Raw genomic sequence first — 69,026 nt, forward strand, 5'->3', positions numbered from 1 at the left:
AAGGGAGGAATGACAATCGTAGCCAGAGGGAAACGGCGAGCGGGGCAGGGACCTGGGTCTGAGGCAGGGTCCAAATAACCGGCATCCGGTTACGGGGAGAAGGGCTGAACCGCTGGGAGTCCCGGGCCAGATAAAAGCCTGCTTCTGAGGCCCCGGGGGCCTACTCTCGCTGAGGGCAGCACTGGCCGGTTGGCCCGCAGCTCACCACAGACTCAAACTACTCGGGGTACAAAGCTAACCGCCTCAAGTAAACGGCCTCAAGAAAACCGCCACCTTCGGGCGGGACGTGCCGCTCCGTCCCGCCCCTCCATAGCTTTGTGCCCACCCCTTCCGGGCCTCGCGTCACCTCCCGGGACCGGGAAGGCGTGAGGGGCGGAGTTTCAAGCCTTGGTGGTTTCGTCACTTCCTTTTCCCGTCCGGCCGAGGGGGCGGGAACTGGTGAGTGTGCGGGGTAGCAGGCTAAACCCGGTTCTGGGTAGTGGCCTACCGTCTGAGCCGAGAGTGGCGGCTAGACGATCCCACCTAACTCAGGAAAAGGGATACGTTAGGCTGATGATCTGGCTGACGGGGCGGGCCAGGGGTCCCAGCTGAGGGAAGCACGGGAAAAGGAAGGAAGAGGAAGGCGAGCGCGGCAGGGAGAAGCTAAACTAACAATAAATTATACGGATCCTCATTAAGTACAACGCCGTTTCGTACTTGTGCTTCTGTTTGGGCATCGCAGCCTCGTGAGTGGTCTCCATCTGCTCCAAGTTCTGCTGTAATCCAGGGACACTTAACTTTCTCTGTGGGATGCCCATTCAGTCATTAACATACATGACTATGAGTTTTTTTATATACCAGAACTTGTGTAAGCACCTGAGATATAGCCATGAACGAAACAAATATCTCTTGCTCAGGGAATTGAATTTACAATAGAATGAGGGGATTCACGGAATAAATACATGAATAAATTAATGTGTTTGATGCTGATGAGTGCCATGGAGTGAAAGCAGAGAAAGATGATAGGGAGTGTTTAGGGATGGAGGAGATGAAATATTAGATAGGATGTCCAGAGAAGCTTCAGTGAGATACTTTTTAAAGACTTAAAGGAGCTAATGGAACAAGCCACCATAATCTTCAAGGGAGAGGAAATAGCAAATACAAATGCCCCAAAGTGGGGGCATAGCCTGATTGAGAAACGGCAAGGAGGATAGTGTGACTGGAGCAGAGTGGAAGGGGAAGAGTTCTGAGACAGGAGGTTGAGGAGAGGTCCCCAACCCCCGGGCCACAGACCCATACCTTTAGGAACCAAGCTGCACAGCAGGAGGTGAGTGGCAGGTGAGCCAGCAAAGCTTTATCTGTATTTACAGCCACTCTTCATCGCTGGCATTACCGCCTGAGCTCCCCCATATGTCAGATTAGCAGCATTAGATTCTCATAGGAGCATGAACACTACTATGAACTGCGCATGCGAGGGATCTAGGTTACATGCTCCTTTTAATAATCTAATGCCTGATGATCTGAGATGGAGCTGAAGTAGTCATGCTAGTCCTGGGAAATGGCTGCAAATACAGATTAACATGAGCAATGAGGTTTTATTGCACACCCCCACCCCTCTTGTCTGTGGAAAAATTGTCCTTCACGAAACCAGCCCCTAATGCCAAAATGCTGATGTAGAGGATTGTAAGCCAGCCACCATAACATGTTGAAATGGGGAGCCACTGGAGTGTTTGGAGCAAAGGAATGCCGTAATGTGGCTTAAATTTTTAAAAATTTGTTCTGGATGCTTTCATAAGAATAGGCTAAAAGGGTAAGGTTAGAATAAAGGATACTAATTATGGGGCTATTGAAATAATCTGGATAGTAGATTATGATGTCTTGGATCAGGGAAGTGGTGGAGACAGTAAGAAGTGGTTGGATTCTAGATATATCAGGGAGGAAAGACTTTTAGGATCTATTGAAGGTTTGAATATGGATTGTGTAAGGGAGAGAAAGAAGTCAAGAAAACTCTAAAGGTTTTAATTTGAGCAACTGACAGGTTGGAACTGTCATTTACTGAGGTGGTGAAGATAGTGGAAGGAGTAGGTTTGAAAGGGGGAAGATCAGGAGTTCATTTTGAGACTGATTATGTTTATGTTTATTTATGTAATGAACAACCAAGAAGGTAGTATTAGACAAAGTGTCTGGAGCTCAGAGGAGAGTTCTGGACTAAAAATATACATCTGAGTATTGCTAGCCATAGATTTAGAATGAGACTGGGTGGAATTATCAAGGGACTGAATATAGACAGATTTTAAAAAATAGGTCCTTAAGACTGAACCCCAGGATATTTTGACGTTACAGAGGCTGAGGTGTGTAGGAGAATGCAAAGAGATTAAGAAAGATCGGTCAGTAAGAAGAAAGAAAACCAGGAATGTGTGATACCTTGAAAATCAAGTGGGAAAAAAAGTTCCAGTGAGAGACTCCAACTCAAAATAAATAAACAAATAAATGAAACAAACAAATAAATTATTTAAAAGATTTTTTTAAAAGTTCCATTGAGGAGGGCAGACCATCTGTGTTAAATCCTGCTGATAGGTCAAATAAGATGACTGAGAATTGACAATTGGATTTAAAAATGTGGAAGTCATTGATAACTTTAAAAAGAGCAGTGTCTTTGGAGCAACTGGAGAGCAAAAGCCTAATCAGGTAGACTTAAGAGATAATGGGAGAAGGAATTGGAGACAGCAATTTTAGACAGTTTTTTTAATGAATTTTGTTGTAAAGGGACACAGGGAAATGGGTTGTTGAATATAGAAGTAGGGTCATAGGAGAGTTCTTTAAGATTACGGCATATGTTTTTTGTTGATGGGAATGATCCAATAGACAGGAGAAAACTGATGCAGAAGAGAGATGGTAAAATTTTTGGATTTACAATCAAGCGTCACTGATGGAGATACAGTCTGAGAAATGCATCATTAGACAATTTTGTCATTGTACAAACATCATGGAGTATATGTACTTACATGAACCTAGATGGTATAGCCTGTTACATACCTAGGCAATATGGCGTAGCCTGTTACTCCTAGCTACAAGCCTGTACAGCATGTTACTGTACTGAATACTATAGGCAACTGTACCACATAGACATAGAAAAGGTACAGTGAAAATATGGTATTATAATGTAATGGGACACCATCTTACATACAGCTTGTTGTTGACCAAAACATTGTTATGTGGTATGTAACTGTATGTCCTTAAGTGGGCAAGGGGGAATGGGTCTGGTGAACAAGTAGAAGACCCTGGATAGCAGGAGGGATAGTTAATTATAATAATAGTAGTGAAGTTAGAATAAACATTATACTGATAATTAGGTAACATGGTGGCAGGAGATTGTGCAAGTTCTCTTACGATGGCTCTATTTTCTTTGTAAAATAGTATTATAGTCAGCCTCCAAGATGGCCCCTAATTATTCCCACCTCCTGATGTTCACAACCTTGTACCTAGGTTGTACCTAGGTTGTTCTGTATGACTAATAACATAGTAGAAATGATGGTATATTACTTCAGAGGTTAAGTTATAAAAGATACTGGGTCTTCTCTTTCTCATATCTCTTACTCTGGGGGGAAGCCATGTACATCATTAGCAATCCTCTAAAGAGGTCCACGTGGCAAGAAACTGAAACCTCCTGCCAACAAGCCCTGGGAATGAGCTTAGGAGTAAATCCTCCTGCCCTAGTCAAGTCTTCAGAGACTGTACTCTTAGCCAACAACTTGATTGCAACCTCATGAAAGACCCTGAGTGAGACTACCCAACCTAAAACTAAGAAAATGTTTGTTGTTTTAAGATGCTAAATTTCATATGCTAATTTGTAAGAGAGCAAGGAAGTTGAAGATTAATACAAAGGAGTAATTAAGTGATTGACCTTGGGACTTAAGATAGGTAACGAGGGAAGACAAGACAAGTAGAAGATAAGGGACAGTGAAAAGTTGGTAGGGCTAATAGGTTGTAGGTTCTCATGAGGATTTCAAGTTTGTTAGAGCAGAATACTAAAAGAATGTGCTAGCGAGAGGTGGTAGTCTGAAAGCAAGATGTTTAAAACAAGAGTATGACGGATCTGTGGTTATTGGTGCTATCAAAGTCTATTGTATGACCAAGTGAGGCAGTGAGTGCTGAGGTAGGTGAAAGAGCAAGATCATTGGAGAAAAAGAGGTCACAGAAATGAAAAGCCAGAACATTGAATGGATTATCCATGAGGATATTGAAATCACTGAAATATATGCCAAGAATAGCATTGGTGACAGCTAGACCTGGAGATTGGTAAATGAGTATAACTTGGAAAGCAGTGCATAGTATAGTCTGATGATATGAGATTCAAAGAGAGGGGGAAGGTTAAGAAAAAGGGAGGAGGTGATTTAGAAATAGCACAGAGGAGCAAAGTAGCAAGAAGGCTACCCATCCCACCTTCACCTAGTAGGGTAAAGAACAGAAAACAGCTAACACTTGAGAGGGCCAAAGGGTGTGTATGCCCACCTCCATACACACACACACACACACACACACACACACACACACACACACACACACACCCTAAAACTTGGAAGAAGTGTTATTAAGTAGTTGCTTGCTCTTGCCAACCCTCTACCTCAAGGTCTATGCCTCCCACTAACAGCTGGGCCAGTGGTTTCATAAGAATGTATACTCTCTAGATATCCAGAGAATGCATAGCTCAGGCCCTGCTCCCGTTCTCTGACCTCTTCAGCAAGGCTTATGTTCTATATGGCCACAGTTGGATTCTTAGCAAGGAAACCGTTTGCTTAGAATTGTCTTTCTTCTTCAGAAACTTAAAAGAATGGGTGTTGCTGGCACCGGAGTATTGAGGTCCTGCTCCAGAGAACTCCTCATCAGAGTTGGATATAATCCTCTTTCTGTGTCTGGGGGATCCCTGGTCATGTCTGCACAAAGCCTCGAGTCACTGGGTTGTTGGCAGTAGTCCACCCCACACAGAACTGATTGTTTTATGAGCACGAGGGAGCAATTTCTGTTTGGTCACTACTCTCCTATTCATGGCTGGCTGACTCACACCTTTAACAAATTAGAAAACTTTGTCACATATCAGTCCTTAGGGCCTAGCCTAAATAGAACCTATATAAAAGTGAGAAACCTGCCTATTCCCACTCTTAGGGGAACTGGGTGTTGAGAACTCTGCCTCAGGCAGCTGAGTTGTACCCACTGTCATCCCCCTCCCCAAGTTTGAGCTGGATTTTCCCCAGCTGACACTTCTTTGGGTTATTTCTTGAAAATGGACCATAGCACTGTCCTCCTTTTTTCTTATCCACCTCTCAAAATAACCTTTCTAACTGGAATAAGTAGAGAGAGTCCTTCTGCTTGCCTATGCAGACCAGGTTTTGCAGAAGCATTTCACTGTAAATGGCACCAATAGCAGATTGCTCCAGTTAAGCCCAGTTTTCTCAATAGCATCTGCTATACTGTTTTTTGTAAAAGACTCTCTAATTTTATCATGGATGCAGAAGTCTTTTTCTCCTTCCTCTTGGTGTATGATAAATTTTAAAAAATTAACAAAATAACACAGGGGTCTCAGCATCTCTTCACATTGCCAAATATTCCATCTGGTCTGGTCAAGAGATGCACTGCCCAGATTCTCCCTCAAGGAGGGGCTTGTTGGCCCAGCTTCGGGGAGTGTTGTAATCCCTTCAGTCCCCTTTGGGGACTGCCTCAGCTTCAGAGAGTTGCCTCACCCTCCCTTTGAGGAGCAGCCATTCTGTGACTGATTTATCCATGATTACTGGTCACATTCTCTATATCCCAGATCTCTAGGGATAGATATTACAGTGGAGAAAACAGGGACTTTGATCACAAACTTGGATTGATATTCTGGCTCTGTGACTTACTGTGGTCAAGTCACATTGTCTGAATCTTTGTTTTTAGATCTGTAATATGGGGGTTAATAAGTAACCTTCCGGGGTTTGTATCACACATAATAGATTTTCAATAAGTGCTTGATAGTATATTTTTTAGAAAGCAAAATAGAAGTCATAAATCCTTAGAAGATTTTAATTTGTCTTCCCAGCATCCTTTCTCCTGTTTCTTCTAGTAATGGTCCCACCTGTGACTGTGAGGTTTGGCGTAACCTAGAATAGCATTCTAATCTCTTCACTACAGTGATTCATTCAGAGCTGTGCATGTGACCTAAGCTACACCAACCACAGCCCTTTGTAAAGATTTTTTTTTTAACTAGCTCCATCAAGAGTCTTCTCCTGTATGCATGATAAACTTCCCTGTCCTGTATGTTAACCACTAGCTACATGTGCAATTTAAATTTAAATTAATTAAAATTAAATGAAATGTATAATTTATTTCCTCAGCCCTATTAGCCACTTGAGGCTAATGGCTACCATACTTGAGAGCACAGATATATATCTATATGATATAGAATACTATCTTGTTTCCAATTATTCCTGCTTACTCCAAAATTAAATCCCTCACTTTTTGCTTCAAATAGTTCAAGTTGAACTTTGGTCACTTACAACCAAATTATATTGAGCTAAGGAATCCCATTCCTTAGCTTGTTGAATAGCAAGCCAAATCTTGGAGGCCTGACTCTGGCAAGGATCTGCAAACTAGACAAAGCCAAATCAAATGAGTACTGCAACAAAAGATTAAAATTTGGGGCTCTCTTCAAGGCTACCTCCCTTACCATTTTAGCTAGGGCCATCTTTTAAAAACCTTATTTTCTTCCTAATTTGAATACTGTGTATCACAAATCTATCTCCTTGGTGTCCCTGGCCTCACTACTGGGAGCCCAGTCTCTTGCTGACTAAGCTTTGTTTTTTATGTCCTGTTGCCTGTCCTATGCCTCTTCCTCTCACATCTTCCTCTCACATCTTGTCCTTTTTTCTACCTACTTTTGCTGTGCCTAGCTGAATATAATCACTTTCAGGAGTGTAGTATTATGAACACTAGACCAAGAAGCATAGGTTGAGTCTGAGCTATGCCACCTTACAAAATGTGTGACTTTGAGCAGGTTACTTAATCTCTCTTGAGTGTCATATTCCTCCTTGAAAAATGAAAAAAAAAAAAAAATCCCACCACACAGAGTTGTTAGAATGTTAAATAAAATAATGTTCTAAAAGATAATTTGTAAAAGACAATGCAAATGTATTATCAATTATCCTTGCTTATATATGTGGATGCAGCTTTCCCAGCTATGTTTCAGCTCCTAGACAGGGATTGTGTCCTCTATTACTTTTGAATGTGCCGCCTTTCTCCCCTCCCTCCTCCCACTGCAATTATTAAGTCTGGAACATAGAGTGCTCTGCACTCAGTAGGTAATCATCAGATGCTGGCCAGCTGATTTCTATTTCTGTGCCTCCCACTTTGGTAGGAGGGTGAGCCATGGGGGGTTGGGGGTGGGAGTGAATCCTTCTGCAGTAGGTTGGTGGGTGGACACCATCTGAGTATCTAGAAGGGAAACAATGAAGCCTTTCATGAGTTGAAGCATAATTTGTGGCTTCCCGTGATTTTTCAACCTGTTTATATTTAAGCACTGAAACTTTACAAGAATAGAACTCCAGAGTTGTTTCTAGAATGTCCTTGCTGCATCTTAAATAGGTCAGCAAAAGCTGGATCTTTCCAACCCCTTAATGCCAATTAATTTATCCTCTTTGTTTCTCTAGAGAGTTGCTGAATAGGGCACGTTTAGCAACCATGGACACAAGCCTGTTCCTCTCAGCTTCTGAGGGGGTGGGAATTCTATTCAGAAATCAAATATTTACTCTCAGCATTAAAGTCTTTGATGTTCTCTTGTTCTCCATTCGGAAATGGGAATATCTCCTCTCTGCCTTCCCAGAATGTACCCAGTACCACTGGAATCATATATTTCTCCCAACAAACCCCACAACTTGTGGAGTGGTCATATCTCTACAGAACCCTTTTTCTCTGACTTTTCATGTTTATAGAAATCTGCAAGCAGCAAAGCCAGTGTTTGGGATGAAAGCCCTGGGTAGGGTAGGAGGAGACTTGTGACTTCATCTCCAGCTATCTGATGTTTTTAAAAAGCAGCCCAGGGTAGGGCCACCTAGGAGAACTTTAGAAAGAAAATGAATAGAAAAATTGTCCTTGGGGAGGGCCATTCCTCACTGTCCAGGCCCACAAAAAAGCTTGTTTTGTTCCAAAGGGAGCTAGCTAATCTGTCTCTTGTTCAGAGGTTGCTGTAGGAGCTGGGCCCTGCCTCCTCTCAGCAGAAAGCCTCACACAAATTCCTTGTTTCCCAGGCAATGCTCTCCAACTCCACAAATTCTCTGGCTCGTGTTTGCCTCCCGAGCTCTCTCTTCATTCAGGCAAATTGAACTTATGGTAGGGACAACTCCAGTGTCATTTGCATATATGTTTATGGAACAAGAAAAATAAAAATGCCTTCAGCAAAACCAGCAGATCCAAGGGAGTGGGCAGAGAGAACCACCTTACAACCTGAGTTTAGTCATAGGGAGGTGCTGGGGGTAAAGTGTTAGATCAAGAAGAGGACTTTCTACTGATGAATTATGGAGGTGATCAAAAGCCTAAAGCTTTGTTGGTGATCAGTCTGGGTTCTGATTCTAATCCTGCCATTTAGTAGCTCTGCGGTTTTAGCAAGTTGTAACCTCTTGAAAGTTTAGTTTTCCTTGTTTGTAAAATGTGGTTATAATCTTTACCTAATAGGAGTACTGGAAGAATTAAATAAATAACAGAGTGAGGAATAGCTCACACACACACACACACACACACACACACACACACACACACACACACACACAAATCTGTATTAGTTTTCTATACTACTTAAAAAATGACCGGCCGGGCTCGGTGGCTCAGCCTGTAATCCCAGCAATTTGGGAGGCTGAGGAGAATGGATTGCCTCAGCCCGTGGGTTCAAGACCAGGTCAGGCAACTTGGCGAGACCTCATCTCTACAAAATCAAAAGTTAGCCGGGTGTGGTAGTGCGTGCCTGTAGTTCCGGCAACTTGGAAGGCTGAGGTGGAAGGATCACCTGAGCCCAGCAGGTTGATGCTGGGGTGGCCATGAGTGTGCCACTGCCTTCTAGACTGGGTGACAGAGTGAGACTCCAACTCTAAAAAAACCCAAAAAACAAAAAACAAAAGCCCACAAATTCAGCAACTTTAAACAGCATATAGATTTTTTTATCTTATAGTACTTGTGGTTCAGAAGTCCAGTTACAGCTTAGCTAGGTCCTCTGCTCAGGGTTGCACCAGACTTCATGTAAGGAGTCAGCTGATCCAAATTCCTCTCTGAAGCTCATATGGTTGTTGAAAGAATTCAGTTCCTTGTAGTTGTAGGACTGAGGCTCCTATTTTCCTGCTGGTTGTTGGCTGAGGGCTGCTCTCAACTATTGGAAAAGGCCAACGGTTCCTTGCCACATAACCATCTCACGACGTGGCAATACAATAGACAGTCTCTCTCTGGGTCTGCATTTTCTATAATGTAACCTAATCAAGGAAGTGGTTGTCCTGTCACCTTTGGCATCTTCTATTGACTAGAAGCACACACATACGGTATTTGAGTGCAATAAATTTATCTGAAAGTTTTGAAGAAGACAAAGGAGGGGAGATTTATAGTGAAAAAATGCAAATGGCTCTTATATTTTCATCAGTTCCCTACAATATTGATCTTCTATGCCCTCTCCCTGTCTCTCTCCTCTCTGTTCTTTCCTTATCCCCCAATTTCTGATTATTTCTAATACAGAGCAGTGTATCTTTTTGTTCCTTGACTCTATGCTCAAAATCTTACTTTCTACTCCATGTGGCATATCTGGGTATTCTTCTCACTAAAGGAAATATCCTCACTCACAAGATTTTTGGTACTATTTGTTGGAAGATTTGTTTTCATTCTAATACCAAAGATTGTTTACAATTAAGTGGAGGAGACAGACATGACTCCATAGCAGGAAGTGAATGAAGGGGAGGATGAGTGCTAAATATAAAAATCACCACTAATAATGGTAGTATTAGTAAGAACAATATCAAAGCATCTCTAATAGCATTATCATTCTTCCCTGGGTGGGGACACTCTTACATCTAATAGTTGAGCTATTTAAAATGGTACTTATGTACACATCATGTCTGTGTGTGTGTGTTTTCTTGCCTCTACTATGAAGTAACTTTATTTTTTAATACTTTTTGCTTGTTTGTATGTAAGTAACTTTAGGAGTACTGGATCCATTAGTAGACAACAGTTTAACTCTGGGAAGATTACCCCTCTGTCCCTCAGTTTCCTCTTTTGAGAAATGAAGAAATGGGACATGGTTATCTCAAATGTCTCTGCTACAGGGTGAGTTCACTGCTCGTGACTGTCCTGCCATTCCTACAAAACCTTCACTTCTTGGAAGACAAAGCTCATTTTTACAATTCCTCAGCCTGCCTTTTTATTTGTTTCGTCAATTCCCACAGAGGTGGGAATAGGATGGTGTCTCAGTTAAAATCACTAGCTTCCTCCTTCCTCTTGTTCTAGACACACATACTTCTGAGTTTCAGCTGGTGGATATGTGTGTGTTGTGGGGTTCCATTTTGAGCTACAGGGGCTCTCTCTGGTTGTTCTGTGCATAGGTATGAGTAGAGTAGGCCAGGGCTGTTGTGGGGTCAGGGGTGAGGATCAGGATCCCGGAGCCCCAGGGGGATTGCCACATGAAGAGTATCCTGAAGCAACTGTGTGCAGCAAAGGGACCAAGAGAACTGGGCCATTACTCAGAAGAGGACAATACTCTTGGAAATGAATCTGTTGGAGTGCTCAGAGTAGGCAGGAACAAGGGCTTTAGCTAAGCAAGGAGATTACTGCTGTCAGTCAAGCAGTAAGTCTACCCCATTGTTGAAGCACCCATATTATTCAAAGCTCAAAACTGGGCACTGTGAGGAGACCCAGAGGAATGACGAATTACAATCCCTGCTCAGGAGAACCCCAAAGGCTAACGAGGAGATGCCACAGTAACCACACCTTCTGAGCTGAACACTGGACATGTGGATGAACAAGTATAAATATATAATTGACATTAAAGAATTATAATATTTATAATAAGAATATTTCTTAAACGAACAAAAACAAACAACCAACGGCATCATCAACAATTAGATGAGACACACCCCTGGAGGGAAAAACTCAAAAAACACAAGGTAAGCCAGGATGACTGAAATCAACAGTACATGTTATGTGTGAGACTGTTGCCTCATATCTCTGTAACTCAATTACCTATTGGATTGGTGTCCCTCCTCAAAGTGAGCCCCAGTTAGTTCTAGGAATTCCCAAAAGTGTGCCTCATACATGTCCACAAACTAGCCTGTCATCTGCAGTCATTATTTCACAGCTCCTCCACCCCCAGCTCTCCCTCTTTTTCTTACCCCTCCCCCAGTTGTCCTTCAGTGTATTCAGCTGCTTGAGAAGCCCCCCTGGAAGGAGCCAGGGCAAATGCTCATTCATTCAATATTCAGCAGCTGTCTATTGAGCACCTACTATGTGTACTGCCCTGTAGACACAGTCTTTAAATCAAAGAGCTCTCTGTTTATTAGAGAAGAATGCTACATAAGCAGAAGATTATAAGCTCCTAAAGGCCTACTCATCTCAAAAGCACAGGGAGCAGATTTTCAATATACACTCAGACATGCAAAGAAAAGCTAGTGCCTTTGTGTATTTGTAGTTACCATGATCACCCACATGAGCCTCTCATGTGATGAGACACACATCTGGAAGGAAAAACTCAAAGAACACAATGAAGGTAACACAAGGTAAGCCAGGATGGCTGAAATCAACAGTACGTGTTGAGGAAAACTAAATGTCACTTCATCTCAGTAAGCCCAGCATGAGCCAGTCATTTTAACGTTCTCTTTACGTAGCTCAGGCAGTTGCTCAAGCAGCCTTTCCAATTTCCTCCTCTCTTTCCCAGCTCCTTGTAAGAAGGGTTAGAGTGAATTAGGTAGTGTGCCTGAGGTGACTGTCTAGCAACTGGGGGAGAGTGTCCGTGGACCTGTGTGGTATTCCCTGGTTTCCCATTGGTCTTGGCCCAGAGCACAGATTGCTCCCTTGTCTGATGGGCTACAGGCTAGCTCCCACCGTAGCTGTGGGTGGCCCTGGCTATTGCCTCTGACCTCCAAATCTATATACACTGTAGTGCCTTTGCTCCATCTTTCTGCCTGTTCTTTATCCCCTCAGCACTTCTGTGTCTCCTCAAGGCCTTGTGGGCCCCTTGAGGCTCTTGCAAATTCTGTGTGGGTAGAAGGAGCCTAGTGCCATCTCTGGGGAGGGTAAGGTGGGGATGCTGAGAGCTTAGATTCTCTTACGTTTCCCTCTATCACATTTTTCTTTCCACAGTCCTTCAGGATTAAAAAAAAGAAGAAAAGGCAGACTTCAGGCTTTCTATTTCCTCAGTATCATATCTTTCTTTTATCCCCATCCAGTAAGCCTCAAGGCCTTATCATCACAGGCAAAAGGGGCCATTTATCTATACTGTAGAAGGACTTTGTGATCCGGGTCCACAGTCTACTCCACTATGTGTCAAAGAGGAAGATAAAATAAATTAATATCCTTTTGTCTCTAACAAAAATTGGTTTTTAAGCTTTCATCTTGCTATTGACTTTAAAATACTATTTTAAATTTCAGAAGTTGAATATTGACTTTTTTGTTTGTGTGCCTGCTGTAACAACATTAGCTTTTCCAGAGACAGACAGCTACCTTGAGTTGTCTAGGGAAAAGTCATAGACACAGAAATGCCAAGGAGGGAAAAAAATCCCATTTATTTATTTCAGAATATCTTTTGTAGTTCCTCTGTGAAGTTTTCTCAAATTTTCTCCTCCTGCCTTGGCTCAGATAGATTTATGCAGTGACACCTCAGATCTAGAAACCTGGCCTCCTTGGGTTTTCTCCAGTATGTAAAAAGAATATTTAGTGAGAAAATAGCTGCATTTTCAAAACTCAAACCAGAGTTAGATATGACTAAGATGAGTGCTATGAACTTTGGTCTGACCAAGATATAAAGATCCCTAAATAAAAAAAAGAAAGAGGAAAAGGCAGTTTTTAAAAAGTGTAAAATATCATCTCTGTAAGAAAGAATTGCTAGGCACACTTTTGTACCAAATTGTCATCATTCCTCCCAACAATTCCTCCAAGGAATGTATTGTTTTCCCCATTTTACAGATAAGAAATTGGAGGCTCAAAGAGGTTGTGAGCTCATCCCAAGATCACAGGATTCACTCCACTGGCAGTCCTCAAGAGTATAGGCTTCAGGTAGGGCTAGAGAGTTTCTTCCCTTTGTAGCCTCAAGACAGGAGGGCACGGTTGGGCTGTTAAACTGTTAACAAGCCCAGGATGCTGACTGTTACCTTCATCTTTGCTCTGCCATGTTCTCGAATATTGGTTGGAGGCAGGAGAATGAACAGAGTGGCTTCTGGAAAGAGGTCCCCAGCATCTACGCGATTCTAAGATAGGAGAGAGAATCCCAAGCAGGTTGAGGACAAGTGTAAAAGTAACAGATTTCAAGCTCTTGTCCAGCCTTCTTCCTTTGGGGCAAAACAGGGTTTTTCCATTTCTTCAGCAATTCTCTGGCATCTCTCATTTCCCAACTTTTTAAAAGCTCCTCTCCCTCCCTTTCAGAGCTTATTGGAGGTCTGTCCTGGCATGTACCCTCCTCCACAGGAACAAGGAGTATGAGGTGGAGACAGGGTAGACGGGAACACAAAGTCCACTTGAGTGTGAGTCCCAGCCCAGTGCCTTCACTGAGCCCAGATCCTCATCTCCCCTGCTGTGGGGCTCAGCATGGGACAAGCGATGCACTGATGAGCCACCAGTGCACCCCACATTGGAACCTGCATTGGAAATTATCTCCTAAGTAGATACTCCCTTCCAAACTGGGGATGTAGGACTTGCAAACTAGAAAATGCCAGGTCTGAGAGAGAGGGAAGAACAAGTACAGCAATACACAGAGCTCTGTGTATTCAGAGGGAAGTTGGCAGGGTTGTGTTCGGGCAGAGAAACTCCGAGTGGTACAAAGGGACGTGCCCAGAGTGGAGAAATCATGCTAATTGTCTGCACCAGAGCTGGAGAATGTCACCCGAAATGAAGAGAGAAAGGGGAGCCCTGTCCAGAGCCTCCAGGGCCCTGCGCCTCACTCCTTTTGTCTACCTTCTTCTGATCCAGACAGGTAGGGGACCAGAAGGGTAAGGAAGGGTCTGGAGAAAGAACCTGGGGCTTTTACAGGAGAGGGAGGGAAGACAGAGGGCCTGGATGCCTTTGGGGTGGGAGGAGGGGAGAGGGCTCAGCTGCCGTGGGAAGCATCTCAGTGAATTCAGGCATTAGTGTTGAACGTATTTCTTCATTCCGTGTGCCTCCCACCCGGCCCCTGCCCCCCTCCTCCAAAAGGCTGCATGACTTTGCGCTCCCACGGCATTCAGTACATTAAATGGAGGGCGCTGGGCCATTTCTTATGGGATGACTTTTTGGCGTGGGCCAGTCCAGCATTCTTTCCAAGGTATTATGGTGGGACTTGGAGGAAGGAGTGGGGGAAATCTTTTTGTTCCTCCCCAATTCCACCCCCTCCAACACACACACACTGGCTTCTCTGAATGGAAAACAGCAAGACAGATGAAAGAAGCTTTGGAGATAATGAGCCTTATGCTGTGGGATAGTCATTTCAACCTATCCGTAATTCACTCTATATCTATAGATACCTATCTCCTATATCGCCCCCTACCAACTCCTTGGAGAACTGATCTTATTTTAAATTTGTGTATTTATGTGTACACTCACAGGCATGCACACACACAATTATGGGGAAACTAGGAATTTACAACTTAGTGGGGCAAACAGATACAGAGATCATTTTAATAAACTTCAGGAACTACCATGAGTCAGATATGTAGACAATGCATAGGAATCAGAGAAATGTCACCTACCTCCATCTATGTAGCTGGTACTAGTGCTGGAAGGTGAGGGTGGGGTGGGGAATATCAAGGGAGGTTTCCGAGTAGAAGGAATGTCTGCATTAAATTTTAAAGGATGAGAAAAATAGGTATGAGTGCAAGTGGGCATTGGTATTGACGAAATGGGCAAAACTTGAAATGGCATCATGTGTTTAGGTAGAGTCGAGCAACTCATCATTTCTGGAGAGGAAAGTATGAATTGAGGTAAGCAAGAGCCTGGTAAACCAGACTCAGGAGCCTGGGATATAATCTGTAAACAATGGATGGGGGCAGGGAATGGAATGGTTTTTTTAATTTGGGGACTGATAGGGTTAGATGTACTTTCAGATAGCTCACTCATTGGCTTGTGGCAGCATTACTCCAGCCTTCATGTGTTTCCCCTGTTTGCATGTCTGTTTCCAAATTTCCCCTTCTTAGAAGGACACATACTGGAGTAGATCCACCCTGCTCCAGTATTACCTCATCTTAACTTACTAGATCTGCCATTGCCAAATAAGGTCATGTAGTGAGGCACTGACAGTTAGAACTTCAACATAGAATTTGGGCTGGATGAAATTCTGCTCTAGCAATGCTATTGCAATAGTACAGGAAAGAAATAACATGGACTGGAATTATAATAAAGATAAAGGGAATGAGGCATGTTGAGATAAACTTTTGGAGGTAAAGTCAAGACCTAGTGACTGATAGGAAGTGGGAAAATCCAGGCAGTGAGGGAGGATTGCTGTATGAAACTTAAAACAAAAAAAAGAAATAGGGTTGCGGACATGATGATTAGTATTGTTCAAGTTTAGGTTGAAACAATTATGAGACTTCCTTGTGAAATGTTAAATAACCTGAAACTGAGTGGCAGAAAGTCAGGGCTGGAGAAAGATTTGGAAGCTGTCAGCGTAGAGATGAGAGTTAAAACAATGGGAATGAATAATATGACCCAGGAAAATGGAAAACATGGACTAAAAATAAAGTATCAAGTAACCTCAAGATTTGTAGAGGAAGACAAAGGAAGAAAAGCCCATTAAGGAAAGCAAAAGGGAATAGTCAGAGAGATAGAAGGGGAACTAGAAGCAGAAAGTCAAGGGAGTTGAGAGTTTTCATGGATAAATCAATACCAGCAAACATATCAAAGAGGTCTGGTATGACAAAGACCTGAAAGAGTCCATTGGGTATGGCAATTAAGAGGTAACTGTTAGGTTTAGTGAAAATTGCAATGAGTTGAGGAAATAATGAGAGCGGAATGTACGTAGATAGTGAATTGGGAATAGGAAGGCACAATCAAACATATAAAGCAGAACTGTCCCTAAACTCTTTCAGGTCGTCAAATGGTAATGAAAATTACAGAAAGATTTTGTCAGTCAGTGTGACTAGGCAAAATCAAAAGGTGATAAATATACCAAAAAATCTAAACCTAAATATATCCAAAAAGCTAAATATAAAGTATGCTAATAAGATATTAGTTATGACCTATAACAGGTAAGAGGCACATGTAGGCTCAGGTCATTGTACTGCTGTGGACTAGAGCAATACAGGCTGAACTTATAGAAGGAATTCCTGCGGTGCTTAATATATTACTTAGGAAGATGCCGGCTTCTGGGACCAATAAATTCCAGAATTTAAATTCCTGCCATTAACTGTGTGATAGGTCCAGGGTAGCTCCAGACTGGGCCTCGATGAGGAAGGACTCTGCTCCAGGAAGTTTTTCAGGGACCAAGCTAATGGAGCTCTATCAACTTTAACATGTGCTTCTAAAGATCACCCCTGAGATTTATCTCCATTTCTTCCAGGTAGAGGATTTTTTTTAAAAAAGAAGGGGGAAAAAAAAAAAGGAGGAACATACAATGAAAGTTTTACTAAACCAAGTCTGTACATGGTGCATATCACTTCCACTAGTTCGGTTGGCTAGAATTCAGTCACATGGCCATACTAATTGCAAGGGAAGCTGGGAAATGTCATTTCTAAGATTATTACTAAAAGGAGGCTTGGACCATGTGGCTCTGGTTCCCAAAGATTTTCCTTAATCTCTTGTGCTATGGCAGCAACCACCAAGCTAGCCCCGAGACAAGTAACATGCAGTCATCTTGCCCTAATATGAACAAATGAGGCTTTCCTAAATTCATCACAGCTCAATTCATGGAATATTCAAGCAAGGTTTTTCTAGAGACTAGGACATTAACTAACAGATATAAACACAGCCTTCCATAAATCTAGATAATCTGATTTTCAAGGTTTTGCTCTCTGGGATTCTAGAACTATTCCATCCTCTAGAGATCCAATAAAAACAAGTTTCTTGCTGGGCTTTACACTTTTTAGCCCTAAGTTCACCTCCACATTGTAGGTGCTATCTTTTTTATTGTAATTACAAATTATATACAGGAAAATGCATTTAGAATAAAGATACAGCTTGGTGAATCTTAAAAGTTAACCAATCCATGTAATCTTTCCCAGATCAAGAAGTAGAACATTTTAGCACCTTAGAAGTCACTCCCATACTATTTCAGTTACTATTGCCCTCTCTCTAGGATTACGGTGGTATCTTAACTTCTAATACAGATTAATTTTGCATGTCTTTGAACTTTCTATAAATGGAAGCATATGTATGCATTATTTTGTGTCTGACTGAACACCAAGTTTGTAAGCTTCATCTGTGTTGTAATTTGTTTGCTGTCTTTGCTGTATAGTATTTCATTGTATGAAAATACCACAGTTTATTTATCTATTCAACTATGATGGATATTTTAGTTGTTTCCAAACTCACCCAACCAGTTCAGCCTTACTGGGGCTTTATGAGTAGAGTTGTTAAACATTCTAGTGCATGTCTTTTGGCAAACAGATATACACATTTCTTGGGGGATATTCCTAAGATTAGAATTGCTGAGTTATAGGATATGTATGTGTTTAGCTTTAGTAGATATGGCCAACATGTATGTGGGTTCCAGATGCTCCACATCTCCACCAACACTTTTATTTTCTCTTTTTCATTTTGGCCATACCAGTGAATATGAGGTGGTATCAAATTATAGTTTGAAACCATGAAGTTAAGCTTTTTTCATATTTTTATTAGCCATTTGAATATCCTTTTTTGTGAAGTACCCATTCCAAGTCTTTTGCTCATTTTTCTATTGAGTTGTTTGGATTTAAAAAAAACTATTGATTTGTAGTAGCTTAAAATATATTTTTTGGGTGTGAGTCTTTTATATGATATATGTATTGCAAATTCTTCTCCCACTCTATGGCTTGCCTTTTCACTTTCTAAGTGGTATCTTTTCATGAAAAGAAGCTCTTAATATTATTATGTCCAACATATCATTTTCTTCTTTTATGGTTACCACTTTTGTGCCATCTGAGAGATGTGTGTCTGCCCCTAAGTCAAGGAGACATTCTTCTATGTTATCTTTTTCAAGTGTTATTGTTTTACCTTTCATATTCATATCTATAATCCATCCAAAATAGATATTTGTGTAAGATATGAAGTAAACATCAAGATTCTTTTTTTTCCCTACGTGGCCCAGCACTATTTATTGAAAAATAAATAAATCTTTCCTTACAGCACTGCAGTGTCATCTTTGTTATAAATTGAGCAATGTGGCCAGGCACTGTGTCTCATGCCTGTAAATAATCCCAGCACTTTGGAAGGCCGAGGCGGGAGGATTGCTTGAGCCCAGGAATTTGAGACCAGCCTAGGCAATATAGTGAGATCTCATCTCTACAAAATAAAAAAAAATTATCTGAGTGTGGCGGCACATGCCTGTAGTCCTAGCTACTAGGGAAACTGAGGCAGAAGGGTCACCTGAACCCAGGAGGTCAGGGCTGCAGTGAGCTGTGATCATGCCACTGCACTCCAGCCTGGATGACAGAGTGAGACTCTGATTTGAAAGAAGGAATGAATAAATAAATAAATATTGAGCAATCATATTTAAGTCAGTTTTTGGACTCTCTATTCTGATCTGTTGATCTGTTTGTCTATTTTTGGACCAAAATCACAAAGTAAACCTCCTGGGATTTTTATTGGTAATGTATTAAATTATAAATCAGTTTGGGAGAATTGCAGCCTAACAATTCTTTATGCATTCTTTTGTGTCTGGTTGAACACCAAGTTTGTAAGATTCATCTATGTTGTTATAATTGGTTTGCTTTCATTGCCGTATAGTATTCCATTGCATGAATATACCACAGTTTATCTATTCAACTGTGATGGACATTTTAGTTGTCTCCAAAGTCACCCAACCAATTCAGCCTCATTGGGGTTGACTTGTTCCAACCCACAAACATGGTAACATGGTAAATCTATGTGTGCCATCTTAAATCCTATTAGCTAGACACACATTCCTGAACATCTACACTTCTTAGAGTATAGATTTAAAAACCACTGATCCCTTTCTTCCTGGATGCCAAGGGCTTTCTTCACAGTTTTTATTTCTGAGTTTTCTCCTACATCTCTGAATGACTTCAAATGATTTTACACTTTTGTAGACCTCAACAGGGTAGCATCATAATAAAACAACACAATAGCCCTAACGTTTATACAATATAAGTGATGCACCTATACAGTAACAGCAGAGGAGGATGGTTTTCAGATCCACAGACCATATTTTTTCTTTTATTAAACCAAGGTGGCCGGGGGCAGTGGCTCAAACCTGTAATCCCAGCACTTTGGGAGGCCAAGGTGAGAGGATTGCCTGAGCCCAGGGGCTTGAGACCAGCCTGGGCAACTTGATGAGACCTCGTCTCTACAATAAATAAAAAATAGCCGGCATGGTAGCACGTGTCTGTAGTTCCAGCTACTTGGAAGGCTGAGGTGGAAGGATTGCTGAAGAGGAAGGAAGAAAGGAAGGGAGGAAGGAAGGAAGGAAGGAAGGAAGGAAGGAAGGAAGGAAGGAAGGAAGGAAAGAAAGAAAACCAAGCTGTGTGCTGCCCTTGAATTATTGTATGTAGTTCTGGTCACCAGACCTCAAGAAGGAAATAATATAGTTGGAGAAAGCCCAGAGAAGGATATCTATGATGGCCAAAGGGACGAAGAGACTTCTTTGTGGAGACAGACCCAAACAAAACAAAAAATTCTTCAGATAAAAAGGGAAATTAGCCAGGCACCTGCAGTTCCAGCTACTTGGAAGGCTGAGGCGGAAGGATCGCCGGAGACTGAGACTTCAACTCAAACAAAACAAAACAAAACATAAAGGAACAAAGCTGCAGTCCTTAGTATTAGAGAATATGGATAAGGTATATCAAATCCTAGAATACAGATTTGGCACTACCTTATTGACACTTTTAAAAGGTAAATTTAAGGCAAACATTGATAAAAGGAAACTTTTGCCCAGCAAAAGGAGCTCATAAAAATGAACAAATGATGACTTCTTTAAGGGAAGAGGCTATTAAGGGAACCTAGGTCTATTTGCAGGTACATTCTTACACTTTGACATTCCTTGGCTTCACAGCAGGTCAAAATCCTACTTCAGGGGGACCCTGACCTAACCCAGTATGGCATTGTTTAGGTTGATACATCTTGCTGAGATTTTAATTTCCTTTTGTTCAGACTCTGATGTGAACAGAGACTTTCTACCTAATGATGCCTCAGAGACAATGATTAAGTTAATAGCTTCTCAAGGTTGAATAGTCTTCTTTTTATTTCTACTCTGGACCTTAGTTGCTAGCCATTTCCTCATTTCAGTGTCCTGCTTTGGCTCCTGTCCCAGTTCTCTGTGTCCCTTAAAAGTTGTGGAACCCTGAACTTAACACAGACTATGGTTTTGGCTAAAGTTTTTGGGAAACAGAGTTTGCTCAGCAAAAATGCTTTGCCAGACTGTGAAAAAGACTCCACCATTCACTCATGAATATTTGTTCATACATCCCTTTGACTCATGGGCACACATTCATAGGCATGATGAGGGCATCCATCTAGAGTGAAGCCTGGGGCAAATCATAGGCTATAGCTTTTCCAATGCTTTTATCCAGAATGAATCAAGCTTAAATTGGCAGAAAGAACAGATATTAGGGGGAAAGATATCACAAAAGAGCTACAGTGACCTAGGATGGGATAGGAGAGTGTGGAGTGCAGGGAAGCTCAAGGGAAGCCAGAGAAGATACCTGGGGGAGGAGGAGTCCCACCTGTTCTTGGGGTCCAACCTCCCAGAAGAATGAAATGAGGGGCCTCAAAGTTTGGTGCTTAGGGTCATTACACAGATTTGCTAAATTCCAGGATTGCTTTGCATACATAATCTTCAAGTACATATTCCATGACTTCAGAATGGATCCTGAGAAAGGAGGCAAATATTCCCCAGATATTAGATCATCACCACCATGGCCTTTAATTTAAAAGTTCACTGCTTTTTTTCACCTCCTGTCATACATACCAAAATCTACTTTCCTATTCAGGAAAATTTGAAAGCTTACTTTTACTTTTCTAAATCAAGCTAAGCCTGTTGCTAGGCAGGAAATCCCATTTAAATAACCAAAGAAATTAAGAACTGGAGGAAAATTTAAGGGTCATGTGGCCAAATGGATTTTCATCTGATACTCAGAGCCACATGGATTTTCATCTGATACTCAGAGCCACAGACTTCATCCCTACCAACTGTTCTACCAAAGCAGGTGAACTGAAATCATATTTCATATTTTCCATTTTAATGTAAGATTTTGTAGCACCAAAACTATCATTAATAAGATGTGTTATAAAATAGTTGATTTTGTTTATTCTATTTGCCCCAAGTTAAGACTTTCCTTCAATCACAAGCATATGATATTCAGATATTCACACATTCGGCTTTAATCATTAGTCTTGTCTCTTCCCTGCTTCAGGTGTTAAGATTTTAACACTCCTGGCAGGTAATGGATCATAGAATGTCAGAGTTGAAAAGGCCCCTAGAAACCATCTGGTCCCCACTATTTCATATGCAGAAGAGGAAGCTAAGGCCCAGAGAGATGAAAAAATAGCCAACTAGCCTTTCCTTGACCACTTCTAAGGATGAGCAGCTTACTACTTAACAAAGCCCTTATTCAAAAAATTGATTGAATATGATTAGTAAATAAAACTTGCTTTGCTCTTCACAACCAATCTTTTAGTTTAATTGTTTTTTGATTTGGTCTGGGCCCTCTAGGCACAAGGAGAGAAACAAGGAATAGAAAGGCACAACTCAGCTTCCCCAACACTGAATTGCAGCAATAGCAGAGTGGGGAAATAAGGGTGAGAAAGAAAAAGGGAACTTCAGTCAGTGATAGTTAAATGAAGCATCTGGGGGTGCAGAGGGACTGAAAACCTGGCATGTACGTGTCTATTCAGCTAAACTCAGCCCTGTTCCCAACCGACATCCTCTCCAGAAGAGCCTCCTTCAGGAGGCTGGAATGTTGTACGAGGCCAGATGACATCAATAAGCAGCATCTTTCAGGCCCCCTAAGAGGTCTCTGATATGTGAGATGTGTCTCTAGATAGGACATCCATTGGACAGGATGGTAAAATCCTAGAGTTTGTTCCTAGGCTGGAACAAACTGATGAGACCATCTAGCCTAGAGCTTATTTTACCTATGGGGACTTTGAGCTCCAAGAGGTAAGTGACTCTCCTAGACCATACACTGATAGTAGGGCCCAAATCTCTGTTCAATCTTGTGTTCTCTACTACATGACAATAACTGAAGTGGATTCTGTACTTTATAATCCTGTGACCTTGTTAAGGCAGTTACTATTATTATCCTTATTTTATAAATGAGAAGAATGAGATTTAGAAAAAAATTACATACCAAAATCCAGTAAGTCACAGAGCCCAGTCTTACAAAGAAAGCCCTTCCAATTCCAAACTCGTTTGCTCTACCCATTCCAAATCCCTCCTCTAGAGGGCATACAGATTAGGCTGAAGTGTGGGTGAATTCCCAAAACCACCTACCCAATTGTAGGGCAGTTCTGCTCTGAGCAGACCTAGTGAGATGCTACATGAAGCTGGAGTAAAGATAGAAGAAGCTCTTAGTATGACTGGAAAGTGGTCAAGTTGTCTTCAAGTTCCCAAGCTTCCCCTTTACTGGCAAGTTTTATGACCCACTCATTTCTTTTTGAACCTATGTTCCCATGCTTTCTCCATCTCCCTACCCTCCTAATGCCCAATCAAGAAGATCTGAAAAATTAACCCAGAGGTCTAATGACCCATAAACCTCAGGGAGCAGAATTTTTGTCTGCTTTGCTCATTGATGTAGCCCAAGGACATAGAAAAGGGCTTGGCACATAGGAGGTACTCAATAAATATTTCCATGAATGGAGCACATAGGGTGTGCATTAGCTAGAATCTTTCACAAGAGGAAGGCAATGGGACAGAAGGCCAGATGGAAGAAGAACTGTGGGCCACAGGAAAGCTGTGAGGGAGGGCAAGGGGCAGAGAGGCATAGAACTGCTGAGGAAGAGGAGATGGCACCAGTGGGTGAGAAGGAAGGATTGGAGAGGAGTGAAGGGTTCAGAGGGACGAAGCACTGGGGGATCAGAGGGCTTAAGGGTGGAAATGGGCTAAGGAACCCAGGGCCTGACACTCCTCTCTTCTCCATGGGCCTCTGTTCACAGACCCCCTGGAGGGAGTAAACATCACCAGTCCAGTACGCCTGATCCATGGCACTGTGGGGAAGTCGGCCCTGCTCTCTGTGCAGTACAGCAGCACCAGCAGTGACAAGCCTGTAGTGAAGTGGCAGCTGAAGCGTGACAAGCCAGTGACTGTGGTGCAGTCCATCGGCACAGAGATCATCGGCACCCTGAGGACTGACTATCGAGACCGTATCCGACTCTTCGAAAATGGCTCCCTGCTTCTCAGCGACCTGCAGCTGGCTGATGAGGGCACCTATGAGGTTGAAATCTCCATCACTGATGACACCTTCACTGGGGAGAAGACCATCAACCTCACTGTGGATGGTAAAGTACTTTGTCAGGGAAGGAGGCAGGACTGGCAACTGGGACTGGGGTGGGGTCTGCCCCGCACACTAGCTACAGCCAGGGAAAACCAATGCAGAAGACACTTGGAACTTGAAACTGAACCAAGTAGAATTAGAAATTGGCAGATAGACACAGCTAACATGTATAGAGGGCTTACCACAGGCCAAACTATTCTAAGTGCTTTGTGTATGTTGACTCATTCAGTGCCCATAATCTAAGAATAGTCACTATCATTATTCCTATTTTGCAAAGAGGGAAGTGCGGTACAGAGGGACTGAGTAACTTGCCCAAGATCACACAGCTAGTAAGTGAACCCAGACTAAAATATCTTTCAGACTGGGCTAGTTTAAGACATTTAAGCCCAGTGGTCTTGGAAAGGTATTTGGGAAGAATGAAATAAGGACAGATACTATGTCTGGCTCATCCAGCATTGTACCCTCTGTGCCTAGATGATATTTAATAAATAGTTGGTGAATGAATGAATGAATGAATGAATGAATGAGCGAGCAAGTAAGTGATGGGAAAGGGTGGCACTGAGGATCCCTGAAAGGTCTTCTCAACCCAAAGAGTGAGTTGGAAGGTAGTGTTAAAGGTATGTGGGAAGGTAGGGAGTTAAAGGGAAGGAAGAAGCTTTTTAGCTGATGACTCACAGGCTCCCCACCCCCGGGGCTCAGTGCCCATTTCGAGGCCGCAGGTGTTAGTAGCTTCGACCACTGTGCTGGAGCTCAGCGAGGCCTTCACCCTGAACTGCTCACACGAGAACGGCACCAAGCCCAGCTACACCTGGCTAAAGGATGGCAAGCCCCTCCTCAATGACTCGCGAATGCTCCTGTCCCCTGACCAAAAGGTGCTCACCATCACCCGTGTGCTCATGGAGGACGATGACTTGTACAGCTGTGTGGTGGAGAACCCCATCAGCCAGGGCCGCAGCTTGCCCATCAAGATCACCGTGTACAGTGAGTCTCCCTGTCTGCCCTCTTTTAGGACCCAAAACCCTGAGAGGCAGGTGCCCATGAGGGACTGAGGACATGCCAGAGAGAATGTCACTGGAACAGGGCAGAGAAGGGCAACTATCCATGAAGGGCTGCAACAGCTCTGCCATCAATCAGCCTTGCTGCCTGAGGCACCTTTTCTCCTCTTTTCACTGCGGTAAGCTCTGCTCACCACACTTTTGAAGTCTCTCCCACCTCTCTGCTTCTCTCTCTCTCCCTAGGAAGAAGCTCCCTTTACATCATCTTGTCTACAGGAGGCATCTTCCTCCTTGTGACCTTGGTGACAGTCTGTGCCTGCTGGAAACCCTCCAAAAAGTCGGGGTAATTCTCCATGTTTCACACCTCAAGCAACCTAATCCTTCAGTCTATTCCAACCCCAAGCTCTAGTCTTTTCTTAAGTCCTTTAACAACATGCCCTTCTTCTCAGGAAACCCATTTTCCCATTGTGTGTGGAACAGCATGCTATGTTCACAACATAGCATATTAACAATGGTTTCACTTGCTGAACACCTTTTTGAGGCCAGGCACTGTGAATGTGGTTAGCATGTTACCTTTTAAGTGTGATTATCTGCAGTTTTCTGATAATGACACTGAAATCAGATGGGATAAATGACTTGTCCACAGTCACAATGCAAGTGACAGTATCAGGGAGCAAATCTAGATGTGACTCACTCCAAAGCTCATGGACGCCCTCCCACTCCCACTGCACCCAACCCATCTTCCTGTCACAAGGTCTCTCTTTTTTTTTTTTTGAGGTGGAGTCTCATTCTGCTGCCCAGGCTGGAGTGCAGTAGCATGCTAACGGTAACCCCAGCATTGACCTGTTGGGCTCGGGTGATCCTTCTGCCTCAGACTTCCAAGCAGCTGGAACTATAGGCTCGCACTACCATACCCAGTTAATTTTTTTGATTTATTGTAGAGATGTCTCACCAAGCTGCCCAGGCTGTTCTTGAACCCTTGGGCTCAGGCAATCCTCTCACTTCGGCCTCCCAAAGTGCTAGGATTACAGACCTGAGTCACTGTGCCCAGCCTCAAGGCCTCTCTTATGGCCATCAGATCCCTCCCTGTATCCCCCCAGCTCTTCTCACCAGGGGGATTGGATTGATTCACAGGAAGCAGAGGAAGCTGGAGAAGCAAAGCTCCCTGGAATACATGGATCAGAATGATGACCGCCTGAAAGCAGAAGGTGAGCTCCCAGCCACCCACTCACCCATCCCATCGTCACTCAGATCAGTGGGCTGCTGGGAAAAGGCAGAACTGGGCAACAAGGAAACCAGCTCTGCAGGGCCCCTTCCTCCACCAACCGCACGAAGACTGCAGAGCAGGGAGAGGTGCCACCAAGGTAGGACCACGGGTATTCAGATATGTTGGTGGAGGTTGTGGTGGGCCAGCTGGGGAGCAAAGAGCATAGGTGCTGGCTGGTAGAGAGATTCTGTACTTGGGCCAGCCACCCCATTCTTTCTCCTGTGCAGCAGACACGCTACCACGAAGTGGAGAGCAGGAGCGGAAGAACCCCATGGCACTCTATATCCTGAAGGACAAGGTGAGCAGACCTGGGCTGGGTGCCCCACAAGCATGCAGTGAAACCCCATCACATGTCTGGTGCTAGGGAGTCATGCCATATTGCTATCCCTTTGTAGTATTCAGAATAACTATGAAATATTTGTGTCCCCCTCATTTTAGAAATTAGAAAAATAAGACTGAAGATGAAATGACTTGCCCAGGATTAAACAAGTTTCAAACTTAGGTCTTTGGATAGCAGTTCTGGTGATTTTCCCACAATTTCACAATTAACTGTCCCAGGCTGTCCAAAACAGGTGGAAAGGGGAGAATAAAGGGACAAAGCACTCAAGTTAACGCATAGCAACATATATCGAACACCTGCCATGTGCCAGGTCGCATGCTAAGTGTGGTGTATTGCAAGAAAAACCAATCTTATGTCTGCCGCCTTCCAGGAGGTGGGAGCGTAGAGAACTGTGAGGCCCTCATCTCGGTATTTCTGGAGCCCTCTCATACCAGGCGCCCTCCCAGACTGGGCTGGCCATCCGCTGACCCCTGCGACGCGTGTCCTTGCAGGACTCCCCGGAGCCCGAGGACAGCCCCGCCCCGGAGCCTCGGAGCGCGACCGAGCCCGGCCCGCCCGGCTACTCCGTGTCGCCCGCTATGCCCGGCCGCTCGCCGGGGCTGCCCATCCGCTCCGCCCGCCGCTACCCGCGCTCCCCGGCTCGCTCCCCCGCCACCGGCCGGACGCACACGTCGCCGCCCCGGGCCCCGAGCTCGCCCGGCCGCTCGCGCAGCGCTTCGCGCACACTGCGGACTGCGGGCGTGCACATAATCCGCGAGCAAGACGAGGCTGGTCCGGTGGAGATCAGCGCCTGAGCAGCCTCGGGGCTCCCCCACGAGGCGCCAGCGGCCTGCGGGCCCGGGGGAGGACCGAGAAGCCGGGGCGCAGCGTGCTAGAGGTCCCGGTGGGGCCGCTGGTGTGTTGGGGCTGGACGTGTGTGAGCATGCGCAGATGGGAGGGGTTGCAGTGGGCGGCCGCGGAGTGTTGATCTGGTGGTTAAACCGGGTCGCGTTTGCCCCTGGTTTACTGGCTGTGTTCTCAGTGGGTATGGGTTGTGCCTTGTTAGGACCACGTAGATTATTAAATTTCTGGCCCAATCCCCAAAACGTTTATAAGGAAACTAACATCAGTAACCTAATCCCCATGACTATCCTGTGCTCTTCTCAAGGAGCTCTTGTTTCTCACCCACTGCCCTGCCCTCAGAACAAATGCCTGAGCCCTGGGACACTTTTTTGGCAAGCTCAGAGTAGAGAAGTCTGTTTCCCAAAACGCACAACTTTATTTAAGTCAGATGCTGGTTACTGGGTGTGCAAGGACTGTTCTGAACACCTGGGGAATCATTGTGAAGGCCCCCTTGGGTGGACACCTGGTACCTGGGTATCTACAGGTCGGTGAGGGAGGAGCTCAAGGACATTTCTTTGCCCCCTGACCTGGGCCCTAGCAAGGCAAATGACTCAAGGCCACCTGCTCAGCCTCCTCCCAAAGCCTCCCTCAGTGGCCATGCCATGCCATGCCAAACGTTCTGTGTGTCTCTGTCGCTGAACAAATGAGATGAATAGGTTTATTCCTATGGAGAAGTGGGTTCCCACTCACTCCCCTGACCCAGAAAGATAGATCAAACGAGGAACTGTTTCTAAGCCCCTCAAACTCATACCTTCTCCCTGGCTTCCTTAAAAAACAAACTTTCAAACAATCATTATTTTTGAGAAGGCTGTTGAACTTCCTACAACTGTAAGAGAATATGGTTCTAATCTCCAGAAAAATGGTAGGAGGAGGAGAAGACTAACTGCTTCCCAGCATTTCAGGAGAACATGATCCAACCCTTGGCCTCCTGCCACCCATTTACCCTGCTCCCAGACCCTGGGATCCTGGAGCACAGGACAGAGAAGGACTCCCTAATCACACTAACACCAGAATAAGGAGGGGATGGGCCACTGTATAATCAGGCGGTGCCCATGCCACCACTTCTTGAACAGTTCATAAGAGAAGCAATAGTCTGTTGTGTGAGTAGAGGAGAGAGGCCAATTAAAAAGCAGAAAGAGAAGCAGCTCCTCTGTGTGTTCTGTCCTCCTCTCTTCTCTAATGCCTCCAAGAGTCCTCTGGCCCCTCCCCAACCTCCTAAACTCTAGCTCTAACTTACCACCCTCTCATGGACCAACTCCCAAGGCCCCTGTTACCTATCACCTCCACACCAGGGCACGTTCTGTCCCAGCCCCAAGGACACCAACATTTCTAGTTTGCCCCCTCTGCCTTCACCCACAGCTTGTCCTCTTAGTTCTCTGTTCCTATGCACCTCTCCAGGCTCATTTGAGCAGATGTACCTTTGTAGCTCATCTAATCTTCCCAGATGCCTCATTCATAATGAGAAAATGCATGTAGAGGAAAGTTGCCCAGGAAAGTGGAAGATGAATGATTTGGAGAAGGAATACCTGCTGGTCAGCCTTGAGATGCATAGGTGAAGGATAGAGTGAGATGAGAGCATGCCATACCCTGGTGCTGAATCCCTGAGGGGCCAGCTTCCCAGGCTCAAGCCAAATCTGCCTTAAATTGGGGGGTTAAGGAAGGAAGTGTTTTTTTGTTTTTACTTTGTTTTGTTTTGATCTTCATCTTTGTATTACTGGCATCTAGGAGAGTGCCTAGCACACACTGGATGCTCAATAAACTTTTGATGAAATGAAATGGTAACTTCATTCCACTTAAACTGGGAGAACAAAACAAACAGCCTAAACATATCAGTCTTTGTCTTTTTCTTTTCATCTTCTTTCACCATCCTTCATCTTCTTTCCAAACCCCAAATTGTTCACTCCAAAATCATCACTCACTCATCCATTCATTCATTGATTCAATTAGTTGCTTTTTCACTTATTCAATAAACATATGTTTATCTACCATGGACCAGGTCCTGTGCTAGACACTGAGGAAGCAGCATAAGTATGTTAGTAAGACATAGATTATTATAATGAAGTATGTAAAATGCAATGATGGAGGTAGATACTGGTTGCTATGTGAGCGTGTAGGAGAGTCATATAGCCTAAATTGGGGGTTATTAGCAAAGATATCTTGGAGAAGAACAGGCCTGAGTGTAGTCTTAGAAAGATTAGTTAATCGAATTTTTAAAAGGATGAGAAGACACATTGCAAGCAGAAGGAGAAGCATGTATCAAAGCTTGGACGTGCAAGACACAATGGGGAATCCAGGGTACTAAGCCATGGCAGTGGATGAGATTAATTTGGGAAAGTGGATAGAGTAAAAGATGAGGGAACTGCAGGTAGATTTCTGAGGAAATCAGTATAGCTTAAAATGACCTCACCAAGAAGGGCTAAAAATGTCCAGCCCGTGAGATAAGAGAAAATATAGGCGATAATAGTATCACCCAATCAAAAGAAGAAGAGGGTTTCAAGAAAGGGAATACCTAGGACTGTGGAGGGGAGGTCATCAATGAAAAGAAGCTAAAAGTACACGTTAAATTTGGCATCAAAGGGATCATTGATCAACTTGGCATAAATAGTTTCAGATGTGTAGTGGAGGTTAAAGCTAGATTACAATAGGTGAAAATTAATATGTGGAAATTCTGCTGGATACTTGAGACTAGATACTTGAGAGGTCCTCCTGTTTCAAAACAACAAGGTCCTGCTTAAACTATATTTAACTTTCATTGTTGACATGGAGAGATGGGGGAATTTTTAAGGGGTCAGAAACAAAACAAAATTTAAAAGTACTTAGCACCTATAAAATGTGATATTACTCAGGGGCAAATATTTATATTAGTGTTGTAATGGAAGACTAGTGTCAACAGCAAGGTGGCGAGAACTGAACCTGAAACTCCTGTACCCTGAAAAGGGTCCCCAATTAGTAGCATCCCATATGCCTAACAAATGAAAATGCAAACTGTTTCTGAAAAAAAAGCATCTAAAATTTGCAGAGATAAGATGAGTTAACAATAAAAGATTATTAAACACACAAGGAAATATGTCGCCATGAATAAGAGTTAGCAGATATTAAGAAGCAATAGATTTAAAACCCCAAAACCTTGAGATACTGAAATTACCAGCTATAATTTATTGAATATTTTTAAAAACTTAAAAAATAAAAGACATATTACAAAAATTAATGAGCGGCAAGAAACTATCAAAAGTGACCAGATTTGAAAATAAATAAATTAGAACTTTTATGAATAAAATATAGTGAAATAAAAATGTAAATGAAAGACCTAGATAGCACATTTAATACTGAAGACAAGGGTCAATTTAAAGATGAGTCTGAAGAAATTATTCAGAACGAGGAACATAGAAACAAGGAGATGAAAAATATGAAAAGGAGAGATTAAGAGATACGGCAGGTAGAATGAAAAGGTGTAACATTTAATCAAGAGCTCAAAGGAGAGAATAGAGATAACAGAGGAAAGACCATATTTTAAAAGCTAATGATTAAAAATTTTCTAGAACTCATGACAGACATACACATATAAGTAGGTTAACAAGTAAGATATATAAAAAGATTCTCATGCCTCATAAAATGTAGTAAAACTAGAGCAAACCAAAGACAAAGCAAAAATCTTAAAAGCAGAGTGAAAAAGATGGGGGGAAGCCACAGTAATAGTAGAAATCATTAGATTTTTACCTACAAGTCATGAACAAAGATAACTGATAACTCAGAGTATTGTATCTAGCAAAGAAAGTTTTCAAATAGGAGGTTAAAATAAAGTTATTATCAGGTAAACAAAAACTTGGAATTTACCATCAGCAGTAAAGGAACTTCTAAAAGATATAGCAAGTAGGAAAATTATTCTGAAAGAAAAACTTGAGATGCAAGAAAGAATAGTAAGCAAATTAATTAATTAATAGGCAAATCTAAATAATGCCATATAAAATGGTAATAATAATAATATCTAATTTTTGGCTTTCAAAACTTGAAAAGTTACAGAAAATAGGATGTAAGTTGGAAGGGGCATTAACAAAATTAAGCTATTTCAAAGTCCTTGAATTTGTTGGAAAGAGTGAAGTGGTTAAGATATTAACTTCAGGCTGGGCTCGGTGGCTCAGCCTGTAATCCCAGCACTTTGGGAGGCCGAGGTGAGTGGATTGCCTGATCCCACGGGCTCGAGACCTGCCTGGGCAACTTGGTGAGACCTCATCTCTACAACAAATCAAAAATTATCTGGGCGTGGTAGCACGCACCTGTTGTTCCAGCAACTTGGAAGGCTGAGGCAGAAGGATCTCCAGAGCCCAGCAGGTTGAGGCTGCGGTGGCTGGGAGCAGTCACTGCACTCCAGTCTGGGTGACAGAGTGAGACTCCAACTAAAAAAAAAAAGATATTAACTTCAGATTGTATTAACTATTCAGAGGGAAGTTATTAGAGTAACCACTAAAAGAATAGAATGAGAACGTATAGGTTCCAAACCAACAAAGGGAGAAATAGAATAAGGAAATAAGCAAACACAAACTTAATTTTTTTAAAGCCACAAAACTAGAGAAAATAAACATAGAAAAAGTGGGACAATAGTCAAAAAATAAATCGTAGAAGCAAGGCTGAATTATAAATTACCTAAATTTGCCAGTTAAAATACAAAGATCTGTCAGAATTCATTTTTTAAAAAAATCCAGTCATATGATATTTAAATGAAATACACTCAAAACAACTATTTGGAAAAGTTAAAAATAATGGAAAAGATATACTAGAAAATACTAAGTAAAAGGAAGTTGGGGTAACTTTTAACACATAACCAATGGACTTCATAACAAAAAGCTTAATTAGTAGAGTGATTTTTTGTTATTGTTTGCCTGAGATGGTCCTGGCTTACTCCTGTTATCCTAGCATTATTATTATTAACATGCCTTTTAACTCCAAAAAACTGTCCCAATCAATCATATGGCCACCCTTAATATTAGGATTATAAATAGGGTGCCTTGAATTTGAGTGCAAATAATTTATTTCAAGAAACACCAGCATGATAGTAGGGAAGTAGAATGGGAATGAGATCAAAGCCTACATAGGATATGTTATCAAACAAGCTAATACTAAAGAAACTGGAGCTCAAATCCTATGGTGAACCCTGGAAGACAGCGTTATACAGACTTTAGAATAATCTAGACTTAAAGGCAAGGGAGATGGGGTATTGCTCTACCAACTCTCCGTTCATCATTAGCTTAGAGATTCTTCTGGAGCCTTGAAAAAGCTTAGCAGCACTTTTAGCTTGCCCTGTGTAAGGGTCAAATATGTTCTCCAAACAGAGTTGCAGTTATTCACAGAAAGCAGTCTTCAGTATAGAGATAAATTATGAGAAGTTATAAGTGGAGCCTTAATGGTGTCTGCTACAGAGGATAACTACATAACATTAAAATAGTTCTCTCTCCAGAAATATATAGTATTACAGGAAGAAATTTGCAAGTCTACTTTTGCAGCGGAAGGTTTCAATATCCCTATTTTGATTACTTTAAAAGACTAAGATAAAATTTTATAATAGTGCAATATACAAACTTGGTTTTTAAAAAAACACATTAAACTACTCCAGTTTTAAAAATACATATTCTTCTAACAAATACTTAAAACATTTTCCAAAAATTGACCGTATGCTAGAATATAAAGTAAGACTTAATACATTTTGAAGAGTTGTTTTTATTCAGACTACCTCCTCTGACCACAAATTAAATTAGAAGTCAATAACTAGGTTGGGCACAGTGGCTCATGCTGTAATCCCAGAACTTTGGGATGCTTAGGTAGGAGGATTGCTTGAAGCCAGGAGTTTGAGACCAGCCTGAGCAACATAGTGAGACTCCATGTCTACCAAAAAAAAAAATATCTGAGTGTGGTGATGCACACCTGTGGTTGCACTTTGGCGGGCCGAAGCAGGATGATCACTTGAGGCCAAGAGTTTGAGACCAAACTAGGCAACACAGAGAGACTTTCATCTCTAAATAAATAAATAAATAAAATCTGGGCATATGGAGTGCGCCTGTAGTCCTAGCTACTCGGGAGGCTGAGGTGGAAGAATCACTTGATTCCCAGGAGACTAAGGCTGCACTGATCTATGATCATGCCACTGCCCTCCAGACAGGGCAACAGAGTGAGACCCTGTCTCAAAAAAAGTCAATAACTAACAATTTATATAAAATTCTTTTTATTTGAATTTTTTTTTCAGGTTTCAACTTTTTAATCAGCTCCGTGAAGGACATCCTAAACACTATATGAGACACAACAGAATATTTTTTTCCAGTATTTTAAAAAAATGACATTCACATACATTTTTAAGAAGCTCTTCTATATAACCAGGATGGTGATCTTGAGTAAAAAAATGCCCCTAGGTAATCATGTTCTTGATGCAGATTTTGTATAGGTACATTTTGAAATTGCTTCATAACCATAATAAACATTGTATACAGAATTTTCTTAAATGTCCCTTGATACACATTAATTTTTATCAGTCTGGCCAAACTTGCCAGAACCCATTATTGCTAGAACCAATAATCCTGAGATCCTAAACTAAAAAACTCATCAAAGAAAAAATACCCAGACTCTACAAATGTCCTAGAATTTGTCTTTAAATGGGAGAGAAAAATTTTAAAAACACATGGAGCTTTCTAAAAGGTCTTTAATAAGCTACCTTGGGAGCGCAATTGAAAAATAGAAGTTGGTGTAATAAAAACAGATGTTTCAGTGCAGCTCCAAAAATCTTTTATAAATACAGCCATTTTGGAAGGACGATCCTGGATCAGAAGTGTTATTCCTTGTGTATCTACATTATGTGTGCATGTCTCATCTCAGTTGTCATAATTGTCTCTGTAATTTCCTCCTGAGTAGCGGTCATAACCACCCTGGTTTCTGCCACCATAGTCTCTGGACCGTCCATATCCATATCCATATCCTCCAGGTCGGCTGTCATATCTGCCACTCCCATAGCCTTGGTCCCCACCACCTCTAGAGTAGCCACGACCACGGGCCCCAAAAGTACCCCCTCTGGTTCCCCGGGCAGACTTGCCTGCATGGTCAACACGGATCTGGCGACCGTCCAGGGACTCTCCATTCATGGCTCTCATGGCATCTGAGGCATGCTCTGGGTTGGTGAAGGTGATGAAGCCAAAACCCCAGGATCACTGAGTCTCCCAGTCCTTGACAACAACCACCTCAGAAATAGGGCCAAAGCTGCTGAAGTGGTCTTCCAGTGCCTGCTCATCGGTGTTAAAGTTGAGCCCTCCCACAAAGTGCTTTCCTTCTTCAGAAGACATGGCTGTGAGTTCGAGTCCTGGAAGTTAAAAAGTAAAAGAGCCAGACAGACAGCGAGCTCTAAGGACTGGAGAAATCAGGGGCTTATTTGAATATTTTAAAACACATTTCTTAATAATTAATGAGCCAAAGAAAAAATCACAGAAGTTTTAAAATTTAAATCTAACCATAACAAAATATACTGTGTATCAAAATTTGTAAGATGCAAAATGAAATGTACTAAAAGGAAAGTTTATGGGCTTAAACACATATTTAAAAAGCAGAAAGATTACAAATTAAAGAGTGAAGCATGCAACTTAACATGTTAAACAAACAAACAAAGTCAAAAAATGTAGAGTATAAGAAATAACAGCAGAAATTAGTGAAGTGCAAAAAATATATAAAGTACAGAAGAACAAAAAGATATTTACCTGAAAATATTTATTTTAAAACTTTAAATAATTGATGATATTGATTAATTGATGGAATTGATGAAGAAAAAAGGGAGAAGACATATATAAATAACATTATGAATGTGAATGGAGAAAATAGCTACTGCCCCAGTGTAAATGAGAAGGATAATAAGAGAACAATATGAACAACATTAGTTTGGAAAATTGGGCAAAATGGAAAATTGCCTATAAAAATTTAGCTTATAAAAACAGACTCAAAAATAATTACAAGGCTTGAATAGTCTTTTTACCATTAAATAAATTGAATCAGAAAAAAATTAAAGTTTTGCTACAAAAAAAATCAGCGTATATGGTTTTTTTAGGTATCTTCTAACAAACGTGCAAGGAACACATAACCTCTATCATGTAAAACTATCTCAGGAAATACATAAAGAGTGAATACTTTTGAATTCATCCTACGAAATCAGTGAAAACCATGATATCAAAATGAGGTAAAGAAAGTACAAGGAAAAAAATTACAGATGCAAACTATTCTAAACAAAATATAAGCAAATAAATCCAAGAATGTGTAGAAAAGTTATCTGTCATGACCAAACCCTACTCATGCCAGGAATGCAAGAAAAATTTAACATTAAAAATGCATAAATATTATTTGCCACATTAACAGATTAAAAGAGACAAACCATCTCAATACATGCCAAAAAAGCATTTGTAAACCTTAATCCTTAATGATGATTAAAAGCTCTTAACAAACTAGAAATAAAAGGAAATTATTAAAGCCCGATAAATGGCACCTACAAACACCAACAGCAAACATTGTTTTTGTATGTGTGTGAGTTGGACTTTCATTCTGTCACCCGGGGTGGAGTGCAGTGGAACAATCATGGCTCACCACAGCCTCATCTCCTAAATTCAGGTGATCTTTCCACCTCACACAGGTGTGCAACACCACACCTGGCCCATTTTTTGATTTTTGTAGAGATGAGTTTTCACTATATTGCCCAGGCTGGTCTCAAACTGCTGGGTTCCAGCAATCCTCCTACCTCAACCTCCCAAAACTGAGGGGTTGATTTATGTGACTATATCATCTAGGGACTTGAACTGAAGTTGGATGTCTAAGATGGCCTTGCTCATATGTCTGGTGACTGATGCTGGCTGTTGACTTGTAGGTTTAGGAGTCCTCAGCTACAGCTGGGATTACAGGCATGACCCACTGCACTCAGCCCATCATTCTTAATAGTGAAACATTAGAAGTATGTCTTTTAAAATGAAGAAGTAAATAAAGATACCCATAATTATTCCATTCAACATTTTACTGGTAAAGTGAGAAAAAGAATAGGTTGTAAATAAAAAGCCAAAATCGCCATATATTTAGATTAAATGATTTTCTACCTAAAAATTTCAAAATAATCTACAAACTATTAGACAAATGTTAGGATGTCTTGGGTTTTTTTGTCTTTTGTTTTTTTGAGTTGGAGTCTCACTCTGTCGCTCAGACTGGAGTACAGTGGCCGCTCCCGGCCACCGCAGCCTCGACCAGCTGGGCTCCGGCGATCCTTCTGCCTCAGCCTTCCGAGTAGCTGGAACTACAGGCGCGCGCTACCACACCCGGCTGATTTTTTTGATTTATTGTAGAGATGAGGTCTCGCTGCCCAGGCGGGTCTCGAACCCGCAGGCTCAGGCAATCCACTCACCTCAGCCTCCCAAAGGCGCAGGATTACAGGCTTGGCCTCTAACAAACCACCCCAATACCGAATGACTTAAACAATGCCATTTCATTGACTTGTAAATCTTTGTGCCAGTAATCTGGGCCTCAATTAGGTAGACAATTCATTTGCTGGTACTGCCTGGGGTGACTTATGTGACAATATCGTCCAGGGACTTGAACTGAAGCTGGATGCCTAAAATGGCCTTGCTCATATGTCTGGTGATTGATACTGGCTGTTGGCTGTTAGATTTAGCAGTTCTCGGCTACAATAATTCATCACTGCTCTATGTGACTCTCTCAAACTTCTTCACGTGGAAGTCTTAGAGCAGTGTTTCAAGAGGACAAAAGCAGAAGCTGCAAGGTCTCTTAAGGTTTAGACTTGGAAGTTACACAATATTGCTTTTACTGTATTCTATTGAGTTGAAGCAGTTCCCAAGAGCAGCCCAGATTCAAGGAGTTGAGAAATAAGTTCTCTTCTTGATGAGAAGGGAAGTAAGCATTGTAAAAGGAAAGGCATATAGAATTATTGCAGCCATCTTTGCAAATAATCCACAATACAAGGTTTAACAAGTTAGCTAAGAATGTTTAACAATATATGTATAAGATCTATATAGAGCAAATTATAAAACTTTATTGAAACACATTATAAAAGACCTAAATTTAAAAGGTATACATGTTCATGAATAAGAATGTTAGTTCTTCTTGTATATTCGGTCAGTTCCAATAAAAATTTTATAAGATTTTCAAGGAAACTTGACAAGCAGAAGACCCAAGATACTCCTGAAAAAGAGAGGGGGGCAGAGAATCGCTTTATCAGATATCAAAACTTATTATATAGTTCTAATAGTTCAGAAAGTGTGTTGTTCATGCTGGAATAGACAGTCTAATAAAGCAAGCTACATATCCATGAATATTTTATGTGTAAAGGAATCATAGCAGATCATTAGTACTAAGCAATAAATAGTGCTGAAGTTGGCTATCATCTTTTTAAAAAGTGTATCCCTACTTCAAGTCATATAAAATAATCAATTCATGATATCTCATGATTTAATGCAAACATTTTAAACTTTTAGAAGGAAATATAGGGGAATCTATTTTTTTACTTTAGTGTAGAGGAGATTTTTTAAAAGTAGGAAGAATGCACTAAACATAAAAATAAATATTAATAAACTTATCTATGGTAAAATCAACAGCTTCTGTTATATGGGGTCTGACAATTAAGTTAATGTACTTGCCACTATGAATTTATGTTGGCAGCACCTGTAAGGTGAATGTGATAACCTCTACACTATGGTAACCCACTGCATTGGCAGCACTGAACAAACAACTCGGTAAGGTTTCATAACCTTGGTATATCAGTGTCTCCCAGTTGTATTCATGTCAACATGTGGTGGTGTCTTGCTGAGTAGTGTTCATTATTGTTGTTGTATGCTTTTGTGTACCATAACAAGAATGTTGGAGCTTGAATTAGAGCAATGAACAAACATTAAATTTCTTGTTAAACTTGGTAAGAGTGGGAGTGAAGTCAGGGACATATTAGTCCAAGTTTAGGAGGATAATGCTATGAAGAAAATGGCAGTGTGCAAATGAATTAAACATTTTTCTGAGGTGAGAGAAAGCATCACTGATGAACAGAGGTCAGGATGGCCAGTAATGAGCAGAACTGATAGAAACATTGTAAAAAAAATCGTCAAATTGTGTATCAAAATTGTTGACTGACTGTGAGAATCATGACAGACCAAATATACATCAATAGAGAAACAGGAAAATCTTAACTGAAAATCTTGGCATGAGAAAGGTGTGTGCAAAAATTGTCCTGAAGGATCTCTTGCATCATGACAGTTCACCAACTCACACAGTACTGTCAGTGAGGGAGTTTTTAGCTAATAAACAAATAACTGTATTGGAATACCCTCCCTATTCACCTAACTTTTTTCTTTACCTGAAGAAACAGGAAATATTGAAAGGAAGATATTTTGATGACATTCAAGACATCAAGAGTAATATGACCACAGTTCTGATGACCATTCCAGAAAAAGAGTTCCAAAATTGCTTTGATGTGTGGACTAGGTGCTGGCATTGGTGCATAGCTTCCCGAGAGAACTACTTCAAAGGTGACCATAGTGCTGTTCAGCAATGAGGTATGTAGCACTTTTTCTAGGATGAGTTTACGAACTTAATTGTCAGACCTCATTTTATAAAGGAAAAAAATATAAGATCAAATTTGTTTTTGCAACATCTCAAATGTGCAGAAAATGATCATTCAGACTATATAAAAATTCCTGAAAGTGATTGAGGAAAAGATAAATAAGCAATAGAAAAATGGGCTAAAGGTAAAAATAGATACTTCCCAAAAGAGAAAAAACAAATGGTGACTAAACATTTGAAAAGATGCTCAACTTAATTATTTTTCTTAACCAGGCAAATGCAGATTAAGACAGTATAAAATACTATTTCATGTTCTGGATTTGCAAAAATTAAGAAGTCCACCAAGCTTTCTGAGAATGTGACTCAAGGATGGTACAACTACTTGGAAAACACTCTGTCAATATCATCTAAAGTTGAATATTTGTATGCCTCAAGACCCAGAAATTCTACTTCTAAGTTTATTTCCCCAGAGTAACTTTTAAACATTTATAGTTATACTAGGAGTTATATACAATAAAGATTCAGAGTAGCACTATTTAGAACAGAAGAACAAAAGAACACTATATAGCAAGGAGATTATCAAAGACACTCACTCTCCTGCAAAGAATCTTTGCATGTCCTTTTTTCCTGAAAGTGCCCAACTTATAGTAAATCCTCACTTCCTTGGACTGTCCTCAGAATCCCCTGGTCAAAGCCCAAATCCTATAATAGTTTCTTTCTAACAGCCCTTTTACTGAGCCCTTTTACTCCATGGTTTCCCATGGCATGCAGTCTCCATAGCTACAAGGAGTAATAAATTCAACTTGTTCAACAAGAGGTGTGTTCCTGGTAGTTTTTGTTTGAAGGGCACTGACAGGCTGAACACAAAGAACAATAACATCTCCATTTCTTCTTGGGCATTGAAATTTCCAATTGGGCAATATTTGGTTTAGGTGTGACCCATCATCACTGGTGTTGGAAAAGTGGAGAAGATTTAGGGTTGAGAGAATCAGGTATGATTTTAGGTCGCAGGGAGCTGAGATCACCCATGGGGTTGATAGGAACAGGAATTAGGGAATAGAAGCTGTGCCAATTAAATGGCCTCGGGGCAATTTTTCCAGTCAGCTAAGAGAATTTGAGTCAACAAAATGATAATTTGTGGATTTTGACTGAGCAGACCGAAGGAAAAAAATAAACAAGAAGGCAAAAAGGATGAGATCTCAAGGGGTGGCTGGGATGAGCTGTGGCTGTACTGGTCAGGGAGAGGGGCTTGCTGTCCCCTGTAGACTCAAGGACAACTAACACATATCAAATGTCTTTACAGCACTTTCATATCTGTCTGTAAACCTCATGCAGACATTTTATAGATAAGCAAAGTGGGACTCAGAAAGGTTATGTGATTTATGCAAGGTGTGTCTGCCAATGAGAGGTGGAAGCAGGATCTCAATAAGTGTAACTGGCTTCAAATTCTACCTGAGTTCATCCCTCTGATTCCACCAGCAGGAGTCTCTGGCTGCATCTTCAGAGAACATAGAATGGGAAGCCAGAGAAGCCAGGAGCCAGAGGTGAAAAGAAATTTCCTCTGGAGTGTTGCTCAGGAGGGCACTTGGTCCTTCTCCTCTCTCTTTCCTCTTACAAGACACAAAGGAGGAGTTAGAAAACACAAAACACTAGAACTAGGGGTAAAGGAAGTTACTATTTAAACTGATCACTGGGACTGCGCATTACCAGAGCCCCAGAACACAGCTTCCCTGAAATAACAAAAGGAAGTGGCTCCCTTCAAGTCACATCATCCCCATGACTCATGCACTCGGCTCTTCCTTGATTTGTGGAAATGATACAATGAGGATACTGATGGGCCAGGTCACTGGAAATGAGCACTACAGTCTCTGGGAGCTATCCAGACATGCCACACTGTTGGGAAGTCCCCTTGTCCATCACTCCATGTATTCCTGAGTGCCCTGGATGCTTGGACTCAGTGAGGGGAAGGAATCCTAATGTCCCATAGGAACAGCTCAGAGTAATTTCCACTCTCGTTCAATTGCTTTCAGTTCTTAGCGCTTGGGAGTGAGGAGAGGCTGTGTGAAGGTGATCTCCAACCACAGGGCATGAGACTATAGGTCAGGGGCCATTCCTCAGGTTACCAAAGCCTCTGGGGTTTCGGCCCTGCACTGGCACCTTTCCTCACCATCTCACCTATCTCACCCAGCTGAGGACAGGACTAGTGATGGATCAGAATTTTTTTGAGACTTGTCTTCTTTTCCCCTGAGGGAAAACCCATTTTCTGGATTGTGGAGACTTGAGTAAAATCAAGTTGGCATTAAAACATTAACAGAGATCTTTTCCTCCCTGACTGCCTGAGGATCGGCAGCTGCCATGAACACACAGTAACTATTTGGACCAGGAAATTCATGACCAAACTGTCGGCTTCAGCGGAAACAAATGGTCATCAATATCCTTCACCCCAGGAAGGCAACAGTACCTAAGACAGAAATTCGGGAAAAACTAGCCAAAATGTACAAGACAACACCAGATGTCATCTTTGTATTTGGATTCAGAACTCATTTTGGTGGTGGTAAGACTTTGGCGTGATTTATAATTCCTTGGATTATGCAAAGAAAAATGAACCCAGACAAAGATTTGCAAGACATGGCCTGTATGAGAAGAAAAAGACCTCAAGGAAGCAGCGAAAGGAACATAAGAACAGAATGAAGAAAGTCAGGGGGACTGTAAAGGCCAATATTGGTGCTGATAAGAAGGTAAAGGACGAAAGATGATGCAGTGACAATATCTGTGGCCATTGTTTGAATTTTTTCACTACCAGTTTAATAAACTAAAAACTTAAAAAAAAACAAAAACAAAAAAACATTAGCAGAGAACTTGGTTAGTTTCCTCAAGTCCAGTGTATACCAAAGGAGAACTGCTGACAGCAACATTTTTAGGGTCGGTAGGTCGGGCAGTCTTGGAGGCTCTGTGCTTGGGAAATCCCAAGTTGGCCATAAGTAGTATCACCTCTCCCACCATTTCCTTTCCTGTGTCATCCTCGGCTGACTTCAGTGTCCATATGAGTGCCCCCTTCATCACTCTGGCCCCGCACATTCCTAACCCCATAATTTGACTCTGCTCTGCCTGCCACACATACACCCATGGTCAAGCCATGAACATTGTCACCCCCCTCAGTGCCTCCACTTCTGAAACCCCAAACTCTTCTCTGACCGCATTTCCTGTCCTTCCAGCTGTCACTCTGTTACTTTCACTCAGTCTATTTGAACTTTCCAGTGTGTTGAGACTGTGGTAATCTCTTGCTCTGAATCTGTCTTAATCAGTCTTGGTCTGGGTTTGAGGGGAAGAAGGAGAAGGCCCTTCACCTGATAGGCTGTTAGGGCTGTGGCTGGCACTGAAGCCAGCCTGGGAAGGGGGAGGAAGGGAGGGCGTCAACTGGGTTAGGGGCCCTGCAGAGAAGCAGGCCAGGAACAATTGGGAACAAAGGTTGGATACTTTTCCGCTGAGCCCCAGAGCCTGGCCTTGGGCTTCCGGGAACAGCTCCAGGAAATGGCTGAGATTCCAGATTTGGAAGGAAGAGACCTGTAAACAGGAGCTGGGCTCTCAGAGGGGAGAGCCGCCTTTCTCTGAGCTGTGGGGAGAGGGAGGGGTGTGGGTGAGAGCTGACATTACAGACACAGACACAGTTTCAGGACTGGAAAGACTCTTAAAAGGTCATTTACTCCAACCATCTTTCCAGGGCCTGAAAAAATATACCTGCCGAGGATGCTCCAATAGTTTCAGTGATGAGATGTGCATAAAATTAAATAAATAATATCGACTAAGTTTACTGATCGCTTGTACTGTGCCAGGCACTCTATGTGCAAAGTGGTTTTATGCTTTATCTTGTTTCATAATTACTCTGGCCCTTGTGGTAGTAATTACTATTATAATTCCCATTTTACAGATAAGGAAACTGACTCGCAGTGTTAAGTAATCCATGCAAGTTCTCCATAGAAGCTTATTTCACTCATCTCTTAGCTGAATATGGGCACACTCTGTGAGATTCTCTAGGCTTGTCCTAGAATCTCTGAGTCCTTCCTATCTTCTGCCCTACCACACCCCAGGTCCCATCTGTCCCTGGGGAAATGGACCCTAGGATGACAATTCACTCTTGCTCCCCTTCACTCAGCTTCCCCAGCCCATAGCCCCACTGCCCTCTGAACTTAGCTTCTTCATGCTGTGCCCAAGACCCCACCCTGGGATTCCATCCACTCTAGCAGGTGATTGGAAGCCTGGAAGCAAAGGGATAAGGATTAGGATTCAAGGATAAAATTTAAACAGAGTTTTAGGGTTAAAGGTTAAGACTTTGGTTGGAATTATGATTAGTGTAAGGATTCCCTTTAACAAATCCCAGGCTAGACTGTGAGGTAAAGTATAGGGCTCAAATTAGGGTCAGGGGTTATGCTAAAGGGTCAAGGTCAGAGAGTTTATTGCCTCTGGTCTCCTCCCAGTTCTCCAAGGCACTGAGGGCCAGGCAGGAAGCATCGGTTTCCTCAAAGCTGCTTCCCTCCTGGGGCAGAGTCTCCGTCACAAACAACCACCACTACATCACCCCACCCCTCCTTCCTTCTCTGCTGTAAGCTCAGAGCAGCAGGACAAAGTACTTGGGACACAGACAGAGGCCTGGGAGCAGCCATGGACTGTGGAGGAGTGAGCTTCCCAGGGGATGGGTGGCCCCTGCCTTTCCTGCTCCTGCTCATCATGGGTGAGTACCACCCTCCCTCTCCTGGCACATGCTGTGTTGATCCATGGCCTGGTCAGGGCAGAGGAGGCTTGCTGGCTCCTTTGCTTCCCTTCTGCAGTGAGGTACCCATGACAATGGTGGTGACAATGAGTGTGTATAGGTGTGGGGGGAGAGGAGAGAGAGAGAAAGAGTGGGAGAGAGAGAGAGAGATTGAGAATTTAAGAATGAGAATGCTATATAAGTCCTGGCTCGGATGCTGTGCTGGCTGACTTTCTCCCTTCCCAGCTAACTTGTTATTTGGGAGTCAGCCTTCAGTAGCAAATACAAGAGAAGACAACCGAGATGTGGGGTAGGGATTTGGGGTCCTGTTGGTGGTCCTGCTGGTGGTCAGACCCGGCTCTGCTCCCTTTCCTTCCCAGGAGGCATGGCTCAGGACTTCCCACCTCAGATCCTAGTCCATCCCCAGGACCAGCTGCTCCAGGGCTCTGGCCCCGCCAGGATGAACTGCCGAGCCTCAGGCCATCCGCCTCCCACCATCCGCTGGCTGCTGAATGGACAGCCTCTGAGCATGGTGCCCCCAGACCTACACCACCTCTTACCAGATGGAACCCTCCTGCTGCTGCGGCCCCCTGCCCAGGGACATGATCATGATGACCAGGTCCTATCCACAGACCTAGGTGTCTACTCATGTGAGGCCAGCAACCAGCTGGGCACAGCAGTCAGCCGTGGCGCTCGGCTGTCTGTGGCTGGTGAGGCCTGGGAGAGGAAGTTAAGGGTGGGGCAAACCTGGGCTGAGACATCTGGTTTGAAGGAAGTTCAAGGGTATATCTGTGAGGAGAGGCCTGGGTTGTGACAATTGAGAGAGAGAACTGGGTTGGGTCTAGCCCCAGATGAAAGGCCTAGAAAGTGGACAAAACAAATGGGGGCAAGTATGGTAAGGGAAGGAAGGGGGACTTGGGCCTGGCTCCCTGCTAACCCTCCATCCTCCCTACAGTTCTCCGGGAGGATTTCCAGATCCAGCCTCAGGACACAGTGGCTGTGGTGGGTGAGCAGGTGATTCTGGAATGTAGGCCGCCCTGGGGCCACCCAGAGCCCACAGTCTCATGGTGGAAAGATGGGAAACCCCTGACCCTCCAGCCAGGGCGGCAAATGGTAAGTGTAGCTCCCTTCCCAATACTTCATCCTGTCTTGGGCATAACTAGGTATACCCTGAGGCATTGACCTGCTCTCCAGCTCCACATTCCCTGGCAGAACTTGAGGAAGGGCAGGCATTGAGACCTTAAGCTCCCCTCCAGCTTCACAGCCCCTCCCCACATAGAACACTATGAAGAACACTTCATAGTGTTCTTGGCCCTGACAGGTGTCCAGGGGGTCACTGCTGATGGCAAGAGCAGAGAAGAGTGATGCAGGGACCTATATGTGTGTGGCCACCAACAATGCAGGACAACGGGAGAGTCGAGCAGCCAGGGTGTCTGTCCAGGGTAAGGGTGAGGGAGGGGAGGAGGGTGGTCAGCAAAAGTCAGGGCCAAGTTAAGGGTCTCCAGCTGGGGTGGTGTGTTCTGGATGGCACTGGGGTTAGTCTATGTGGGGCTCAGCCTGGGAGAAGGGTCAGAGTGATGGGGGCCTCATGTAGGGGGAGGTTTCCCTATGTCAGAGTAGAAATAGGAGTGCTCTAGACCCAGGAACTCTGGGAGTTTGGGTTTCTTCATAACTGGAGAAGGTTCCACTCTGGCCTGTAGGCCCCATCCCAGTCCTGTGCTCCCCACAGAGCCTAAAGACTACACAGAGCCTCTGGAGCTTCTGGCTGTGCGCATCCAGCTGGAAAACGTGACACTGCTGAACCCGGATCCTGCAAAGGGCCCCAAGCCTGGGCCTGCTGTGTGGCTCAGCTGGAAGGTAAGGCCCAGGTCCAAAGGGTGGGAGTCAGTCCTAAGCTCAAGAAAGGGCTGGTCATGAACTTCCTGACCCCTTGCCCTTCCTCCCAACTCCTTCCCAGGTGAGTGGCCCTGCTGCCCCTGCTCAGGCCTACACAGCTCTGTTTAGGACCCAGACTGCCTCAGGAGGCCAGGGAGCACCATGGGCAGAGGAGCTGCTGGTTGGCTGGCAGAGTGCAGAGCTTGGTGGCCTCCACTGGGGCCAAGACTATGAGTTCAAAGTGAGACCATCCTCTGGCCGGGCTCGCGGCCCCGACAGCAATGTGCTGCTCCTGAGGCTGCCAGAACAAGGTCAGTGATTGGTCTTCCCCCAGAACTCGACAATATCCCCTCTGCCTCCTTCTTTCTTAGGGACCTCTGGACTATCTCACTCCAGTCTAGAGGGATGGTGGGTTCTACTCCTAGACTCCCTTCTGCCCTGGTCAGGCAAGCAGTGTTACTAGAAGCATCTATCCTCCTCAGTCTATGTCTCCCATTCCAGCTTTTTCCCCTAGACTCCTGTCCCTCAGTACTCCTTACAGCCTCTCTTCCTCCCCTCCAGTACCCAGTGCTCCACCCCAGGAGGTGACCCTGAAACCTGGCAATGGCAGTGTCCTTGTGAGCTGGGTCCCACCACCTGCTGAAAACCATAATGGCATCATCCGTGGCTACCAGGTACTCCCCACAAGTGGACATGGTCCTTCCTAGTGGTACCAGGACTCCCTAGAGTCCTGCATACCATTGCTCTGGGCACTGAGAAATAGTACCTGTGCAGAAAAGCAAAAGAAACTTACTTTTTCTGAGCAAGGACCAACTATCTGCCAGACCCTGCCAAGTACTTTTCCTCCACAGTCCCATTTCACCTCACAGTCCACCCTGGGGTATAACCCCCAATTTACAGTCAAAGAAAGTAAGGCTAGGGTCACAGGTGTGAGAAAAGACAACAGGAATCAAGCCAGGCTTGACTCTAAATGTTCAAGGCAGTGGTGCTCAAAGTGTGGCTTCTGGATCAGCAACATTAGCCTCACCTGGGAACTTGTTAGGATGGCAAATCCTCAGGTTCTTTCCCCTGACAGAAATCTGGCCTATTGGATCAGAAACTCAGGGATGGACCTGGCAGTCTATATTTTATCAGGTCCTCCAGGTGATTCAGAAGCACACAGAAGTTTGAGAATCACTGGTCTTGGGCGCATTTTAGCAGATTCCTTTTGCCTTCCTTCTGTCTGTCTAGAGAGAAGTCTCTCTCACTTTGTAAGAGAGAGGGGAAAAGGAAGTGTGGGTGCATGCTTGAGGGGGTGAGGTAAGGGGGTGTCCCTAGGTGAAGGATCATCTGCTGGGATGGTGCCCGGGACAGCTGCTTACCTTTGCTTGTGCCTCAGATCTGGAGCCTGGGCAACACCTCACTGCCCCCAACCAACTGGACTGTAGTGGGCGAGCAGACCCAGCTGGAGATCGCCACCCGAATGCCAGGGTCCTACTGTGTGCAAGTGGCTGCAGTCACTGGTGCTGGGGCTGGGGAACCCAGTAGCCCTGTTTGCCTCCTTTTAGGTGAGGGCAGTGCCCACTGTCCCCACCCATACCCTCCAGTCCCCATTTCCCTCTCCCTGCTCCTGCCTCACACTTCCAGCTCCTCCTCCTTGTCAACTGAACCCCACATTGGCTCACCTGCCCCTTCCATTGAGTTCCACATCCCAAACAGAGCAGACCATGGAGCGCACCGCCCGGGAACCCAGTGATCCTGGTTCCTGGACCCTAGAGCAGCTGAGGGCCACCTTTAGGCGGCCAGAGGTCATTGCCAGCAGTGGTGTCATGCTCTGGCTGCTGCTGCTGGGCACCGCTGTGTGTATCCACCGCCGGCGTCAAGCTGGGGTGCACCTGGGCCCAGGTAAGAGTGGGTACCCCCCTCATGTCGTCAAGCTTCTTCTGAATCCAGCCAGAATGCCACAGGGGCTTTAGATCTCTGGCTAAGTGACGATGGGGCCTCTGGATTTAGCCTTCCTTCTGCCTTCTCCTAGGTCTGTACAGATACACCAGTGAAGATGCCATCCTAAAACACAGGTGAGAAAGGGGACCTGAGGTGGAGGAAGGGTAGGGAGTCAAGGGACCATGGAGCTGGAACACAGAATTGGATGGAGTACTAGTCTACCTGCCAGACAGTTTAGGACCCCAATACCTGAATGTCTCCTGAACACCAATGGAGAGTTCATTTCTCTTTCATTAATATTTCTGTCACACCACCTGACAGGTAGGTAAACTGAGACACACACATTTAAGAAATTTTGCTTAAGGCTGTACAACCGGTAGCTGGCCTTCTGAACCCCTAATCCAGTGCTCTTGTAGCCCACCTTTCACTAACACACACTACACTCTCCTGCTGTCTCATTCTGGTAGGTGGGGAATAACTAGCTTGAGACAACCAGCTCAAATGTCTACTTTTCTCTGTACACCTTGTGTCTACCAAATGGCACCTATGTATTCAATAAATCTCCTGCTTGAGCCATCATTTCTGCATCACAATCCACTCCAGCTCCAGCAGAGGGCGTTCAGCCCCTACGTCATAGATTCCTACTTGCTCTCAAAAACATGGCCAGCCTGTAGATAATTCTGCTCCAAGTGTATTTGGCCAGAGCAAGTCTGTGGTTGTGAGACAAGACACTAAGAAAGAACACATCCTTTTTTCTCCTGTTGGCTGAGTTTTACACTTCATCTGTCTGCCCGGCTTCTTGGCTCTTTATCTTGTTAGATTCCTTCTGGGAGGCTCCATGCGCCATGTCTGCATTTATCAGCAGAAGTTATTGATTACCTACTATGTGCCAGACACATCTAGGCCTAGAGCTGGCACTTTGCTTCAGATTCTCAGCTGGCTGGTATTGTGTTCCTGAGTTTTTTTGTGCTCCCTGCTTCTCTTTTCCGGCTACTTCCTGGGCTTTTTCTGCTCTGTCCTGAACTTTCTCTGGCTTCCCTGGAAACTTCTCTCTTGTCCTTGAGGGAGATCCCATTTTGAACTGTGGTCCATTCATTCCCCTGAAATAGTCTCCCTATGCCAGGAACTCTCAGTCTAGGCAGAGACAGGAACGAGATCATATGAGTGCAAGATACATGGATGGGGTCAGGGTGGAGAAAGAGGAGAAAGAAGATTCCACATTTACCCTGACAGTAAGAAGGAGGGGTGGGGAAGGGCAGGTGAAACAGCAGGTCATAGCCTGCCATGTCCATAGGGAACGACAAGCCATTTGGTTTGGCTGGGGTGTAGAATATAAGATGGGTCATAGCAAAGAATAAGGTTAGGGAGCCGGAAACTAGACCAGGGAGGGTTCTCTTAGCCATGCTGGGTACCTGGGCTCTATTTTGGTAAATAGGGAGCCATTGAAGGTTTTAGGCAGAGAAGTGTTTTGATCAGATTCCCGTTCTTAAATGACCACTCAGACAGCCAGAGGCCAACATCCATGTAGCTAGCTCTTGCTTTGCCAGCTAAGAAATCTCATCTTTCCTCATTTTAACTCAGAGCATCAGTCTTGAGTGTGGAAGGCCTTATTTTTTGCCATTCTTCAGACAAGGAAACTGGGACTTAGGCTAATAGATGTATTTAGCTAGGGTTGTACAGGTGAGCTGTGGCAAATTGGGATTGTCAAACCAGGTTTGTCTGGTACCAGATCTGCTCTTTTCATCTCAGCACACATAGCTGTCTCTCATTTATACCTCCCAACCTCAGGCAACTTGGATTTCCCCTGATCTCAGGATAGAAAGGGTCATTGAGTTTGGGGCTCAGTGGCCAAGTCAGAGATCTTAAGGAGTCTTGAAGGACTGAAAAGTAGTAAGGATAAAGCAGATATCACCATCTCTTCAACCCCCTCTGTTACGCTCTGAGCTGGAGGTCTCGGTCAGTTAGGTTCTTACTTCACCCCGTTTCCCCCTGCCTCACCCCCACCTTCACTGCCCCAGGACAGATCACAGTGACTCCCCCTGGCTGGCAGACACTTGGCGTTCTACCTCTGGCTCTCGGGACCTGAGCAGCAGCAGCAGCCTCAGCAGTCGACTAGGAGTGGACCCCCGAGACCCAAGAGATTGTCGTCGCTCCTGTGAGCATGCCCAGTGAGGGCAAGGGCCAAGCTGGGGGGCCAGAACTCCAGGGATGGAGGTGGGATGTACTCACAATAATTTTTTCTGTCATTTTTATCACAGTGATCTCCTGGGACCCCCGAAGCCCTGGTGTACCCCTGCTTCCTGACACCAGCACTTTTTATGGCTCCCTCATCGCTGAGCTGCCCACCAGCCCCCCAGCCCGGCCAAGCCCTAAGGCCCCAGCTGTCAGGCATCTCCCACCCCAGCTGGCCCGGCTCTCCAGCCCCTGGCCTAGCTCAGACAGCCTCTGCAGTCGCAAGGGACTCTCTTCTCCACTCTTGTCTCTAGCCCCCGCAGAGGCTTTGAAGGCCAAAAGGAAACAGGGTAAGGATGGTGGGGATAGACATAGCCTCAGCGGGTGGAAAGAGGTTTCTAGAGTGGGAATGTATGGGAATGAGGCCTGCTGACCTGAGCCTCCCCCCACAGCTTCTATTCTCCTCTTTGGGCAGAAACAAGTCCGCGTTCCCCTATCACATAACCACACAGCTAGGAGAGTGCTCATCTCAGCTTTTCTTTTCTTTTTCTTTATTTTGTTTTTATTTTAAAGGTGTGGAGTATGATTCAGGGTTAGGTATATAAGTGGTCATTGTACAGGTCAAGTTTGGGTCTCCCTTTGGTCCCCATTTCTCATGGTTTGAGATCAAGTATCCTTATTGATGTTATGTGCTCCCCCTCCCCTGGCAGTGTTCCCCTACTGCCAATCCCTTTCTTAGGTATTATGGTAAATGTTCAGGGTCCGCTTTTCAGTGAGTACACGTGGTACTCAGATCTTTGTTGCTGTGATAGATCACTGAGTATTATAGACTCTTTGCACTGTGCTCTTGTTTTGGTTTGGCCACCCTGCAGTGAGCCCCGTTTCTGCAGTCAGTTCAATTCAGCAAACATTTAATAAGCACTACTGCATGCCAGACATGGGAGACATGAGATACCAGACATAGCCCTTACCTTCTAAGGGCTCATGGTCTGTCTAGCAAAAGTGCTGACTAGCATACAAGTAATGCTAGAGCCTGGCAGAATGTGACCCACTCTGGCATGAAACCCAGGCTCCCATGAACTCATCTCCCGGTGCTCTATGTGCAGGTGTGATTGGTCACTGACTCCTGACTCTCACCTCTCAGAGAGGAATAGGTGTTTTCTCTATGACAGACTTCTCTCCTTACTTCCAACTGCCTTCTCTGATTTTCTAGAGAAAAATAATTATATTCTCCATTTCTTGAGCAACTACTATATGCTAGGTGCTTTACTTATATTTGTTATTTCATTTAATCCTCACAGTGGATTAGCTAGGTATTATTTCTCTAATTTTATAGATAGGGAGAGGTCAGAATGATGGGTGACTTGCTCAAATTCCACAAGAAATAAGCTGCTGGAGCTGAAATCTGAAGTCAGCGTGATCTGCCTCTGAAGGTTGCTCTGAATCTCTCTGAAGCACCTTCAGGAAATCCTATTTTGTAGCTGACTATTTTCTCCTGTTTCTTGCCTGCAGAACATTGGCCTGCACTCTGCTTACTGTCTTCCTGAGTCTTCTGTACTGATTAGTAAGATCTAACAAATGTTCTACAGCCAATTCTTTTTAAAAAGTGGATACAGTCCAACTTTTATTAAGATAAAGATGGATAAAGAGTAATTAAGAGCTCAAAATCCAGTATTTTATGACTCCAAATATCAGCAGAGCTGGCATTCCTACCAGCTTTGCCTCAGCGCTATTGCATTATGACTCCTCAGTGGTAATGAAACATCAGCTAAAAAGAAGTTGAATAAACTTCATTTAAAAACCAGCTTTCCCATGGAGAACTACACTTATTTTAATGGAGTTGTGCAGGGCTGAAAAGTCATAAGGATAAAGCCAATACCACCAACTTTTCTTTCTTTTTTTTTTTTTTTTTTGAGTTGGAGTCTCAGGCTGTCGCCCAGACTGGAGTGTAGTGGCCGCTCCCGGCCACCGCAGCCTCGACCTGCTGGGCTCCGGCGATCCTTCCGCCTCAGCCTTCCAAGTAGCTGGAACTACAGGCTCACGCTACCACACTCGGCTGATGTTTTGATTTATTGTAGAGATGAGGTCTCGCTGCCCAGGCAGGTCTCGAACCTGCGGGCTCAGGCAATCCACTCACCTCAGCCTCCCAAAGGCACGGGATTGCAGGCTGAGCCACCGAGCCTGGCTAACCACCAACTTTTCAACCCCTTCTGCAGCACTCTTAGCTAGAGGTCTTGGCCAATTAGGTTCTCACTTTACTGTGTTTCTCCTCTTATCCCCTCTTAGAACATTAATACTACTGGATAAAAGAGAGTGGTTTTCTACAGCCAGTTTTTTTTTTTTTAAGTTGTGGGGTACAATTCAGGGTTAGGTATACAAATGGTCATTGTGTAGGTAAAGTCTGGGCCTCACTTTGGTCCCCATTTCACCTGTTTTGAGATCAGGTACCCTTATTGATAAGGTGTGCCCCCTACTCCCTCCCCTGACAGTTTCCCACTACTGCCAAACCCTTTCTTATAGTATTATGATATTTGTTCAGGGTCTGCTTATGAGTGAGAACATGTGGTACTCAGTTATTTGTTTCTGTGATAAATCACTCAGTATTATAGATTCTAAGACCATCCAATTTACTGCGAAGGTCATAATTTTGTCCTTCTTTATGGTTGGATAATATTCTATCACTGTTTTTAAAAAGAGTTCCAGTTCTGAGATGAGGCTCCCTAAGCTGCGGTCTAGGTCCACACTTCACCCTGTTTTTCCTCATTCTACTCCCGTCTCTCTGCTGCCCCAAGATGGATCAACTGCAGCATCTCTCTTTGGTGATGGACATTTGATGTTCCACCTCTGGCTCCCAGGAGCAGCAAGTAGCAGTAAGATCATACATTATGATCTTGTCCAGAGCCATGGCATTGATTTTACCATTACTTGATCCAAAAGACTGATGTATCTTCCTCTTCCCAAACTGGCAGGTTCTCTCAGTTCAGCCTACTCCTCTTGACCTGCTTGCTCCTTTTCCTTATTATTTGACCTTAGTTGGAGTTTGTTCTTCACTACAGATACTCTCACAACTGCTGTCCTGCCTTTCATTAATCGAGTTCTTAGTTCAGTTCTGCTCACTTTGCCACATACACACACACACACTGTAGGTTCTCATCCATTTATTATTTCATTCAAATAGAAACTTATTGCAATTTGGGTATGCCCAATACAATTTGACCTTTCACCCTGAAACACTTTTATTGTCTAGTTTATTCAAATAGCATTTAAACTAAAATAAAAGTAACTCCAAACAAGGTAGAAGGAGGACTTTTGTTACCAGGGTTCCTTAGAGGAAATGAAATGGGCTGAGATAAACATGGCCTTTTCCAGGTCTGGATATTCTCCTTCTTTTTCTATTCAAACCCACCAACCAACATTTGCTAACGTTTCTGAACTTGGTTAAGAAGCCAGGCACTAGATAAGACAAAGCTGGTGAAAGCAAAGTTGGAGCACTGACCCTGAAGTTGGCTTTTAGGACGCCCTAAGTCATATGAAAGCTAAGGGAAGTGAACAAAAACCAAACAAGCCAAAGTACAAATGGAGACTTCGGTACAGGAAGTCTAGACATTGTGTGGATTTTCACCCCAGTGTATCAGAAGTGGGACATAGATTCCCAGGGCCCTGCTAGGGTCTTGGTCAATGTCAAAGCCTTGTCTCTTCCCTGCTCTGAAGCTGTCCCTGGTAGTCCCAGATTTTTGAAATCCGACTGACTCGGTAGCTCTCCCCTGAGTGTACTGCCTTGTCAGTGGTCCACCAACAAGGGAAACATTTTCCTACCTGGGTTTCTGATCACATGACACTAATCTTAAAGCTGTTTCTTTTCTCCTTTGCTTGGTGTTCTCCTGGTTCCTAGTCCTGGGAGAATTTCTTCCCCCTATTATCCTGTTCATCTCTGGTTTAAACTTAGATCCTGGCTGGGCGCGGTGGCTCATGCCTGAAATCCCAGCACTTTGGGAGGGAGGATTGCCTGAGCTCAGAGGTTCATGAACAGCCTGGGCAATTTGGTGAGACCTCGTCTCTACAATAAACCAAAAAATCAACCAGGCATGATAGCACATGTCTGTAGTTCTGGCTACTTGGAAGGCTGAAGCAGAGGGATCACTCAAGCCCAGCAGGTAGAGGCTGCGGCAGCTATGAACGTGCCAATGCACTCCAGCCTGGGTGACAGAGTGAGATCCCTACTCAAAAAAGAAAAAAAAACTTAGATCCTTTTGGGTTCTGGCCTGGCCAAGAAGCATGTTCACAGGTCTTCACACACAGATGGGACTGTCCTTTCATTTTCTTCAGCTTCTCTGTTGTCAAAGTTCATTTAGAGTCCTGTCTCTTCACTGCTCTTATGGGTCAGATGATAGCTGCCATCTTGTATATGATTCTCCTCACCATGTATTTACATCCACATCTCTGATGTCATCCATGCATAAACTCATTCATTCAACAAATATTACTGAATATCTATGGGTAGGGCATTGCTTCCCTCGGTGAGACCAATATATTTTTCTTTTCTGAAGTTCCTTTTCCTTCCTGCTGACTGTCTCTTGTCACAATCAGCATTTTGAGGGACCCCCTGTATTTGTCTTACCCACTCAATTCTACTTGACAATCCAGTCCATCTCCCAAGTAACAGACAATCAGGTTTTCCGGGGCAGGGCTATCCAGAACCACATTAAATATTTGCAGTACGAGAAATGGAAATTAATAGATTCTCTCATGAAAAGAAGGAACGTTTATCTTTGCAGAGTCAAAATTCATGAGGAGAGTAGCAATGTGAGGGTATAGAGATCAGAAAGATAAGAATGTTTACAGTCAGGGAAAAGAAAGTTGTTTTTTAAAGTATCTCTCAGGTGCCTGAAACTTTTGCAATCTGTTTTTATTTGATCATCAAAACCATCATTTGAAATGGTTACATATAAACAAAACTGAGGCTCAGAAAGGTTAATGGACTTCTCTGAGGTTCACTGCTGAGTCAGGCTATGAGGGCAGATCTTTTGACTCAAAGCTCAATGCTTCTTCTAACCCTATCAGAGCTGACTGGATGTAGATGGCAGCGTGGAGGGAATAGAGGGAGGTTTCTTCCTCTTTTATCTGGGTTCTAGGTCCTACAGACTGAGTTGAATAACAAGGCTTGCGATAGAGCCCGAGGTTAGGGTCTGAAAGGCTCATCCTGACTTGTTTCCCAACCACTGACTCTTTTCTTTGCAGAGCTGCAGCATGCCAACAGCTCCCCACTGTTCCGGGCCAGCCACCCCATAGAGCTCCAGGCCCGGGAATTGGGAAATAGAGGTTCCAAGAACCTTTCCCAAAGCCCAGGTGAGAGGGGGTCCCTGAGAAAGAAGCAAGGGGTAAGACAGGGTATAGGGGCCCATTAGCCAGGCTCCTCCAGCTGGCTTCTCCCTTTGTCCCTGAGGAGGCTGGATAGGTGGGGTGAGGGAATAGGAAGCTGAGGAGGCTGGGTGTGCAGGTTGGACTCCGGAGCTGATGGGGATTCTGCTATTCTTACTCCCAGGCTGCTGTTCCCCAGGAGCTGTGCCCCAGGCTCTGGTTGCCTGGCGGGCCCTGGGACCACAGCTCCTCAGCTCCTCAAATGAGAGGATGACTCGCCCTCTCCCTCCAGCACCCATCTTTCCTCATGGAACTCCCACTCAGAGTCAACAGACCCAGTAAGAGGGCACAGGGTCTGGGATTATGGCTAGGAGATTGGGATTGTGGGAAGTGTGTGCTGGGATTGGACAGGAGTGGGGAGGGGTGGACCAGGACTTGAAGAATTGCACTAACCATCCTGCTATCACTCTCTGACCCCAATCAGGCACCTGGTGGCGCCCCAAGTTTCCTCCTCTGTCTCACTGCCAGAAACCTCCATCCCCATCCTTAGCCGCTGCAGTTCCCCCAGCCCCCAGGCCTCTTCCCTCTCCGGCCCCAGCCCAGCTTCCAGTCGCCTGTCCAGCTCTTCACTGTCGTCCCTGGAGGAGGATCAGGACAGTGTGCTGACCCCCGAGGAGGTGGCCTTGTGCCTGGAACTTAGTGAGGGTGAGGAGACACCCAGGTAAGTAGCCTGAGAGATAACCAGAGAGCTACAGATAAGCATGGCAGGAGTATACTTATCTCCACCCCCATTTCACCCTGCCTAAATTGAGATGTTTCTGCTACTATACCACTCCACCCTAACCACTGCTGTCTCCCATTTTGCCTCTTCCTAGGAACAGTGTCTCTCCTATGCCAAGGGCTCCTTCACCCCCTGCCACCTATGGGTACATCGGCGTCCCAACAGCCTCAGAGCTAGCAGACATGGGCAGGACTGGAGGAGGGGTGGGGCCCGAGGGGTGTAGCTTGTTGTGCCCACCTCGACCCTGCCTCACCCCCACCCCCAGTGAGGGCTCCCTGGCCAATGGTTGGGGCTCAGCCTCTGAGGACAATGGCCCCAGTGCCAGAGCCAGCCTTGTCAGCTCTTCTGATGGCTCCTTTCTTGCTGATGCCCACTTCGCCCGAGCCCTGGCAGTGGCTGTGGATAGCTTTGGTTTTGGTCTGGAGCCCAGGGAGTCAGACTGCGTCTTCACAGGTATGTGAGATCACTCCATCTTACTCCTCACCCCTACCTCCTTAGAGTGGATACAACCCCTGTAAGACCCCTCTTTTTCCCAACTAATGGCAAGGCTTCATAATCATTATCGTGTCATTTTTGGTAAAACGAGTTTGTATAGAATGATTACTATATTCCAGGTCCCATAAGTATTTCATAGAATTTAATATTAACAGCTCTATGAGGAATATTATTTACTCGTCTTCTCCAAATGAGGAAACTATAAGTCAGATAGGTTTATTTCCTTGCCCAAAGTCACCCACAGAATCAGGATAAATTGTCCAATTCTAAAGACTCAAAGCATCCAGTTGTAGATCTATTCCCCTGCCTCCAGGATTCTCCTCTTACCTAGATGTGGGTTTCCAGGAAAGGTTGCTCCAGCCTCTTCCAAACCCTTCCTCTTGTTCTGTCCATGGCAAGGGCTGAGAAGCCACTGGCTCACAAATGGGACCTTCTCTATCATGGCTTGCAGAGTGGGATCATTATCTCCATGTCTGCAGAAGGTAGTTCAAGGCTCCTTGGCTCCTTTGGTGTTCCCTTCCCCACATACTCTATCACATCCCCCATACCTATTTTACTAATCCTAACTCTACCCTTAGAGTACATGGGAGGGCGAGGATTATCCAGGACAGATGTGACCATAATGGAGGGAGAAGATGGATGTCCAAGGAATGGGAGAGTGAATGAGAGTATGAATAGAAGGCCAGAACCTGGCTGGGAGGAAACAGTTCAGCTTCCTCTCTAAAGAAACTGATGGATCAGGCCCCTGAGGATGTGGCTGCTGGATTGATGGGGTTAAATTATGTTTAGGGCTGGGTGAATGCCCTGAGATGATCCTACGCTTTCTGCCCTAAACTAGTCCCTAGGGACTGAAAGTCAACCACCCACGGATACCTCTACTCTCCTCCCTGACAGATGCCTCATCACCACCCTCCCCACGGGATGACCTCTTTCTGACCCCCACCCTCTCCCTGCCCATGTGGGAGTGGAGGCCAGATTGGTTGGAAGATGTGGAGATTAACCACACTCAGCGACTGAGAAGGGGGCTGCCTCCCTGGTCCCCTGATTCTCGGATCTCTTCCCAGAGAAGTCAGCTCAGCTGTCCTGTGCCCAAGGCTGGTGGTGAGTGTCTGTCTGCCTAAATAATGGGACATCTTGACCAGAGGGGTTCTGGGGAGAAGGCAAGAGGAAGCCTAGAGTCTAGCAGGAGAGATAAAGAGCAGGAAGATAACTCTATTCTCCTTCAGCTCCTCCTGTAGATTCCTCCTGAATTATGTCCCTGAGACTGCCAAGAAGAGAATCAGAACCACCTCTCCTGTCTGACCACAAGGACTGGGCTGTGGCTTGTGGGTCTTGGCCTATGTTTCTTTGCAGTTGAAATACAACTTCCCGAACTTTTAGGAGAATTCTCCCTCCAGGATTGTGAAAACAAAACAAGATAAGAGCCAAGAAGACTTGGAGCCCTCAGCGGGGAGAACGTCATCTCTACCCAGCATTGCTTTCACGTCTGTTCTACCCACTCCTACAACCAAATAATTTTGGCCTAAGGAGCAGCATTGTCTCCTGCCCCCCCTACCCACTTGGATTATGAGAAGTGGGGGAGCCTGGGGTGTCTTTGTGAAAGACGATAGCAACTGGTGGGACAGGACTTTGGAGGAAGATTCTTGGAGCCTCCTCTCAGCCCTACCTTGGTCATTTCTCTAGAGAAAAGTTCAACTCTCACCCCAACCACACCATATAAAGTAAATAAACTCTCACTGAGACAGTGAGGCCCCACTTCATGCCAAGAAGACAAAGGGTTCAAGGCGGGGTCTAGGGAGAAAACTAAAGAAGGGAGGTGTGAGAATGCAGGACAAAAGCACCCTCCTCATACTACTGTCACTTCGAGCTTAAGAAATTTGATACCATAAAACTGTTAAGACTTGAATCCTGAAAGATCATTCCTTGGGGCACCATTTTGGGGAGAGCACCTGGAGAGATGGCAAGGGTTACCTGAGCTAGGAAGGGACCAAACATTCATTGATGCTCAGGGAGTTTCACTCATTTCTGTTCTGCAGTTGATGGAAAAATGATGTTCATCCCCCAGATTTTAAGCAGAATCTAGGAAAGGGAGGGGTGGGGGAGTTTCAGGGTCTGCTGGTCCTTGCAACTTGTGTTATCAGCTAGGTCCAGGTCTGTTCTGCTCACGTTCTGTCATTCACTGTGACAAGCATCTTGCAAAAAAGAAATACTGCCCAGTAAGGAGGTGGGAGAACAGGTCTCCAATCTTCCTCTCCAAAGGTAAGGCTTAGGAATATTTATGGGTTAGGAAAGTGGGGTGGTCTAAGATGTAGGGAAAGGTGATTGGCAGTGGAGGAAAAATTAAATACAGGTTCATTCTGTGCAAGTGTAGCCAGGGTTCATGGCATTTCATAGTATATATGTACAGAAAATGGCAGCATTAGTGTGATCTGAGGATGAAGTTTTTGGTCCTCCAACTTCAAAAGGTCACCACTTGGGGACTTGTGTGGGCCCAGTTGAAGGGTTGGGGGTCTCAACCAATTTGAACTGTGTAAGAGCTGACTCAGGTTCCTGAAAAATAACTGCAGTGACAATTACCCTGGTGATGTATGAATATTCCCTATAAAGTAGACAATGAGGGTTAAGTTTCAGCTTTCAGCAGCCAGAACTTTAGCAGCCAAGACCTTCAGCTTCATGGAAAAGGCAAGAACAAAATATTAATACCAGAAATCAAGCAGTTGGCAGGCCTGATCAAATTAACCTTGTGGTTGCACTTATCCCGAGACTACAACTTCTGCTTTCAGCAGTCCCAGATGGTTTCTTAAAATAGACAAAGTAGCTACATTTCACAAAAGGTAGAACACCTGTTATGGTAGGCTAGTAAACACCCTTCAAAAGAAAAAAAAATCCCAACAGACGGGAGAGATGTTCCTGAGTGCAGGACTTCAGGGCCTGTGTCTTATTCCCTTGGCAGGAAAAATCAGGGACAAGCTGGAGGACAGAGGTGTTACAGAGTTTGACCAGGGTCACAGGAAGACACTTTTAGGGAGAGCTGATCTGAATGCAAACCCTGAAAGGGGGTGCTAATCCCCCAAACCCAGACTCTACCTGGAGTCACCCGGAGTTCAGAGGCTGAATGAGGCGAGGCCAGGGAATCTGGGGGCTTCCTGAGCTACATTAGTCAGGCCAGCCTGGGCTGGATTTTTGAGATCCCGGAAGACTTGGTACTCTGGACACACATCCGTTCCTCTCTATTTGCTTTTCCATTTTTGGATTTTGTTTTTCTGTTAGCTTCCTGGTAAAATTCCTTTTGAAAACATTCCAACCCCGTTCACCAGACTGAAGGGGACAGAGAGATTTGTACACATCTAGGTCAAAATGGCAGGTGAGATCAGGGTCTGGGCTTGGAGGGCAGCAGTCATGCCCAGAGTCCAGGGCAGTTACTGAGCCGAGGGTGAAGCAAGCGACAAGGAAGCAAAACCTCAGCCCATGAGTGGACAGGCTGTGGGGGAGGCAGCGATAGGGAGTTTGGCATTCACAGTCAAAAGTTTTTAACAATTCTGAGCCAGACAGCCCAATCACATCTGGACCCAATCTGGCCAAGAGGTGCACGTTTACACGTTATGAGGGAGTCAGGGGGTCTGAAAAAACATGCTTTTCTTTTTTGCCTGGAGTTTCCTCCATAAGATCCTCCTTCCTTTGAGTTTTTAAGATTGTTTTTATTGTGAGGGGTGTGTTTCCTTACAGAGGAATATGAGGAGGGGGGACCCAAAAAACCCTGGATTATCTTTTGAAAGGTGGGCCCTTGTAGTACTTCTGGATCAAATGGTCCACCAAAGTTTTTATCTGGAAGTTTTGAGAAGGTTGCATCATGATTTGTGGAAGCAATGTTCTGAGTAATGGCAAACAGATGACTAGTTCTTCCACCATGACAATGCTCCTGCCCACCCTGCACTGAGTGAGTGTTCAGCAGTTTTTACCAAAAACAGCATAACTCCTAAACCCCATCCTCCCTACTCACCAGATCTCATCCCAAGTGACTTTTGTCTCCCTGGATGAACAAAGTCCTCAAAGGGAAACACTTTGCCGATGTGGGAGAGGTAAAACAAAAAAAACAGCAGAAGCACTAACAGCCATCAAAATCGATGAGTTCAAAAACTGTTTTGAGCAGTAGAAAAAGCATCTCAATAGGTGTATCACATCAGCTGGAGAGTACTTTGAAGGTGGCTAGAGTCTAGACATATAAGAATACAAACACAATTTTTAATACATAAATTCATTGGGGGGGGTCCTTCCTTATAATTAGGCCCCAGATGAGGGCGCTAAAGAAGGACCTGGCTTGATCCTCCAAAGATGGGACAAGTTTCTCATTACTGGCCATTTGGAAAGTCGCTATGGTTGTAACTAGGGGATGGTAGGTTTCCACTCCTTCAGGAAGTAGGACAGATCAGTGTCTCTTAACACCTGTCCTTACCTAGTACTTTTGACAATTCAAAAGGAAGCTGAAGCTACCAATGTGCATTGATATTCAGGCCCTCGTAGCCCTCTTCTTCCTGATGTTCTGCACAAAACCAGACAAACAGGGCCCAGGGCTCTGATCAAACTCTTTTTATTGTTTTGGTTTTTTTTACAAACAGGTCTCAGAAAGAGATGAAAAGGAAAGAGCTGGCTCTCTGGCTTCTCAGCCAATGGAAGCTGTGGAAGCTGATGGGCTTCTGTGAGCCCCACACATCACTGCTGGGAGGGAAGAGACACCCATCCCTGCTCCTCTTTGCTCCCACCCTCCCTGACCATGGGAGGAACTCCTATTCTCATTCCCATGGAACCCCCAGTATTCTCATTGCCTCATCAAGGGTCATCTTGGTTCCTAGAGAGAGAAAGAGAGAGAGAGAGAGAGAGAGAGAGAGAGATGCTGTTTTATAAAGCCTTTGCCCAGAGCAAACAAGCCACAAGCTTGGTTCAGACTTCCTCCTGATCCAGTTCTCCTATGGGGAACCCAGGCTCCTCTATCATGTGCCATCTTGCTCTCACCCCTTGTCACTTCTTCTACAGGATTCCTCCCTCCCCTCACTCTCAGGATCCCCTCCTTTTGACACTCCTCTGCAAGCCCTTTTCTACCTTCCTGTTTTCAGTCAACGCCTGGCCCACCTTCCCTCATTCTGTCTGCCCTCATTCTTCCGTGATTTCTATTGATCACCTCTCGACGTTTCTGTCCTGGCCTTTGGCTCTGGCTCCGGCTCCGGCTCCGACTCCGGCCAGGGCCACGGGAGCCCCGAGAGCTGCTGGAGCCTCTGGAAGAGTTGCTGCCAGCTGTGGAACAGGTGCTTGTGCCCTGGCCCCGAGACAGGAAGCTTGGTTTGCTGAACGGGAGCCAGGCCTCTTCTGCAGCACAAGAGAGAAGGGCAGCCGGACCCAAGCCGGGAACAGAACATCACTGCCTGCCCACCTGGTCACCTTGGCCACAATCCCAGCTCTGGGAGAAAACTGATGAGCCGGCATGGGGGGCTGAGAAGAAGCAGAGTGCCCACCCAGCGCATGGCCTTGATATTAAGGTTCTCGGAACCCTGTGGGGAATTCCCAAGCAGAGGAAGCCTGGGGGACAGAGCATCCAGACCCCACTGGCCTCTCATCTGGACTTCAGTCCAGAGAAAGGACACGACTCGGGACTTCAGGCAATTGTGCTCAGAAAGAGCTAGAGAGGCAAGGGAGTCTTTGATGTGGATCAAACGCATGAACCCAACTGAAGGGAGGGGTAAGCTGGGCACCACCTGTCCTACTATTAGCCCCTAGTCCCAACACCCACCTTTCCCTGTGGCATCGGCCCTCCCGCCTGCCCTGGCCCTCCTTACCCTCTGGGTGGGGCCCCCGCTGGGCCCCTAGGGGCATGGCCTGTGCTGCTCTCCTCTCCCCACTGCGCTCCCGTTCCAAGGAGGATGTGCTGCCTGCTGCTCTCAGCCCCAAGGCCCAGCTTGCCTCTTCCTCTGGCGGTGGCAAGGGTGGTGGGGGCAAGTCTGAGGAGGCACCTGTTTTCAGCACAGTCTCCTGCCTCTCCTGATACAATCCTTTCTCCCACCTCCATTCCCTGGCACCTGGAGGCTGCCAATGAACAGCCCAAGACTTGGGGTTACCTACTCCCTCTTCCAGCCCCCAGAGCTCACCCTTGGTCTCCTGCCTGTCCTCCATGACTGTCACCACCTCCCAGGCCCATGCCCCTCTCACCTCCAGGACTGTGCTCCCTCCTATAGGGAAGAGCCTTGGGTTTCTTCCGAATTCGGGCACGGGGTCCTTGAAGTGGGGGAGTCATCTCCCCAGCCCCCTGCCGGGTTCTCCCTGTAGCATTAGGACATGGGGAAAGAGGTAAGGGAAAGAATCAGGAAAGGACCTGAGGGTGAAGGGGAAACAAGCACTGGCGGGGGGTAAGAGAGGCGAGTTGAGGTTCCACAGACTCACCTGGGGCACTGCTGGCTGTACTAGGGGCAGGGCTGGGGCTGAGGTGATGGGAGACTGTGGGGCCAGCGCCCAGGCCAGGAGGCCTCCCTTCATGGCTGCCCAGAGTGGGCTGGGATACACTGAGAGGGGAACTTGGTCCAAGGGGCACCCTCCTGCAATGACATAAGGCCCCAGCATTTGCTCCCCCCCACACAAACTAAGTGCCTACTATGTGCCAGGCACTGTGCTAGACACTCAGCCTAATACCCAGATGAACAAGACACAGTCCATCCACTACAAAGCCTCCCAAGTTAGGGAAGCATTCGGAGACCCATGTTTGAAATGTCTCAGGAAGCTTGCAAAGTCACTCTAACAGAGACAGTCTGAAGGGAGTGAGAGACTTTGTCAGCCTCTGCGTTCCTTCCCAAATCACACTTTGACCCTGACACAGCCCTGAGATCTATGTAGTCCAGATTCAGTCATCTATCCTCCCACCCATCCATCCATCCATCCATCCATCCAGTCATCCACTGAATAGATATGTACCAAGGGCTTGCAATGTGTGAAGTGCTCTATACCTCCCTACCTGGGCATCTGATGGAGATGGGATATGTCAGTGGGGGGCTGGGAAGGATCAGGAGGTGAGGGGGTAAGAGTGGCTGTGGACTGCTGTCCATAGGAGGATGTGGGAGAGGGGCATTCCCCTCGAGATGGAGCGACCAGACACCCTCCACTGGAGCTGCGCTCAGTCAGGTGGCTTCTCTCAGGCACTGGTGGACACCACTCCTCTGGCTCTGAACTGGGGGCAAAGAGAAGGAAGAGAAGGGAAGGACTGCATAGCCTCCATCCCTTCCTCTTGGCCTTCCTGTTGCTCTGCTGATGCCTCTGTGCCTCACCAAGAGCCCTGGGCTGGTCCCAGGTGTATGGGCCTCCACAACAGGGAGCATCCTTACCTGCCCTCCAGTTCTTCCTCAGGCCCCTCTAGGCAGCTCAGTTCACAGGAAGAGGGAGGTGGGGGCAGGGCTTCTGGCCAACTCAGAGAGGGCATCTGCACTGTTTTTCCCAGAAGTTTCACTTTGCCTCCCCTGGCTCCTATGGAGCATAGGATGGGGACACACCGAGAACAGGCAGGAAAGAGCCAGAGTTGAGACAACATATCAGAAGCAAGTGCCAAGCTAGGTGCCAGAGGGTCAAGCTGAAGGAGACTCTTAGGGGACACTCTGGTAAGGGCTAAAACAAGGGTGTCAGGAGTTGGAGTCATACCATTGTCCCCCTGGCTCCACTCTGGAGGAGCATATTGGTTCCAGGTGCCTGGATCCCCTGAGGGATGTTGGGGGAAACCCCCATGGAAGGTCTGCAGCTCCTCCCCAGCTGGGTCAATGGTGCTGTAGACAGGACCCTCGCCGGGAGCAGCCGTGCCCCGGGCCGTCTGAGCCAGGTATAGGGAGATTCCTGCTTCTGAGGAGGAGAAAGAGGGAGGCCCAGGGGAGGAGGCAAGGAGGCAGAGACAGGAAAACAGAGGACAATAGGAGAATACAGGGCAAAAGGAGATCCTACGGGATCAACTTCTTCCCCGACTCCGAACCTTACATCCCAAACCAGGGTAAAGGTCAAGACTGAGAGAGTGTCCGTAACTCACATCCTCTGCAAGGACTTAGCAATCTCAGGAAGACTGGGCCTCCCTTCGGTTTGCCCAAATAGGTTGAGAGACGTGTGCTGAGGCCCAAGTGTGCCCCTGAGGGAATTAGAACTCCTCACCATTGTAATATCTGTCGTCCGGGTCAGGATTGCTAGGGCAGCAGCTTCCCCTGGGTTCCTGGGCTGAGGGACTTCTAGATGGGTGGGGCCATGAGTCTGCCAGCCATGGGTAGGGGGCAGGGCCAAGGCCCATGGGTGGCCTGAGGGAGAGCAGGTGAACGTTGAGGATGGAAAGCCTGAAGAGGTCAGCAAAGGGACGGGAGGTGGCGGTTCTTGAGAGTCAAGGACTGTAATGATGGTGTTTTGGGTGCAAGGCAGTGCGAGACACTCAATATGGGAAGCAGTGAGGCCTGGAGAGGATGGAGAGTGGTCTCTCCCTGGAGGAAATTATCCTCAAAAGACAGGTCATGAGAATTACCTGGAACTGGCTCCAGAGAGGCCCTCTGAGTGTGGGAAGGACACTGGGGAAGATGAGGGGGAGAACGGGTGAGAGAAGAGCCCGTCCTGGGGAGGGTCTGAACCCCACTGGGGCAGAGATGGCTTACCTGCAGGTGTGTAGGCAAAAGAGGCTTCCAAAAAGAACCCGGGGGAGAAAGAAAAGGGGAAATGAGGAGAAGGATCAGACATACCCATGTGCTTGTCTACTGCTTGGCCCTGGTCCCAATTCCACCACTCGGGTCGCACCCTGGACCAATTTCATCCGAATTTCTGGGGATGGGACTCAGGTATCAGCATTTTTCTAAAGCTTCCCCAGTGATTTCTATATGTAGCCAGTCAAGACCGGAAACCACTGACCTCAGAGACCTCGGAAGCTCTCCAGAGACGTCCCTTACTAGGGAGTAGCAGAACTCAGCTCACCTCCTTCCAGCAGGCCCGGCTTTTCCATCCAGAACCCCGTCTCACTATTCACTGCCTGGGAACCTGACCACATCCCCTCATGCCAGGCTCCTTAGACTCGCCCCTTCTTTACTGAGACCCAGTTGCAAAGCCCACCCTCTTCTGGAGGCGTCAGCGGTACAAAACACCCTTCTCCCCAGATCCAGGACCCGCCCCCTCTTAGCCGGCTCTCTCCCCCGGTGCGTACCCTTCCCTCCCGACCCTGGCCGCGCTCGCGGAGCGGCGGAGCCCCGCCCTCCCCCTCGGGCCCGCCTCATTCCCTCCTGGCTCCGTCCCCTCCCAGGCCCGCGCCCCCAGGCCCGGCTCTCACCCGTGTAATGACTGAGCTCTTTGCGCTGCCTCCGGCGCCGGTAGAGGGCGGCGCAGAGCCCGAGCAGCAGTGCCCCGCAGGCGGCGCCGCTGCCCGCCAGGAAAGCCGGCTCCCGCAGCACCCTCGCCAGCCGCTCCGCCAGCCCGGGGCTCGCCTCCAGCCCCGGCTCCAGTTCCCGCGGGGATGCTGTGGGGGGGTCAGAGAAGTGAGGGGAGGAGAGGCCCGAAACCCAGGAGCTGGGAAAGGGCCGTTCCCGACCCCGCAGGCACAGCTCCCCCCGGGCCCGGTTCCTAAGGTCCCCCGCGCAGACCTCCCACGGCCACCTCCGGACTCACGCAGCTGCACCAGCACAGGGGCACTGGCCACGCCCACGCCAGCGCTGGTGGCCGCCGCCACGAGGGTTCTGTAGAGGAGACCGGGCAAGAGTCCCCGGAGCATCGCGGAACGTGCCCAGCCCGCCGCAGACCGGTTGAGGTGGAAGCGGCTCTCATTGCCCAGGCACCAGATCTAGGGAGACCGAGTCGCGGGTTTAGAGTCAGAAGTGGGATTCTGGCCCCACTGGGAAAATTGAGGCTCCAAGTGGTTTAGGGGGCTTCCACAGGCATATTCGAAGTGGAGATATCACTCCGAAACCTCTCCTCTCCTCTAACTTCATCTCAGCTCCAAAGTCAGCTCTCGGTTCCCTCCACTCTAGTCTTAGCCCCTAGGTCCTCCCTCTCCCTCCTGGCCGGGCCCTCCCAGTCGGTTCCTTCTCAAACCCTGTACCTGGTATTCTGTGATGACCCCATTTTGCTGAGAAGGGAGTGGAGGTTCCCAGGACACAGTGATACTGCTGTTGCCATCACCCCCCAAGGCCACTGCCACTCCCTGGGGGGGACCGCTGGGGGCTGGGCCAGGGTGGAGCATGGTGAGAAGGACACAAATAGTCATTGCAAGCTGCCCCTCCTGCCCCAACCTTCCTCCGTCCTGTTCCAGCATCTCAGAGAACCTCCTCACCTACTCACCTTTCTCTCCCCCCCTGCAAACTCCCATCCTCCCCCACATCCTCTTCCCTCCTGTCCATCTGTTAGCTCCGTGGCCCTCCTTACCCTCCTCGGGAATACTCTTGGTCACAAAGGGACTTTCAGCTCCCAGCCCCTCCTGGCCTTGGGCTTGCACCTTGATCTGGATTTGGGTCCCTGGGGGGAGTCCTCTTAGTACAGTACTTTGCTGGCCTTGGGTTTGTAGGTCCAGCACTGTCCAGCTTCCCCCATCATGGTCAGCTACTCTCCAAGACACCCGAAAACCGTGCACCAGTTGGACTGGACCATCCATCTGCAAGAGACAGGATGAGGCGTATCAGCAGGGGAGACTCTGGCCACACAGGTCCTCCAGGCCCCCCTCGACCCATGCCTCTTTCCCCAGTCCCTCATCTCCTACCCTCCCAAGCTCACTCTTGGAGGCCCTGCCCTTAGCCTCATCCCTATGTCACACTCACAGTCCAGGACACCTGCAGGGTCCGGGGCCCAAGGACTACAGGCTCCTGCACGCGCACAGCTACTTCAGCCAGTCCCCGTTGGCCTCTCCATGGATCCTCCACGGGCCTGGGCGGGCTGCTATCTGTTGACCAAAGAGCCCACTCAGCAGGCACCACGAGGGGCAGGGAGACAGGACTGAGAGAGTGCTTGTGCCCTACCTCTGCCCTCCCCATGGACTGTACCACTTAGTACTCCCAAGCACACCCCAGAGTCAGGAGGGGGCTGGTCAGGAGAACATCATCCAGAAGTGGGTCCAAGTGTCCAGCTAACATGAGTGTTCTTCCTGCATAACTGTTTATGCATCCTTTAAAGGCCTCAGTCCCTCATCTATAACATGAAGACGACACCTCTAGTCTTAATAATCTGTATTATCTATGAGTAATAGACTCAGAAGTGAGAAGCTTCCAAGATGAACTAAACCTCCCCTCACCCCCTGCACTCATTTCCTTCCCCTCCACTTATTCCCTCATTCCCTTCCCCTCTACTCATTCTCTCTTCCTCCCTCCTCTGTTGTCTCTATGAGAGGGAAACATGGGCCTCCTATTCCAAGCCAGGTCACCAGTATAGATCTGGCATAGCAGGAAAGAGCTCTGTGAACTGCCATGGTGTTATGATTTGGGGGAGGGGGTGCCCTATAACACTGCATGTCTTACCCATGAGCTCAGGGACTCTGACCTTACCCTGCGTGCGAACAGCCTCTGAGACAGGGCTGGGCTCACTGAGGCCCCAGGATCCCACAGCTCGCACCAGGAACAGGTAGATGGTATTGGGCTGCAGACCACTGACCGTGTGTGTCTCCAGCTGTACACCATCTGCCACTGTCCGCCATGTGTTGCCAGCTTCTTGGCTACAACAGGAAGGAGGTGACAGGGTTGTTTAAGCCAGGAACCCCCAACCTGTTTACTTCATCTCATTCATTCTCTATGGACCCCCACTACCTCCTCACCTTGGACGAGGATCCTGGAGAATTGCACCCCACAATAGCAAAGACCCTAAGGACATAGAATCACCTCCTTTTAACTCTCCAGGCTTGCATTCAAAACTTTCTCCATACCTGAAGGCCTCTATCACATATGAGGTGACTGTGGCCCCAGCCTGAGGATTGGGCTTCCAGGTCAGGGTAATGCTGTTCTTGGTGATCTCAGTGACCACTGGCTGAGAAGGAGGACCTGGAGGAGTCCTGGGTTCTGTAGGGGGGGCTGGTGATACTCCCCAGTCTTCTGCAATGGGAGGCCATCTTTAAGTAGAAGGATGGGGAAAGGATAATCCTAGTATAACCTGCTTCCTTCCCAGAGTAGCTGCGGAGCTCTGAGCAGAGGTGAAGATCAGAGGAAGACACAGTATGCTAACTCCAGCTCATGTCTGCCTCCCACAGGCACCACTTCTGTCCTCCTCATCCCACCACCATGGCCATGGCTTTTGGAAATTAAAATTAGTCCTGAGGTTTGGGGAGGTATTGACTATCTTTGAAGCAGGTTTGGAGGAAGGTGCTGTCAAAACAAAGGAAAAAAAAAAAAACTCACCATGAATCTTAAGCCAGCCACTCCATGTGGCCTCCCCTATGGAACTCTGGGCCACACAGCTGTAGAAACCCATGTTCATCTCCTGTAGGAGAGGGCAGAGCACTGGCAAATTGGGAGTGGAACAAGGTAAGGTGAGGAAGTAGAGGCGGGTAATAGAAAGGTGGGGATGGAGAGGATGTTGGACACTTTAGGTGGTTTGAGAGAACAGTGGGGTAGAAATGGGGTTGGAGGCCCAGTGGTTACTTCCTATCATTGGGAAGGTGAACTTGGTAGTCATTCTCAGTTACTGAGACCCCAGAGGTGACACTCACCTGCATGTTGGCTATGTATAGGGTACCATTGGCCATTAAGTTGAGCTGGCGGTCATCCCCCTGCAGCCACTGCCCATCCTTCTTCCACCGGACACTGGGTTGAGGGCTTCCGGTCACTCTGCATGGCAGCCACACAGAGGATCCAAGTGCCAGCGTCTGATTGG

General features: G+C 45.7%; 5 protein-coding genes and 1 pseudogene across 7 annotated transcripts in view; 2 read left to right on the top strand and 4 right to left on the bottom strand.

Moving 5' to 3' along the window:
• The window catches only part of CCDC15 (coiled-coil domain containing 15), a 65,117-nt gene extending 64,860 nt beyond the window's left edge, over positions 1-257 (bottom strand). The window contains exon 1 of the mRNA XM_021712224.1: positions 53-257. The gene's annotated coding sequence lies outside the window, so the exon portion shown is untranslated. The remainder of the gene's footprint in view (positions 1-52) is intronic.
• A 13,407-nt stretch (positions 258-13,664) lies between these two features.
• On the top strand, positions 13,665-27,485 carry HEPACAM (hepatic and glial cell adhesion molecule). 2 transcript variants are annotated; one of them, XM_008057832.2, is made up of 7 exons: positions 13,665-14,155; positions 23,461-23,802; positions 24,498-24,779; positions 25,037-25,136; positions 25,928-26,001; positions 26,288-26,358; positions 26,892-27,485. In XM_008057832.2, the coding sequence occupies exons 1-7, from the start codon at positions 14,059-14,061 to the stop codon at positions 27,192-27,194; spliced, it is 1,269 nt and encodes a 422-aa protein (XP_008056023.1). In that variant the 5' UTR covers positions 13,665-14,058; the 3' UTR covers positions 27,195-27,485. The 2 variants fall into 2 exon arrangements, with proteins under 2 accessions (XP_008056023.1, XP_021567904.1); XM_021712229.1 differs by having other exon boundaries at positions 25,037-25,130.
• A 97-nt stretch (positions 27,486-27,582) lies between these two features.
• On the bottom strand, positions 27,583-28,832 carry HEPN1 (hepatocellular carcinoma, down-regulated 1). Its single transcript, XM_008057847.2, is given in 4 exon segments — positions 27,583-28,385; positions 28,388-28,486; positions 28,488-28,523; positions 28,809-28,832. Coding segments are annotated over 4 exon segments (261 nt in total). The 3' UTR covers positions 27,583-28,283.
• Positions 28,833-33,909: 5,077 nt separating this feature from the next.
• LOC103260179 lies at positions 33,910-34,677 on the bottom strand (annotated as a pseudogene). The gene has a single exon (XR_504272.2). The product of XR_504272.2 is annotated as an RNA-binding protein 3 pseudogene (transcript).
• Positions 34,678-41,528: 6,851 nt separating this feature from the next.
• On the top strand, positions 41,529-58,104 carry ROBO4 (roundabout guidance receptor 4). Its single transcript, XM_008057833.1, has 19 exons — positions 41,529-41,585; positions 43,323-43,576; positions 43,975-44,304; positions 44,550-44,707; positions 44,916-45,036; positions 45,324-45,451; positions 45,552-45,780; positions 46,031-46,143; positions 46,848-47,016; positions 47,168-47,353; positions 47,484-47,526; positions 49,411-49,547; positions 49,651-49,914; positions 54,803-54,910; positions 55,122-55,260; positions 55,407-55,643; positions 55,798-56,156; positions 57,093-57,299; positions 57,425-58,104. The coding sequence occupies exons 2-19, from the start codon at positions 43,507-43,509 to the stop codon at positions 57,445-57,447; spliced, it is 3,021 nt and encodes a 1,006-aa protein (XP_008056024.1). The 5' UTR covers positions 41,529-41,585; positions 43,323-43,506; the 3' UTR covers positions 57,448-58,104.
• A 2,666-nt stretch (positions 58,105-60,770) lies between these two features.
• ROBO3 (roundabout guidance receptor 3) overlaps positions 60,771-69,026 on the bottom strand; it is a 16,128-nt gene continuing 7,872 nt past the window's right edge. Inside the window, exons 9-28 of the mRNA XM_008057834.2 lie at positions 68,863-69,026; positions 68,552-68,633; positions 68,083-68,248; positions 67,709-67,875; positions 66,989-67,110; positions 66,600-66,825; positions 66,277-66,398; positions 65,847-66,018; positions 65,512-65,697; positions 64,850-64,873; positions 64,723-64,765; positions 64,365-64,504; positions 63,870-64,064; positions 63,560-63,698; positions 63,193-63,405; positions 62,628-62,779; positions 62,397-62,507; positions 62,027-62,188; positions 61,375-61,559; positions 60,771-61,044 (exon numbers count right to left, since the gene is read on the bottom strand). The exon at positions 68,863-69,026 is cut by the window's right edge and continues 42 nt beyond it. Coding sequence (XP_008056025.1) covers positions 61,033-61,044; positions 61,375-61,559; positions 62,027-62,188; positions 62,397-62,507; positions 62,628-62,779; positions 63,193-63,405; positions 63,560-63,698; positions 63,870-64,064; positions 64,365-64,504; positions 64,723-64,765; positions 64,850-64,873; positions 65,512-65,697; positions 65,847-66,018; positions 66,277-66,398; positions 66,600-66,825; positions 66,989-67,110; positions 67,709-67,875; positions 68,083-68,248; positions 68,552-68,633; positions 68,863-69,026 — 2,783 coding nt within the window. The 3' untranslated portion in view covers positions 60,771-61,032. The remainder of the gene's footprint in view (positions 61,045-61,374; positions 61,560-62,026; positions 62,189-62,396; positions 62,508-62,627; positions 62,780-63,192; positions 63,406-63,559; positions 63,699-63,869; positions 64,065-64,364; positions 64,505-64,722; positions 64,766-64,849; positions 64,874-65,511; positions 65,698-65,846; positions 66,019-66,276; positions 66,399-66,599; positions 66,826-66,988; positions 67,111-67,708; positions 67,876-68,082; positions 68,249-68,551; positions 68,634-68,862) is intronic.

This window comes from Carlito syrichta, unplaced genomic scaffold (genome assembly GCF_000164805.1).
Source record: "Carlito syrichta isolate Samal-C Ts95f unplaced genomic scaffold, Tarsius_syrichta-2.0.1 Scaffold303139, whole genome shotgun sequence".
In the NCBI taxonomy this organism is placed as follows: Eukaryota; Metazoa; Chordata; class Mammalia; order Primates; family Tarsiidae; genus Carlito; species Carlito syrichta.

Excerpts from the sequence above, each read along its gene's own strand:
- HEPACAM (XM_008057832.2), top strand. The coding sequence starts at position 14,059 with ATGTCACCCGAAATGAAGAGAGAAAGGGGAGCCCTGTCCAGAGCCTCC. Across the intron at positions 26,002-26,287 it reads TGACCGCCTGAAAGCAGAAG|CAGACACGCTACCACGAAGT; the intron begins GTGAGCTCCCAG and ends TCTCCTGTGCAG. Across the intron at positions 26,359-26,891 it reads TCTATATCCTGAAGGACAAG|GACTCCCCGGAGCCCGAGGA; the intron begins GTGAGCAGACCT and ends GTGTCCTTGCAG.
- ROBO4 (XM_008057833.1), top strand. The coding sequence starts at position 43,507 with ATGGACTGTGGAGGAGTGAGCTTCCCAGGGGATGGGTGGCCCCTGCCT. Across the intron at positions 44,708-44,915 it reads TCCAGCCAGGGCGGCAAATG|GTGTCCAGGGGGTCACTGCT; the intron begins GTAAGTGTAGCT and ends TGGCCCTGACAG. Across the intron at positions 55,644-55,797 it reads GAGGGTGAGGAGACACCCAG|GAACAGTGTCTCTCCTATGC; the intron begins GTAAGTAGCCTG and ends GCCTCTTCCTAG.